At 50.1% G+C, this 70970-nt stretch overlaps 1 protein-coding gene across 2 annotated transcripts; it reads right to left on the bottom strand.

The window, feature by feature from the left end:
- Positions 1-21011: 21011 nt before the first annotated feature.
- On the bottom strand, positions 21012-42189 carry ISX (intestine specific homeobox). Of its 2 annotated transcripts, none has more exons than XM_042947658.1 (4): positions 41302-42189; positions 25117-25268; positions 23117-23230; positions 21012-21583 (listed from the first exon to the last, which is right to left on the bottom strand). In XM_042947658.1, exons 1-4 carry the CDS (start codon positions 41492-41494, stop codon positions 21479-21481), a joined length of 564 nt encoding a protein of 187 aa, XP_042803592.1. In that variant the 5' UTR covers positions 41495-42189; the 3' UTR covers positions 21012-21478. The 2 variants fall into 2 exon arrangements, with proteins under 2 accessions (XP_042803592.1, XP_042803591.1); XM_042947657.1 differs by having other exon boundaries at positions 21570-21992.
- Positions 42190-70970: the final 28781 nt, after the last annotated feature.

Genomic DNA, 70970 nt, shown 5'->3' with positions numbered 1-70970 from the left:
ACTGTTACCAGGCTAGGCTCAATCCATTTTGCTGTATCAGAAACAAAACTCATCCTCGAGTGATACGAGCATTGGAAGAGAGTATATACTGGCATTTATTACAAAGCATCTCAAAGAGGAGATAATATCCAACAAGAGGGAGAAGTGGTCGTATTATGCACGCAAAATAATCTTGTTGGCAGTGTTTCACTGTGTGAGATAGATGAGCTATAGACTCTGGGGGTGTCCCTTTATCCTTTCAATCATCAACATCTTATTTTATTTTAATTAATTAATTGATTTTAATATAATTTATTGTCAAATTGGCTTCCATACAACACCCAGTGCTCCTCCCAACAAGTGCTAAGGGCTTTTAAAAAAATATTTATTTTTGAGAGAGGGAGAGAGAGAGAGAGAGAACAAGGAGCGGAGGGGCAGAGAGAGAGGGGGACACAGAATCCAAAGCAGGCTCCAGGCTCCGAGCTGTCAGCACAGAGCCCGATGTGGGGCTCGAACTCACAAACCATGAGATCATGACCTGAGCTGAAGTCGGACTCTTAACCGACTGAGCCACCCAGGCGCCCCTTAAGGGTCTTGTGTTTTAAGACCCCTTTCCAGAAATCTGCACTGGCATCCACCTTAGGGAAAAAAAAGGTTGACAGCCCCTTTCTCTTCCAGGTCAGTGGGGCCAAGGAGAGACGCCTTCTGAATACAGCCGGGAGGCGGCCCCCATCAGCTCCGGAGTGCCAGCTCCCCTTCTGTGCCTTTTGGGACCAGGTGAGCAGGTGCAGGTGGCTTTGCCCTCGCCCCTGGGGGGCCCCGTGGAGGAGCACAGGCTCACCACGCATAGGGTGCGGGTTGAGGGGCGAGAGTGAGAGGAGATGACTGTCTTCATACATCACCTCTGTGTTGCCTGCGTCATGCAGCAAACGTGTCGTCCTTTTGTCATGAAAAAAACCAACAATGAAATAAGTAAAAATGGGGAGAGAGACCACATCCTAGCTCTCTTGACACTACTGTGTGCCCCTGAGCGAGGACCTTCGCCTCTCTGCCCCCCTAACCCCCTGCTGCGAGCCAAGGGTTGGCCCGAGAGACTTTTCGGGGCAATGAGTCCCCACCCTGTTTTCTGCATGCCCACTCGGGATCCTCCCGGGGGAGGCAGGGATGGCATGCACTGTGGCCCATGTGCCACTCCCAGAGGGCTCCAGGGCCAGCCTTCCTCACCCCGGTCAGCACGGCAGTGACCCCGTGGGACCCGGAAAGAAGTATGTATGTAAGGAAGGTTAAGACCCAGCGATGGGCAGCCCTGTCCCTGAGCATAGCCCTGGGTCCCCTGCACTTCCTGGACTGTTGGCCGAACACCCCTGGACCTCCTGCCTCCAGGAAGGGGGTCCTTCTCATGGCAGGGGGCTCTGGGTTCAGCAGCGCTGGCTGTGGACAGCACTGCCATCCCCCACCCCCCACCCCCGCCCTTGAAGGGACTCTGGTTTTGATGTCTGTACCCAAAGCCTCAAAGAGAGGAAATACCCCATCTTCCTTTCTCGTTCTACACATGGGAACTGTGAGGCCCAGGGATGTGGGGAGCCGCTGTCCAGATGCATCCAGCAGGCAAGGGAAATTTGGGCTTGAATCCAGAATCTTCCCATGGCTAGCCTGGGATCTTCTGTCCCCAGCCCTGGGCTTCACCTTTGCAGAGGGCTTTGCAAACACCCTGGTGAATGAACAGCAGATGGCCGGCCACCTGGAGAGCAGAATGGCTCCGTGGTGCCCCCACATGCAACCCGAAATGTGGGACCCTCCAGCCCTCATCGAGCATCCAGGTGGCAAAGCATCACCCCACGTTTCCCCCGGAGGGCAGTGTGCTTGAAGATCCGGGTCAGGTCATTCAAGGAGGGGAGGTTTCACTAAAGGTGATGGAACGTCCTTCAGTCCCGGCTTTAGACTCATTGGAAAATATTTGGGGCGGCATTTTCGGCTTCCTTGGAAGGGAACCTGAGCCCGTTAGCAGAATGCAGTTGGCATCAGAGGGAGTTTGCGAGCTGTGTTCATTGCTTCTGAGGGACTCTGCAGACACAGCCTGATCCTGGCCCTGGGTGTAACTTTTCAGTTTATCAGCACTCTAGCTACAGACAGCTTCCCTCTGAAGGCCAGAGAGGTGGGGGGCTTTCCCTGCGCCCGGGGCAGAGCAGGTGTGATTGGGAAAAGCTCTGGGTGGCCGAGGTTAATGCTGTGGGCAGCAGGCAAGCACACTGAGGCTGCGATTTCTTGCAGCATGAATGAGAGGCGAGGCGGGACGGATGTTGGGGAGACGCTGGAGCTCTGAGTGAGCTGCAGAGTGAAGAAAGGCTTCCATGGTCTCCAGCGATGGACGCTCCTGCCAGAAGACAAGGCGGTCCGTAGGGGAGGTCCCTGCCTTTCTGGAGCCACCGGTCTGGTGACGCTGTGGGTCCCTTCGCCGAACAAGGCTTTCAGAATGGATGAACTGAAATACAGGGGATTCGAAAGGAAACTGATTATATTGAAGTTCAGCTATCAGAATAGTAAAATGTGTGTGATGCTATAGTACCTACGTGCGCTTCTTACCAGCACGCTAAATATTTTGAAATATTTGCAACAACCGTAGGGAGAGAGAGGGAAGCCGTCTGTGGGGACAACTGTGGGGACAACGTCATGCGTAGTGTGAATACAGCACTGCGTGATTTGTTGTCTGCAGGCCTAATGGAGGGAAATGCTACATCCGGGGTAGAGTTTAACTGAAAATATAGACGCCCATGCCCACAGGGTGTTGTGGGTGTACAATAAGGAAATAGTCTGAGTCAGAAGTTCACAGAAGGTTAGAGTTCTGAATAAATTGCAGTTAAAGTTAAATGGAAATGTCTTAAATAATATCCTTGTTTGCTTTACAAGATCTTTTCGGAACCCTTTAGGCACTTTTTAACATGGTAGGGGGGCCTGGGTGGCTCATTTGTTTGAGTGTTTGACTCTTGATTTCAGCTCAGGTAGTGATTTCATGGTTTGTGAGTTTGAGCCCCGCACCGGGCTTTGCGCTGAGAGCAATGGAACCTGCTTGGGATTCTCTCTCTCTTTCTCTCTCTCTCTCTCTCTCTCTCTCTCCCTGCCTCCCTCCCTCTCTCTCTCTCTGCCCCTTCCCTGCTCATGCTCTCTCTCTCTCTCAATAAATAAACTTTTTAACATGGTAAAATGTGTGAAACATACATTCTGTAGTAAAGATAACTTTTTTTCAACATAGGAGGGAACACAGACTTATTTCTCTTTCTGTCGGACCACAGTTTATACTGCTTGGTTTTCATGACCAGAGAGTAGTCTATCCAAGGTCCAAGAACCCCTCATAAGGAAATCTCTTGAAGGTTAGACGTCCATCCCCTCAAGCCCCTGCAGCGTCAGTGTGGTGTGGGGTCACAGGAAAGCCCTTTGGAGTGTCGAGTTCTACTCCTTCCTGTGGGTGACCATCGACTTTTACTTGAGCCTCATTTCCCCCAGTTTATACAGTGGGGATTTTCATCTGACCCTCTAGGGGTGTGATGAGAATGAATGGCCTGAGGGCTAAGCAAATCCGAGTCCCCTTGGAGTCCTATAGCTTGTGAACAACCTGTGTAACTCTACACAGTGGTACCTTCTCCCTTGACTGCAAGATGTTTTCCCTCGGTTTTATTCAGGTATAATCGACAAATAAAAATTGTATGTGTTGGGTGTGTGCAACACGGTGGTGTGATATACATCGTGTAGCGATTACCATAGTCAAACTAATTAATACATCTATCACCTCACACAGTTACTTTTGGGGGGTGTGTGTGGTGAGAACACTTAGAATTTACTCTCTTCGCAAATTTCGAGAATAAAAGTGTCGTTAACTAGAGTCACCACGCTGTACATAAGATCCACAGTACTTATTCATCTTTTTTTCTTTTCAAGTTTACTTGTTTAGGGGCGCCTGGGTGGCTCAGTTGGTTCAGCCTCACGAACTGTGAGATCATGACCTGAGCCGAAGTTGGACGCTCAACCAACTAAACCACCCAGGCGCCCCTGTTACCACCTTATTGACTGTATTCCCGATGCTTTACTTTTTGTCTCTGTGACTTGTCTATTTTATATCTGAAAGTTTGTTGCTTCTTAATCCCCTTCACCTATTTTGTCCGTCCCCCATCCTTCCCCTCTGGTGACCACCCGTTTGTTCTCCACTTCTGCGTCTGTTTCTGTTTTTTGTTTGTTTGTTGGTTTTGATTTTTAGATTCCACATATGGTATTTGTCTTTCTCTGACTGACATTCACTTAGCATTCTACTCTCCAGGTCCATCCATGCTGTTCTCTATTTGTAATTTTTTGAGGAGCCTTCGTACTGTTTTCCACACTGGTTGCATCAATTTGCATTTCCACCGACAATGTGCAAGGATTCCCTTTCCTCCACACTCTCGCCAATATTTGCTATCTGTTGTCATTTTGATGACAGCCGTGCTAGCAGATGAGAGGTGGTGTCTCATTGTGCTTTTGATTTGCGTCTCCCTGACAATGTTAAGCACCTTTTCATGTGCTGGGCCGTCTACTCTGGCCTGTCTTCTTTGGAAAAGTGTCTATTGTCCCTTGCCCATTTTTTAACTGGCCCATTTGTTAATTTTTAAATTTTTAATAAATTGGCTTTTGTTTTTGGTTTCGTTTTTTGGTTTTTTGGGTTTTTTTGCTATTGAGTTGTAAGAGTTCCTTATATTTTCATCAGACACACGGTTTGCAAATATTTTCTCCCATTCTTTTAATTTTGTTGATGGGTTCGACTTTTCATTTTGCCGTGTGGAACCTTTGTAGTTTGATGTAATCGTTTGTTTATTTTTTGCTCTTGTTGTCTGTGCTTTTGGTGTTATATACAAGTAATTATTGCCAGGACCAATGTCATGGAGGTTTTCCCTTTGTTTTCTTCCAGGAGTTTTATGGTTTCAGGTCTTACATTTAAACCTTTAATCCATTTTGAGTTCATGTTTGTGAGTGGTGTAAGATAAGGGCTGGATGAAAATTCTTTTGCATGTAGATATCAAATTTTCCCAACACTATTTATTGAACAGACTATCCTTTCTCCATTATGCATTCTTGGCACCCTTTTAGGAGTTGACCATATATGTGAATGTTTTTGTTTCTGTTCCACTGGTCTATGTGTCTGTTTTTATGCCAGTCCACACTATTTTGATTACTATAGCTTTGTGATACAGTTAAAAATCAGGTCATGTGATGCCTCTAGCTTTGTTCTTCTTTGTCAGGATTGCTTTGGTTAGTTGGTTTTGTGTGTGTGTGTGTGGTTCTGTAGAAATTTTGGGATCATTTTCTATTTCTTTGAAATATGCCATTGGAATTTTGATAAGGATGACTGCCAGACTCCTGATTACCCTCATGCTTTAGAGGTGGGTTGTATATATCAGTCCCGTGTGATTCACTTGGGTAATTTCCTACTGAGAATTTGCAAAGATGTGTAGATGCTTCCTTTTGAGAGCTTTGAAAATGGGGGCAAGGGAACACAGAGATCATAGAGGATGTTTTATTTGCATCCCCTGAAACTTTTAATCTATGCATATGGTAGCTAAGGTGTACTTAGCATCTACTATGCATCAGAGGTGCTGGGGGACTCTCTGCCTCAGTTTCCCATCGACAAAGTGGGAATACTAACAGGGTCTACCTCCTAAAGGCTGTTAGGAGGGATCAATGAGTAATGTTTATAAAGTGTTTATGATGACACATAGTACTGTATCTGTGCTTAATAGATAAATATGTAGTCACTGATCCAAGTAGCATCTTTGCAAGGTAGGTCTGGCTTTCAATTATCCGATAAGGGAACTAAGGCCCGAGCCTGAGATTGTTGACATTTGTCAAGGGAGAGAGGCCCTGTTATCTCTTTCTACTCAGTCAGGGGGGTTGTCATGGATTCCCAGAACCACAAGGGTGCACGGGCTTGTAGGCCACTGGATGCTAGAATGTGCAGTCCCTTTCTGCTCTCGTCGACAGTGTTCTCCTGCACCACCCACCATGGGCCACCACTCTGGGCTTCCTTGTGTCCTAAGAACATGTCCAGACTATTCTCACTGCAGAGCCTTTGAACTTGCTGAACTGTATGCACAGGGCAGTGCCCCTGATCTTCTCAGAGCTGCCTTTGTCCCATTGCTTAGGCCTCAGTTCAAGTGTCTTGATCCCATAGAGGCCTCACACGGTCATCCTAACTCCATTTGCCCCTGTCCTGTTACTATTGTATCACGCATTTAAAATCTTTGTAGTTCTCTGAAATTAGTATGTTTATTTTTGCTTATTCGGTTCTTATCTGTTTGTCTTTCCTCCTCCTCAGAATATAAACTTCAGTACAGAAGGAAGTTTAACTTGCTCGCTATTGTTTTTCTACCTTAAGATAGTACTTTGAACAATATAGGTTTGCAAATATTTACTAATTGACTGAATACTACGCTCTGATGAGTTTTGGCTCAGACACATGTGCTGTCAGGGAGCTCATTCCTTCTTGAGGCCATCTGCTCTGCTTTTTGTGACTTTGACTGTTAGAAAGTTCCTTCTTTAACTGGATTAGTCCTGCCCCTTTGGAACCCACAGAACAAATCTCTTCCTATCACCTTTGGAGATGAGCTTTAGTTGGTGGCCCCGTTTTTGATTTGTCAAAAGGTTCCCTTTCCTTCCTTTCCCCCCTTCATGTGGCCTTTCAGGTAAGGCATAAAAATGGACGTTGTACCCTCCCCCCCCTTTATCTTCCAAAGGTATTCACCGATGGCAGACTGCCAACTGCGGTGTGCAATTACCTGTCCTAACTGGGGTCCTCTAGTGTCATGGATCAGACACCCACTCAGTCTTTCCACCCAAGAACAAGAAGGAAACTTGGGCAAATAGGTTCATGTTTCTAGAGGTTTATGGTGCTATTAATAGATTTCCTGTGGGAGTGAAAACGTTCACTGGTCAAAGTCTGAGATACACGAGGTTTTACTGAGTTCAGCCTTCCTGTAAATCTTGGTCTCTTTTCTGTAGATCTTCCAGAATCTTTGAGATGCAACGGGCTCTCCGATTCTCTCCAAGGGACCCAGGTTACAGATTTCCCAGGTGGATTCACCCTTGGACCTCGGAATGCTTTTCACCCCATACCTACAAGCATCTAATGAACCACAGATATACAGGGTTTCTAATTTTGGAGATACTTGACTAGATGTTTCTGTAGGCATTCTGGCTCTGAGATTTCACAATTCTGGAGAGGAAGCTTCTAGGGATAGAATGTTTTCCTCCTACTAAATCCATAAGGATAGGCTTGCCTTGTCCCCAGCTGATGAAGGGAGCAGGGACACTGATGGGGCGCCTACGGTTTTCTCCTTTCCTATCATCGAGGGCAGCCATTTCCTTGTCTCCTCTTGTCTCTCCCCATCCCCCAACCAGGTTCTTAATTTATGACCCCCTTCAAATAACATCTCAGGATTCTTGGAGAGATAAGAATCACCAGGTAATTGTTTGGGAGCTATAAAATGACTTAAATTGGTTAGGATTCTAATTACCACAAAATGACTTTATTGCCTCCTGGCAATAAGAGGCCTGTAACCTTCCTTCCTGGGAGCACAGGTCCCCACCCCCAGGGGTCACACAGCGGTCAGGGCCCTGGCAGCTGGGGAAGAGGACAGAAGCCTTCTTCTCCCAAAACCCCCCACACTCCTGACAGTGCCGGGGAGCAGTCCAGGTGGGTGGAGGTGACCCCACTGGGACCTCATTGGCTCCTTCTCTCTTTCGGTCACTCCATTGACATCCTGGGGACCATGGCGGGTGGCCAATGGCAGGGACCACTCTCTGAGTCTTGACTCTTACTTTAAGGACTGCTCTTAAGCAGTCAGCCTCTTGGTTTCAGCTCAGGTCTTGTCCTCGAGGTTTGTGAGTTCGAGACCCTCGTGGGGCTCTGTGCCTCCAGTGCGGGGCCTGCTTGGGATTCTCTCCCTCTCTCCTTCTCTTTCTGCCCCTCCCCCTGCTGCATGCGTGCTTTCTCTCTCTCTCTCTCAAAATAAAGAAACTTAAAAAAAAATAAATAAGGGTACATAATATTGTGGAAGTGAAAAGAAAGATCCATTATAAAAGACAATGTATCTTTGTTATCTGTCTATAAAGATGACATAAGCTCTTCCTGAACCTCCAAGTCCCATGCATGTAACAGGCACCAGCAGCTTCCAAGAACTTGGAGGACTTTATTATTTCCAAGGGGAGGTGGAGGGAGTGTGGGGAGGGCAGCGTTGAGTCGGGCCCTGGAGCTTGAGCCGAATTCTAACAGCCGGGTTGAGGGGAGTACTGCCTGGCCAAGGAATGCTCAGAGCAAAGGGTGTGAGATAGAAATGTGCCTGGTGTCTTCTGGGAGCCTCACATGATTTAGTGTGACTGACACGCGGGGCTCATGAAGGGCTGTGCATGAAGAAGAGGTTGGAGAAGGGGGGAGGGAAGGGACCTCTGGAAAACCTTGCCTGTTAGTTCTTCGCGTTGACCTTAAACTTGGCTTCCTGTGATTTCCGCACAGGTCCCACTGTGGCCCACTGGGACTGCACAGAGCAAGCCTTCCTTCTTAGTCCAGACAAGCCCTTCAAACACTTGAGCGCAGGCTTCGATCCCCCAGAATCCCTCACCTGCCTCCCAAGCCTCCCTTGGCTCCTTTCACGCCACTCTTGGGAGATCTGGTTTTGAGAAACTGTGCCTTCTAGATCTTTTTTTTTTTTTCTTCTCTGTTCTGTTCTTCCCTTTTAGTTTTTAATAAATGAACGGCTTCTGGATTAAAGTATTTTTATTATGGAAATCTAGCGTATCCTAAAGCAGAGAGGAGAGCTCATGAAGCCCCACATGCCTATCAACAACTGTCAACAGCTGTTGACATTTCTTCAGCCACGTTTCCTCTGTCTCCCTCCTCCCTTCTTTCTCCGTGTGTTTGTTTGCTGGGGTATTTTCAAGAAAATCCCAAACATTTTCAAGCAAATCCCGAGATGTTAGTATACATCTCTAACAAAAAGGGATGTTAAAAAGCCGGACCACGTGGTTTTGACAATTTACACAATTTACAGCAAGTTTCAGTATCTTCTATTACTCGGTCCATATTCAGAGTTCTTGATGGCATCTAAGATTTTTTTTTTTTTTATGGTTGTATCTCCTAAGCATCTTTTATCCTGTAATAGTTCTGCCCCCATTTTTTTCCTACATCACAGATTTGTTGGAGAAACACAGTCATTTGTCCTGTCGACTAGCCCATATTCTGAATGTGGCTGATTGCTTATTCGTGGTATTTAATCTGTTCTTCTATCCTCTACACTTCCTGTAAATAGGTAGTTAAATCTGGAGTGTGATTGGAGTCCAGCACAATTTTAAGGCAAGAACAATTCACACAGATGGTGCTGGGGGCTCCCCACTGCCTCCCATGAGGATTCACACAATAGCGGCTTGATCCACTCACAGTGAGGCCAAGGCTGATGGGGGTTCAGGTGGTGTCAGTCTCATCTCTCTCCATAGGACATCGCTGCTAAACACAGTCCAGCTGGTCTACACTCCTCTCTCTCTCTTTTAAAAAAATATTTATTTATTTTTGAAAGCAAGAGAGACAGAGTACGAGTGGGGGAGGTGCCGAGAGAGAGGGAGCCACAGAATCCAAAGCAGCTCCAGGATCTGAGCTGACAGCACAGAGCTCGATGAGGAGCTTGAACTCAATGAACGCGAGACCATGTCCTGAGCCGAAGTCAGATGCTTAACTGACTGAACCACCCAGGCGCCCCTACCCTTAAGAAGAAGCACCAGGAAGGGAATGCATCACTGCACTTGGGTTGGATTATCGAGAAGAGTATCACCTCCTTCAGTCTGCACTTAATGCTTCTACTCATGCAGCCGAAAGCTCCATTAACTCATTTGGGAGGCTGCAGAACACTGCTAACTTCTACCAAACTCACCTTTGAATAAATCACCTACACCTTTTTCTCATGGACCATTGTTAAGCCACCTCTCTTCCTGGTTGTTTTTCTGGTTCCAGGGAAACCTTCTATTTATTTTAATTTTTAAAATGTTTATTTATTTTTGAAAGAGAGAGAGCGTGAGTGGAGGAGGGGCAGAGAGAGGAGACACAGAATCTGAAGCAGGCTCCAGGCTCTGAGCTGTCAGCACAGAGCCCGACGTGGGACTCGAACCTACAGACTGTGAGTTCATGACCTGAGCCCAAGTTGGATGCTTAACTGACTGAGCCAACCAGGCACCCCAGGATCCTTCTATTTATTATCTATCTGTTATCAATCTATCAACTTGATGTCTATATTATATATATGATATTTACATGTATTATATCTATATTGTATTATTCGAAGTGCACTTTTGTCTTGTTTAGGCCAATCTTCAAGGTTCATTTCCGTCGTGATTTTGTCATTACAGGAAGGTTGATAGGAGGAGGGATTGCCCAGAGCATCGATTTTAGGTGTTCCACTTCAGAGCTGGGGAAAGTGAAGTGCAGAGAAATTATTTCCTGTTTTGAATTAAGTTGCTCAGGGTCACGTGCCATGGGCCTGCCTTGAACCGCACTTCTGGATCTCCACCCAATTGTGTGGTCCCCTCCCACATGGGTGCTGGGTCTGACTTTCCCGGCCGGTGAGACATTAGCCAGCAATGTCTGCATGGGCTCCCTGAGCACTTAGATCCAGGTGCTTGTCTCCCCGGAGCACTGGCTCTGGGAAGGCTGATGGGGAGGGACCTCGTGTGGCTGAGAGCACCCATGTGGGCACAGAGCACTGCCCGGGTAACTGTCCACATCCCGCTGCTCATGAACAAGGACAGCAGAGGGCTGAACTTTGGAGCTCTCCTAGCAGAGTCTTCTGCTGAAATCTTCCATATAGAGGGAGGGCTTCAAACTTCACTCCAAGCAAATGAACCAACAAAGACCAAGACGTGCTCTTGGGGGCCTGCAAGTAAGGAATGGTGACCCCACGTGCACCAGCATGGTTTGAACGTGGCATGCAGTGTACTTGAGACCAGACTGTATGCATCCCTTGGTCATGCTGCTTTGAGGATCCTCACCGGGGCTTAGTACAGATAGCCTGGCATTACTATCAGGAATGCAGGCTGCCCTAGACAGTTTGCTGCGTTGAAGTCTGCAGAGAAAGCTCCATTGACTTCTCCTTCCAGGCTGTGTGTGGGTTCTGCCATCGGCAGCCAGTCCTTTTGTTGTCTGGGATTACTGAACCCATTCAGGCATTGTCTGAATAGGTACCTGGGTTGGCTAGGTGGCCCCCATCTGATTACCCCAAGGGAGATTTGGGGATAGAAGACAAACTCAGCCCCAGACATCCTTATTCCTGTGTCCATGTGCCAAATCCTTTAGATATGGTGGCAGACACAGGTTTTGTGGAGCCTGAAATTTAAGCAATTTGGGGGGCCCAGTGCAAAATTAGATCTCGGAAAGGGCCCGTGCAAGCAAGGGCCCTGAAGCTTAAGATTCATAGCTTTCCAATCCACCTCTTTCCGTTTATATAATCATTCCTTCAGCCAGAGTGCTTTTACCCCTACTTTTTTTTTTTTTTTTTTTTTTTACCTTTCAAAGTCCTACTCATCCTTCAAGGCCCAAGCCAAATGCCCCCTCTTCTAGGAAGTCTTCTCCGGCTTCCCTAGGCAGATCGAATCAGCTCAGTACAGTGCTCCCACGGGGTTCCATTACGACTCCTATCCCTCCAGGTCCTAAGTTCTCCTGAAGTGTCTGTCCCTTCCTGCTAGACTGTCCACTCATGTGGCCAACAACCATGTCTTGTCGTCTTTGTTTCTCTGGGGCCCAGAAGACAGGAGAGGACTCTGTAAGTGTTTCTGGGCTGCATGAGCCCTTGTTGGATTCTGGGGATTACCCATTCCTTTGTCAGACTCCAGGTCAACTAGTGACTTCTTAAAAGCTGGAACATGTCTGGCATGGAGGAGAAGCAGTAAAGATAAATTGCGGTCAGAGAGCTTTCTCCGCTACACACACACATGCACACACGCACCCACATGTGCACACCCGCAGACTCACAGCTTCCCAAGATGATACCAATGGGTAGGACCCTGTTGTAAGGAGTGGAAAAGCCCTATTGTGTGACGGTGCGGGCTCCTTCTGTTCTTCTACTCCAGAAGCATGTCACTCCAGATGGGGGAACCAAGCAATTGGCTGGAGGGGATCATTTTGTTAGTGGTGACCCCAGAGAAACATTAGGAATAGCTTCCATTTGGAACCTTTCTTGGCAGAACCCAAGGTACATGGCAAGCCACAGTGATTAATCTTTTTTTTTTTTTAATGTTTATTAATTTTTGAGACAGAGAGAGACAGAGCATGAACAGGGGAGGGGCAGAGAGAGAGGGAAACACAGAATCTGAAACAGGCTCCAGGCTCCGAGCTGTCAGCACAGAGCCCGACGCGGGGCTCGAACTCACAGACCGTGAGATCATGACCTGAGCCGAAGTCGGACGCTTAACCGACCGAGCCACCCAGGCGCCCCCCACGGTGATTAATCTTGATCTCTGCCTTCCCGGAGAGAAGGGGTCCGTGCTTATTTGAGCCAGTTTCTGACCAGGACGCTGGGGATCATAAAGGAAGTCAGTCAATGTCTCCTGAGAATCCAGGCAGCAGGTCTGGGCTCAGACCCTGGCTTTATGAGGAACAAAGAATATCAGAACTGGAAGAGACCTCAGGGACCATCTTGACCAGTGTTATTTTATGGATGTGGACACAGAGTTGCAGAAAGGGGGAGCAAATTGACCCACAGACACATGTGATAGGGAGGGGACCCAACTCAGGCTTCCTGAATTCCCAGGCAGTTTATTTTATACCACCGAAGTCTGAATAAAGAGCACCTAGGAACCATTGTGGAAGAGGTCACAGAGCCTCTGGAAGGGGAGAAGGAGGGAGAAATGGATGACTCCCGCTCATCTCTCCATCTTCTTGATGCTTTTAATATTCTTTTTTTAAAAGTTTTTTAACTTTATTCATTTTTGAGAGACAGAGAGAGACAGAGCATGAGCGGGGAAGGGGCAGAGAGAGAGGGAGACACAGAATCTGAAGCAGGCTCCAGGCTCTGAGCTGTCAGCACAGAGCCCAATGCAGGGCTTGAACTCACGAACTGTGCAATCATGGGACCTGAGCCGAAGTCGGACACTCAACCGACTGAGCCACCCAGGCACCCCAGGGACTTTTTATCTTCTAATGAAGTGATTCTCCTCTTTTGTGTAAAAGAAAAATAATTTGGTTGCTCTTGGCTCCCAGACTGGGTTTCAGAGAAATCGTGGCAAAGGAGAGAGAGCTGTGGTTCCGGATCCAAAACGTTCAAGGTCTAGCTCTGTGCTTTCTTCTGAACTTGTCACCCCAGCAAGTCACTACCACAATGCCTGTGTGGCAGTGGAGTCATTTTTGATGACCAGATACCCGTTCCCACCTCCTCCCCCCATGGCCAGCCTCTACCATAGAGGCTGGGGAAACCTAAATACTTGCTTTTGCAGCTTCCCTTGCATCTGGGTGTGGCGTTGTGACAAGGTCTTGAATAAAAAGTCTTTATTTTTGAGAGAGAGGAGAGAGCATGCATGAGTTGGGGGAAGGGCAGAGGGAGAGGGAGAGAGAAAATCTGAAGCAGGCTCCATACCCAGCGCGGAGCCCGACACAGGGCTTGATCTTACAACTGTGAGGTCACAACCTGAGCAGAAATCAAGAGTCAGACACTTAACCTACTGAGCCACCCATGCAGCCCAGTTGGATACAGACTCTTTAAGAGTGGAAGTCTGCTGGGAGATTTGTGGGAGAGCTTTGTTTTTCCTAACAGAAGAGTCAGATGCCCCTGACACCTCTTTGTTTGCTTCTTCCTGACTTGAAAGCAGATGTGATGGCTGGAGCTAAGGCAGCCACTACGTGGCCACAAGGGAAAGCTCAAGAGAATTATAGACATGCTGGTCCTACCTCCAGGTTTCTTATGTGAAAAATTTAAGTCCATGTTTGTGTAAGCCACTGTTAGTTTGGGTTTCTACTTTCTGCAGCTGAAAGCATTCTTATGTGGCATAAATAGGTATCATTTTGGGTTTATAGTGAATACCTATTGTTTGTCAATCCAGAATCCATTTCTCTTTCATCTGGTACCAGCATCCCAATTTTCCTGGGGGATCCCCTCTTTGTCCACTCTCAACCCGTGTAGTTCTGGTGGAACTGACTTTACTCCTGTCTGCACCCCAGGCTCAGTCAGAACATTGTGCTCCCACCTCAGCCTTATGGATAGATAGACTGAGGGATGGTCTATGCCTCAGACACGGCCAGTGGCGCTCAATCCCAGGACCTTTGTGATGACCCCTGGAAAGAGCATCTCTCTTGGCATGACTTCGGGAAGATATGAACTTGAGAGTCTGGCTGATGCAGAGGGAAGCAGGGTGGAGAGATGGGATTGCGACTGAGTTTTAGATCCAGCCCCACTTGGACTTTTCAGTTGCTTCAGTGGACTCATATTCATTGCAGGAGTCTCAACTCGCTGGTTGGGTGAGGCCAGATAGCCCTAAATAAAAGTTCTGAGCACAGGGTAGGGGCTCAAAATCTTGTCAAAGGTGAATCCATTTTTAGCTGAATCCTAGAGATTCTTCGTTTATGGCAGGACACCAGAAGCCAGTCCTTAGGTACCTCGTCCTTGGGTCTCGGTAATGTTTTGTTCAGACCTTTATTAGAGGATCTAGTTCAAGGTGTTGCCTCTGTTCCATATGGATCTGCCCTTTTGCTAGATCGGGAGGCAGCAAACAAGCTCCCTGGCCTGGTTGCCATGAGGCATGTTTCCCACCTGACTGTCTTCTGCATTTATCTCCTTGAGATTACTCTAAAATCCATCCTACGTCTAAGGGTCTTGGCCTGGTACCTTCTCTTCCCGGATTCTGGGCCTTCCTGCCATGTGTTGTTTTCTGTGAAGGGGCTCGGTGTCCCAGATCCCTCCGTCCACTTCTCATCATCCCATCTCTGCCCTCCCTGCCCCGGAGAAGGCTTTCCAGCCTGTGATCTTCAGCAGGGTCTCATTGGGTGACCTCCCGTCCCCTTAGGAGATCCCTCCAGCACCAGAAGAGGCAGAAAAACATCTTCTTTGATAACAGAATGGAAATCATAACGCACAAGAAAAGTAAGAAAAAGCATTCATTCTGTTTTTTTCATTAACATTTTGCTGTATAAAATTCTGTACTTATGACAAATAGTTCAAACATCCAAACACTGCAGGGCAGCGGGGAAAACAAACATTTCTCTCACCATCATGTGATGCCACCAGCCCATTTTCTGGAAGGCAATTGCTGTCACGTTTTTTGTGTGTCTGTCCAGGAACTTTCTAGGCAAATACAGGTGTGTGTGTGTGTGTGTGTGTGTGTGTGTGTGGAGTGTGCATATTCATGCATGTGTAACAAGTACTGAGTGCCTATGGTGTGACAAGCCCTGTTTTGATTCCTGGGAAGATGGCAATGTACAAATAAGTGGAGATCCCTGACCCGATGGGGCTTTCACTGTCTGTCAGGAGATAGACAATAAATAAACGAATGTATAATATTTCAGGTGTTGATAAGCGCTATGATACTAATAAAATGGGGCAAGGGGCCACACAGTGACTAGACATGTATGCTATTGTAGACACATGGTCAGGTGGGGGTGGAGTGTGGGCGCCTTGTCAGTGGAGACTGGGAGGCAGATAGTTGGAGAAGGATGTTTCAGGCAGAGTGACAGTAAGTGCAAAAGCCCGGGGGCAGGTTGTAGTTGGCTCCTTGGAGCAGCAGCTGGTGGGAGGCCAAGGTGGCTAGAACAGAAAGCTCTGGGAAAAGAAGCAGGGGACGGGACCTTTCATGTTGGCCAGGGGGACTTTGACCATTTTCCCAGCGGGACAGAAAGACCTGAAGGGTTTTGAGAGTTGTGAGCTGACTCATGTTCTCCCGGGATCTCTGGGTGCCGAGTGGGGAATGGAGCGCGGGTGTGGGTCGGTGAACACAGTGGGGCAGTGGGGGGATGCCTGTGGCTGACATCAAGGAGGGGGAGCCCAACGCTGGAGTTTCTGCCCCATTAGAAAAGGTAGTTGCCGAAATCGCTCTCAGGACCCTATCCTGAGTGACTAGTGGGAAGCTGTTGCCATTGCTGAGACAAGGAGGGCTAAGAAAAAAGCAGGTTTGGTGTGGGTAGAAATAGAATTTGGTTTAATTTTTTATTTTATTTATTTAAAACATTTCTTAATGTTTATTTTTGAGAGATAGAGACCAAATGTGAGTGGGGGAGGGCACAGAGAGAGGAGACACAGAATCCGAAGCAGGCTCCAGGCTCTGAGCTGTCAGCACAGAGCCTGACGTAAGGCTCGAACTCACAGACCGTGAGGTCATGACCTGAACTGAAGTCAGAAGCTTAAGTGACTGAGCCACCCAGGCGCCCCTAGAGTTTGGTTTTAGACAAGTTAAGCTCAAGATCTCTATTACACGTTCAGGTGGAGGTGCCCAGAGAGTTCAGGGCAGAGGTCTGATGAGCTCTCCATTTGGGGGTTATGGTAGAGTGTAGACACATTTTGAAGCTCTTCCCCATCAAGAGGAGTCTGTTTTCCACCCCTCGAATCTGGGCTGGTCTTGTGATCTGCTTTGACTGATAGAAGGCAGCAGAAGTGACCTGTGAATTCTGAGCCCAAACCTCAAGAGCCTTTGGATCCTGTGACTGCTATACACGGAAGCCCAGTGAGGGACACATGGCCCGGTCACCCAGCTGACAGCCTGCTAGACCCAGACCTGTGTGGGAATGAGGTCATCCCACTGGCCAGCTGACCCCAGGCGCGTGTGCAAGCCTGTCTGAGATGGCCTGGTCAGCCCAGATCAGATGACGAACCTGGTTGAACCAGAGTCAGGAGTCAAAAAAATTGTTGTTTCAAGCCACCAAGTTTTGGAGTGATTTGTTATGGAGCGAAAGCTAACGTGTGCAGAAATGATCAGTATCTAGGTGATGTTTTTATATATAAGGCCATCATTATCCTTTTCTTACTCAAATGAGATCATGATGCCCTTCAGCAGCTTGCTTTTTCCACTTAATGACATGACTAATGGCAATTTCCCATGAGGTGCATTTCAATCTCCCTCATTATTTTTAATAGCTGGATGAATGTATTGCAAATGGCTCAGCCAGTATCCTACGTGGGTGGCTTCTGGTTTTTGCGATCTCAAAGCTGTGGTGAACATTCCTATATACGGTATTTATGCACATGTGTATTTATCAGATAAGTTCTCGCAAATACGATTATGGGTCAAAGGGATTTGCGTTTAGAATATTAATATTTGTCAAGCTATCTTCCCAAATGATTTACTAATTCATACTTCCTTACGTGTGGGAGCGAGTGTATATATCAACCCCCTACCAACACTAGATATTTGCCGATCTGAAAGGAAAAGAAAATGTATTTCATTACTGTTTTATTTGCATTTTTAAATTATGGATGAGGTGGAGCATATTCTTACGTGTTTAGTACCCATTTGTATGTTTTTTCCCTATGAATCTCTTATTTCTGCTCTTTGCTCATTTTCCATGGCTTGTTTAACCTTCTTAAAAACTGAACTATAAAAAGGTCAATGGATATTAAAGAAATGTTACCATGTTTCGAAACAGTTTCTAGAAACAGACTTTTACACTTGAGTTCCAGAGAAGTTTGCAAAGCAGTGAAAAATAATTTCCTACATTCATAAAGTGTTTGACAATCACAAAACACTTTACAAGCACCCTCTAATATAACCCCTCTGCTATCTTCTGAGGCAGGTCTTCTTATCCCATTGATTTAATGGACGAGGAAGGTGAGATTCAGAGATTTCAGTACCGTTAGGTGGGGAAAAAAATCTCGCGATACTTTGAAACGGGCATGAAACAATGACTGTCTTCAGTCCAGCACACTCTCCGGGGTATCTGCAAACTTTCCTCGTGTTTGAGTTTCCTTTCCAACTCTTTGAATTGTAGACACTTGATGTTAAGGCAAATGCTCCTTGTCCGTAGAAAGACACATGGATTGGCGGAGATAGAATTGATAATGTCCTGATGGCGATGGTCGCTTTCCGTCTTGATGTGTCATTCATTTCAGCCTTCCTGATTGCCCCTGCAATGTTCTTTTAGTCTGTTCTTTTAGTTCTCCTTGGAGACGCTATGACGTCCTCCTGGCTCCCTCATCAGCGAGTTAAATGAAACTTTGACACTTGTTCATTTTCTATTTGCATGATTTTACCTTAAAAAAGTTATCGTGCAAGGTGCCTGGGTGGCTCAGTCTGTTGAGTGGCCGACTTCGGCTCACGTCATGATCTCGCAGTCTGTGAGTTCGAGCCCCGCGTCGGGCTCTGTGCTGACAGCTCAGAGCCTGGAGCCTGTTTCAGATTCTGTGTCTCCCTCTCTCTGACCCTCCCCTGTTCATGCTCTATCTCTCTCTGTCTCAAAAATAAATAAACGTTAAAAAAATAAAAAAAAAAATGAATAAACGTTAGGAAAAAAAAGTTACCACCCAACTTTTCTCAAGTTTCTAGTCCACACAGTTCGACTAGGAGCCTGTCAGGGTCTGACTCAGGGATGTCTAACAGGGATTCTTTATTATTACTATTATTATTTTCAGCGGCAGAGAGCTCTTTGAAAGCTGATGAAAGCAATGGACGCTCTGCCTGGGAAAAATAAACACACAGGCAGACACACACAATTTGCACGCTCTCTTGAGAGTTCCTTGGCCTCTGGCACACTGGTTTAAGAACTCCTAGGACAGAGTCTGGGGTCAGGATAGCTGCTTCAGATCACAAGTAGAAAGAGGTAGAAGGGAGAGGTGGGAAAACGGCTTTTTTTCCGACGCTTGCTGAATGCTTGCCGTGTGCCAAACTGTACTAACTCATTTAATTGTCACAGAAACCCTGAGAGACCACAAATTGTTGCTGCAAAGGGCACACGTCACTTGCCCAAGGACACACAGCTGGTAGGGATTCTTAAGTGACTTCTTTGCACTGCAGATATAAGGTAAGGAAATAAAATAGTTCTTGGGGGGGAACACATAAATCCCTAGGGAGGAAAGGTTGCTGCCCCCCCATCCCACCCACATTCAACTTTAAATCTGTGCTGAACCTGAGACGTTCTGGTCACCTGAGGCTCTTCTGGTTGGCCAAACCCTGTTTCTAGAGGCTTCTGGGGCAAGGGAGTTATGTGATGGGAAAGGGGACAGGGATTGTGGTGGTTAATTTTATGTTAACTTGACTGGGGCCACGGGGGGCCAGGTATTTGGCTGAGCATTATTACGGGTGCTTCTGAGAGGTGTTACTGGAGGAGTTCAACCTTTGAACGGTAGACTGAGCAAAGCAGATTGCTCTACCCAGTGTGGGTGAATGTGAGGCCTGCGTGGAACAGAAAGGTGGGGGAACAGAGAACTGGCTCTCTGCCTGTCTCTGAGCTGGGACTTTGGTCTCGTCTTGTCTTCAGACTCAGATCGGAGCCCAGGCCGTCTGTTTTCCTGGGTCTTTGGCTTGACCCCTCCGGTCACAGGGCTTCTCAGCCTCCATAACCATGAGGGCCAATGCCTTGTAATAAGGAAAAGAAATGTACACACAGTTCTGTTTCTTTGGGGAAGCTGGGCTTACACAAGGAGCCCAGAGCAGAGTGGACGTGAGCCTTTTTTATTCCACCTGGAAGCCTGGACATCTGCGATCGCGTCCGTGACCCTCATGTTGCCAGACCATGAGAAATGGCTGCAAGAGGTCTAGAAGAAGAGTCCTCTGCCTAGCCTAGGGCTTCCATGACCCCAGAGGGTTGGGGGAGAGGAGCAGTCAACCCTTCCTCTGGCTCATGAGAGGTGGCCTGGAGGCTAGAGCGAGGCAGCGGGGATGTTCGCAACTTGAGGGGGTCTGCAACAGAGGATGTGGAATGAACCCCAGGAGGGGATGGAATAAGGTGGTATATGGCCAGGGAGGGGAGGTCACATCTGAGGCCAGACCAGCCGAGGCTGTACCCAGTGGATGTCCTCAGGGGAATCAGAGAGACAGCTGGGAAGCTGCTGTCCCCTCCCTCCAGCTATGGAGGTGGTGTTTATATAAACACGCGCCCAGCCCCACAGTCTGTTAACGGACTCTTTTGCTCCCCCAGCCCTTAGCCTTCTTCCATCTAGAGCTTGCTGGAGACTAGGCGTCCGTGATAACATTCATGGGCTCCAGCCACGTCTAAGTGTACAAAGCATGCTCACTTTTCGGGGGGCACAGTCTGATTCTGGTGTATTGTATGCCTGAGGGCAGAGCTAGGTCGCTGCCCCCAATTTACAGGTCAGAAAGCTGAGGCCCAGAGGGACTGGATGGATGGCAAGGTTCTGCAGCAAATCAGAGAGAATGCAGGACTAAGACCCAGGCTTCCTGACTCTACTCTCCGTCTGACTCCTGGGTGCATCAGGGACCCGGGCAGAGTGCAGAGGTTCTGTCATTTGGGGCAGATTATCCAAACTTCTGATCTGTGCACAAAGGTCCATCCAGTCTGTCCAGGTAGGAGGAGCAGGCCCTGTGCCCGCACAGCAAGGCATGTCTCAGCAGTACTTGGGCCCAAGGGAAGCTCGGGGAGGGGGTATGGCCTCTCTGTGAGTCAGAATGGCAAACTCCAGGTCTGAGACCCAAGCAGCCCCTTTCCTGATGGGATCGGGGGACAACACCATCCCCCATAGGAGGCCCAGCCCTCACACTTGGCAAAGCACTTCCACTCTATTTCAGAGACTCCCGATTGCTCTTTGAGGTAGGCCAGGTGGGGCTTACTGTCTCCGTTTTAGAGATGTGAAAACTGAGGCTCTGACAGGGCACGTCATTTGCCCAAGGTCTCCCTGCAAGGAAACAGCAGAGGCTCTGACAGGGCACGTCATTTGCCCAAGGTCTCCCTGCAAGGAAACAGCAAAGTCTGCAGGCTCATCACAACGGAGCGAGGCTGGCCTTCCAGCTGGGTCCCTTAGGCTAGTCCTGGGACATAGACTCTGCAAAGAGCTTACTGCCATATTCTTTATTCAGACCGGAAGTACAACATTCCTCCCCAGTCCAGCAGAATAACCAAAGACACTCAATTCTATTTTAAATTAACAACAACAACAACAACAACAACAACCTTCCCCTGCATTTCTCTCCCACTTCGTACATTCACATCAAAGCCGTACAGAATTTGCTGGGCATGGGCCAACTGCAAGGTCACTGAGTGCATGCCCTGCTTTGCCGGGGAAGCTCAGCACAATCTCTTTGGCCAACCTGGACTGAGCTCCCGGGGGCAGAGCCTCAGTTGTTCGCGTCTAGATAGATCCAGTTCTGTTTGTGGAGAACTCAGTAGGTGCTCAATAAATGTGTCATGAATGAATGAACAAACACCTCCCCCTTGGCCTGCTGTATGCCTCTATTCTCACGACGGCTCAACCTCACCACAGGAAGAGCCAGAAGGACCCTCGAAAGTCTTCTTGTCCAACTGCCTCATGTTATAGATGAGGTCCAGAGGGGGTGAGTAACCAGCTGGAGGTCACAGCGAGTTAGAGGAGACACAAGCACAAGTGGACGCTCTCCTTGTTCCAGAGCTCATCTCGGACTCTCCCACGGCCTCTGTCTTCTGAGCCAGGAGGGCAACCTTGGGAGCAGAGGCGAGAGCTCCCGTATTGGTCATCTTGCCGTGGAGTCCGACACAACCTTCCACGGGGCGTGCTCAGGGAAGGCCCCCCAGGGGCCTGGGCCCCCTCCTGCCAGATGTCTTCACCTGGAGAGGAGAGCGGCACCACTGGAGAGAGGTTTCTTGGTCCCTACGTCGACGTGGCACAGGGGCTGCCCCATTTGGGGTTGGCAGGTGGAAGGAAGCACAGTGCAGGGAAGCAGGTGTGCTGGATGAGAGGGCCTGGGGGAGGCTGTGTCTCCCACAGGTGGCACGGGAGGAGGGTGGTCTGGCCAGGGAACCACGCAGACGCCGGCCGGCCTAGAGCCGGTGGATAACACCCCATGGGAGGAGCCAGCCCGGGCAGAGCAGAGGGCGACCTCATGGGGCCCTGTCGAAAGGGGAAGGTCAGGAGAGAGAAGTGAGTCCTAAGCTTCACCAGAGGCTTCACCCTCCACTTCCCGACCTTTTCCCCAGGACTTGGGCAGCTCAGGGCAGGCAGGGGACCGTCTTGGGGAGAAACGTGTGCCCTGGGGGCCGGGAGATCTGGTTCCTAATCCTGGCATTTACAGGAATCACTTGATGTGAAAAAAGTCACTTTGCTTCTCAGTGCCCAGTTTCTGCATCAGCAGAAAGTGGATAAATAAATCCTTCCTTGCAGTGTCACTGTGGGCACGCACAGACCTCTAACCACTATTTTGTGTCCTGCTGGCCCCCCGCTGTTCAGCATCTGGTACACACTCCAAGGTGTGCGGGCTCCACAGACAGCTCATACTCGGGGCACACGGCCCAGGTGCCGAGGCTTTTCACGTCTCAGTAATTTCACCCTCATTGAACTACTATTTTCTCCGAGGGGCGAAGTGACTCTTCTAGGCCATGCTGTTGCTAAGTGCAGAGGCTGAGATTTGAACCCGTGCAGTCTGACTCCACAGCCTTCCTGCTCAATGTCCGTGCACTGCCCCCTTACTCCCTGCCTGTTTCTTGAACTGTGAAGTTCTACACAATAATACAAGCCAGTCCCCGGAGGAAGGAGAGGCACTGGGATTGTCACTCAGTGGTTGAGGACATGGGGACAGAGACGGGCAGTGACTTGTCCCAGGTCACACAGACCTCTGGGGCATTCTTGGCCACGCTGTCTCTGGAAGAGTTCCCCTTGTACTCTTTAAAAAATTTTTAAAAAAATATTTATTTATTCTTGAGAGGCAGAGCGTGAGCAGAGGAGGGGCAGAGAGAGAGAGGGAGACACAGAATCCAAAGCAGGCTCCAGGCCCTGAGCTGTCAGCATAGCCCCCGATGCGGGGTTTGAACCCACCACCTGCAAGATCATGACCTGAGCTGAAGTCAGTTGCTTAACTGACTGAGCCACCCAGGTGCTGGTCCCCCTTTGCACTCTTTACTGTAGACAGAGCCACCCCCCTCCACCCCTTGGGGTTCTCACTTCTGGGTCTGGGTGGGATGTTTGCAGACAATGCCCCCCCCCCCCCCCAGCGCCCCCTTGGTGCCTTAGCCACTCACCACCACGTCCAGGTATGTGGTCAGGGCCAAGCCGGCCTCATTTAGCTGCTTCGGGGCCCCAGGGCTGCCGGACTTCTGCTTCCTCCACTTAGCGCGCTGGTTCTGGAACCAGATCTGGGATAGGAGAGAGAGAGAGGACAGAGATTAGCAGCAAGTACCTCCCTAAAAACCGTAACTGGCACTTCACAGTCTAGAAAGCTCCATGGCTTCAGGATTTCCTTGGCCCTGGAGGTCTGCCCTCTAAGAGGGGCCCGGGGATCACAACCTTCAGTTCCTGCGGGGCGGGGGTCTCGTGCGCCCGGAAAGCAGCTGGATGCCATGTGGCTGGGAGCGGTGGGGTCTGTGGCCAACGGGGCCTAAAGGGCGTGGCTCCTCAGCTTTAGCCCATGGTCACCCTGTAGAAATGTGAGGCTGGGCATTACAGGCCCAGGCCAATATCTAAGGCAGAAATCTCGGTTTTTATGTGAAAGCGTTGAGATGTAAAACACTGTGCAGATCAAATAAAACTCATCTGTGGGCTGTTTCCTGCTGGCAGACCATCAGCTTGCCACCCCTGTGGGCCCCTCGGCATCTGTAGATTGACTATCGGCAGCTCCCTGTATTCACAAGGACACTGACTGCCCCTGACACGTGGGCATTTGTACTTGGCCACTCTGCTGAGACAGCCCCTGAATTCCGGGCTTTATGGCAGTTTGGGGGGGGGGGGTGGCTAAATCCACTTAGCTGGTGACTGATTCTAAATGGGAGGAAAAAGGGAGAAGTCTAGAATGGGGGTGGTCCTTAGCCAGGAGAAAAGTCTGCTGGGATAAAATTGAGAGTAAACTGTTGATCTGGGCCCTGACTCAGATTTTGAATTTGGAACGAATCCATTCAAAATTTAAAAAAAAGTGATGCAGAGTAGAGCGAGCCAACAGCGTAACAACTGGATTTGGATTTGCTAGAGTGGCGCTTGCAAAACTGGGGGTGTCCAAAGAGGGTGGACACACCCCTGCTGAGTGACAAGGGGCCACTGTATCTCCAGCCACAGAAGGAGCCACGGACACTCCGAGGTGAAGAAATGACGGATTCTAGATTAGGCAGTTGGCATTTATTTCTAAAAATTTTTTAATAAGTTTATTTATTTATTTTGAGAGAGAGTACAAGCAGTGGAGGGCCAGAGAAAGAGGGAGAGAGAGAGAGAGAGAGAGAGAGAGAATGCCAAGCAGGCTCTGCACTGACAGTGCTGAGTCCTAGGCAGGGCTTGAACTCACAAACCATGAGATTATGACCTGAGTCTGAGCGGAGACCAAGACTCAGACGCTTAACCGACTGAGCCTCCCCGGTGCCCCTAGGCAGTTGGACTTAAACCAGGTCTTGGACCACTTCTCTCTGTGCTGCCTTCACAGTGATACCCATGTGGTCTAGTCAAGGGTTAGCAAACTAAGGCCTGAAGGATCAATCTGGCCTTCCTACCTGCTTTTGCATGGCCCGTGAGCTAAGAATGGCTTTCACGCTCTTAAGTTGTCGGGAAAAAAAGATAAAAAGAAGAAACATGTTTGTGACACATGCGGATTATACGAAATTCAGATTGTAGAGTTCGTCAACGAAGTTTTAGACAGTGACTCTATGGCCCCACAAAGCCCAACATAATTACCATCTGGCCTTTTATAGGAAAAGTTTGATGACCACTGGTCTAGGTTGTCTATTTTGGGAATGAGGCCTCCTGGTGAGTGATGTTCTGGAACTACAGCCAAAAGGAGAGGGAAGACGTGGAAGCAGATATCGGTGGCCACCACTGATGCCACCTCGCTCCATTTCCACCCCTCAAAGAGAGAAACCATCTTGTAACTGCGGTGACCTCATTTCCTGGAAATACTATTTGGCAAATGTGACTGTATTCAAGGGATAAAGGCAATGGAGAATTTCAGATGGGCCAGCCCCGGTGGGTCCATGATACACGGGGTCTCACCCATGGCCCCCAAGGCATTGAGGCTGGAGGCTGAGGATGGGGACAGCTGTACCTGCACCCGAGCTTCTGGGAGTTTGATCCTGGCTGCCAGCTGGTTGCGGATGTGGACGTCTGGGTAGTGGGTGAAGTGAAAGATCTTCTCCAGCTCGTGCAGCTGCTCGGTGGTGAAGGTTGTTCGGACTCTCCGCTTGCTCTTTCTTTCCTCTGGATGGGAGAGGGTTCAAGCTGGGTTAGCGATCTTATGGTTAGCACCCTGGTGAGGCTTTTGTGTTGCCTGGTGTCACTCTTTCAGCCCCTGCTGTCCATTGCAGAGTCTTGGCCACTGGCTCCTCTGCCTGGAGTTTTACAGTGTTCTCTCTCTCTCTTTTTTAATGTTTATTTATTTTTGAGAGAGAGAGACAGAGCATGAACGGGGGAGGGGCAGAGAGAGAGAGAGAGAGAGAGAGAGAGAGACGCAGAATCAGAAGCAGGCTCCAGGCCCCGAGCTGTCAGCACGGAGCCTGACACGGGGCGTGAACTCACAAACTGCGAGATCGTGACCTGAGCTGAAGTCAGACGCTTAACCCACTGAACCACCCAGGCGCCCCTCCAGTGTTCTCTTTCCTAGAGATCTTGACCCTAGGTTGACCTCTCCAAATCCATCCTGAGCAGTGAGGTCAAGATAACTTTCTAGAAAGTCCTCTGATCATCCTTTTTGTTGCTCAGATGCCTTCAATGATGTGTCCTTGTCTACAACAGGGCATGGAAAACTGTAGCTTGAGTGTCAAATCTGGCCCACTGTTTGTTTTTGTAAATAAAGTTTTATTGGAACACAGACCTCCCATTGCTTTATGCATTGTCTATGGCTGCTTTTGCAAGCAGCCTTGAGTAGTTGCAACAGAGACCATATGGTCTGCAAAGCCTAAAATAGTTACTGTCTGGCCCTTTACAGGAAAACCTTGCCAGCCTTGGTCTAGAAAATAAAGACTGAACTCCACAGCCGTTAGTCCCTTATAACCTGTTTCCAATCCAGTTGTCCAAACGGTCTGGCCTCAAGTCCACTCAGGGCTGGCTACAGCATTTGTGGGGCCTAATGAAAAATGAAAATGTGGGTTCTCTTGTTCAAAAAGCAGGAAAAAAGCTATTTCCTTTCTTCTGCAGTCTCTCTCTTGATCTGTCATGTGGTGGTGGTTGTTGTTTGCTTGTTTTTTCCCCCTAATTTGCTGTTTTATTTATTTATTTATTTATTTATTTATTTATTTATTTTATTAAAAATTTTTTTTAAACGTTTATTCATTATTGAGAGACAGAGAGAGACAGAGCATGAGCAGGGGAGGGGTAGAGAGAGAGGGAGACACAGAATCCAAAGCAGGCTCCAGGCTCCGAGCTGTCAGCACAGAGCCCGATGCGGGGCTCAAATTCACGAACAGCGAGATTGTGACCTGAGCTGAAGTTGGACGCCCAACCGACTGAGCCACCCAGGCATCCCTCTAATTTTCTGTTTAAGGTCAGGCTCTCTTGAACACAAGGATACTAATAGGGTGAGTGTGGATCCTCACAGGGACCCAGGGCCCTTTGACTTGGCACCTGGGTGCATGCACCTGACCTTGACCCTTCTGCGATCCATACCCTGACAGCCCTCGCATCCCTGGAACTGCATAGGATAGAGGAGGCAGTTGTCATTGGCTAAGGATGAAGAAACAGGTGGTCTGTAAGAGGGACATCGAGGGCTGAGTCAAGGCTCGAGGGCCTTAGTGCACGCTCCGTGGTCCCACTGAACTTCACTTACAAAACAGATTGACACGTAAAATGATGAAGACTTTCAAGATGACCATAAGCATTAAGCCCCGTGTGCCAGGCCTCTGTCTGTGTGCAGTACCCTGGACAACTGCACTGGTCTCACCCACGTCTGTGGAGCCAGGCCTGAGCATGTGTGTGTGATGGGAATCAGGCATTCTACTGGGACCTGTTACCTTTGAGATGTCTATTGGCTATTCAAAAAATGTGTCCAGGGGCACCTGGGTGGCTCATTTGGTTAAGCGTCTGATTTTGGTTCAGGTCATGATCTCATGGTCTGTGGGTTCAAGCCCTGAATCAGGCTCTGTGCTAACAGCTCAGAGCCTGGAGTCTGCTTCGGATTCTGTGTCTCCGTCTCTCTCTGCCCTCCCCAGCTTACACTCTGTCTGTCTCTCAGAAATAAATATACATTAAAAAAATTAAAAACAAAACAACCCCCCCTAACCCCCCAAAATAAAAAGGACACGATAACATCATGAGAAGCCCCCAGTAAACGTTCTCCAGCAAATCTCTATGTCAGCCTGCTTTTTGGGGAACCTGACCTGAGCCAGAGGAAGCTCAGACACAAGCAGTGCCCAAGAAAACATGGTAGAAGAGAGGCTTGGAAAGAAAGGAGTGGTCATTGAAATTAAAAAATTAAAAACCAGAGAGGATGAAGAGGAAGAAAAGCCAGAAAATATCAGTGTGTTTATTGAACACCTATTGTGTGCCAGGTGTGGTGCTGGACCCTGCCCTTGGCCTGCGTGCATGCATGTATTTTAGCCTCCCTTGTTCCGAGGTGGATTTGTGGCATGTGGTTCTGAGTCTGGTGTTTGGGAGGACGTCGAGGACCACGGGAAGACCACCTGGTTAGAATTACTACGGCAGAAGCCAAGGAAAGAGGAGCCATGTTGGCATTGCCCCCAAACACACCCAGTGTGGTGCCTGAGGCTTCGTGGAGACTCTGACAAATACATGTTGAATTAAAGTGGATGGAGATGTGAGTGGTTGGGAAAAAGAGGAGACAGTGAGTATAAGAATTTATGGCTCGAGAAGGTGCTAGAAGGGGAGAAGGGAGGCTGGGGAGAAGTTTCAGAGAGCAGCCTGGAGCATGTCTGAAGTCCGAGAAGGAGAAATTGAGGCGGAGCGAGAGAGGGCTCTGAAGGGGTGGCGGATGGGGCAGCTGCGGGACAGACTGGTCCGAGACGCTCACTACACAGGCGAGGGCGATCGGGTGCTGGAGTGAGTGGTTCAGGACGGATGGCAGGAAGTCAGGTCGCCAGCAGAGAATGAGGGAGTGAGGGTTAGGCCGGGAGGGATGGCCAAGGGCTTTGGGACAGCTGTTCTGGAGAAGGGCCGGGGAAGCGAGACGAGTAAGGAAGATCGTCCACCGGAAGCCTTCCCTGTACCTCCAGACTGGGGCGAGGGTCACAGATGGTGGAGGCAGGGCCGAACCAGGTGGCAGAGGCTTTGTCTTCCTGACCACGCATGTCTGAGACTAGGGCTGCGATTCTGGCTTTACTTGGGACAAAGTCCACATGATATAATTTTAGGAATTGTAGGAAAGGTACAAACCGCCTCTCCAAATCCCCTCCGCTTTTGGGGGCTGATGGCTGATGTCGCAGGTCAGATGGGACGATGCAAAAGGAGGGTGGGGATCTGAAATCCTGCAGAGGCCTCCTTTCTCCCACCCAGTTCACTTTCTTTTTCTGTCCAAATAAGAGGTAAAACCGCTACAGATGAGGAATTGGAGCAGACCCTGGGTGAGGAGTGGATTTTCACTTGTGATGGTTTAACAACTGAAGTGTGTGTGTGTGTGTGTGTGTGTGTGTGTGTGTGTGTGTGTTATTCGTCCTGCTATCATTTGCTAGAAGGAAACCCACTGAACTGGATGTCGGGAGACCTGAGCTCTGTTCCTGAACTCTATAACTTGGGCCACAGTTTATTTCCTCTCTGGGCCTCAGTCTCCCCATCTGTGGAATGGAGGAGGAGGGCAGGCCAAATCCACCCTGACAATCTGTAATTCTCTTTCCCTTCATGTGGAGGCCGGGTGGCTTATAACACCTTGCCTCGGGCTGGCCTGGGGGACCAATTTGCTGGTGGAAGGTGAGGGCCCGAGGGGAGAGATTTCTGCGGATGCCAACTCTATTGGCTGAAGCTGTTTCTACATCTCTGGGATTAACCAGGCCCAGGTGCTTCTGTTGTAGAAATGGCATCTCATAGTCTGCCTTTGGTCTCACCCCTCTCTCTTATCCCTTCAGCTTGTTGATAATCGCCCTCAAAGGACTTTAACTCATTTTACTGACTTGGGAGCTTCTTGGGAATCGCAGACAACGAGGTCTCAAACACTATCACCCGCTAAGCAAGCTCTAGCTACTAACTACTAACCACCTGATCGGACCTGATCTCTCTCCCTCTCTAGCCCCTTTCCCTCCCCAAGCCTACTTTCTTTTAAAAAATTTAAAAGAGAGATTAATTCTACATTTAGAGCCAGTAGTGTTTAAGGGATAGAGCTGCATCCAATCAGAATTGATGCAGAGAGAGAGATGGCCAGTGGCAATCATTGCTGAATCTTACTGAATATCCCCTCTGTGCCTAGTATCGTGGAGGCACCGGGGGCCTGTCTGCAGGAGTGCAAAAGTGGACAAGCCATGCTCACAGTATCATATTCATTCCTTCATGAGGTCAGCATCTTAGGTGATAGTGATGCTGTGCAGCTCTAAAGGGCATTGCAAAAAACAATTCACAGGATGGAAGATTCCAGGTTGCCTGCGCAAACTTTGGCATCCAGGACAGTATGGAGTTGGCATCCTTCTGGGAGTCTAGAAGGGAGGATTCTAGACAGAGGGTGCAGAACCAGAACTTGGGGAAACAGGTGCCACAGAGAACAGAGGGTTAGGAACAGATGCAGACAATGACAATAAGAAGCCACCTCCTCCTTTCTCCCCAGAAGGAAACTCAGGCAAACAGGGGCTCATGACTAAGAACACTCCTTAATAGAATAATATTTTCAGCACTTCCATTTGTGGAACTAAGGGAACAACTGTTAAGATACATATGGCTTTTCCCTATTTTGGGCAGGACTGGAGGGCATAATTTGGAGGTGGAGTGAAGAAGGAAAGGATCTACCTCTTCTCTGCATGATAAATGCCCTCTGACTTGGTGGAGAGGGGGCTGCCTGGCAAATTACCGGCCAGTTAGAAAAATTTGTTTTTGTATCCAGAGCTAATTTTTTTCAATTGAATTGAATTTTTTGAATTAGCTCAGGATAGATGTTTGTCTCTGAGAGATAATGATAATGATGTTGATAATGATGATGGTGATGATGGTGGTGATGATGGTGGTGATGATGGTGGTGATGATGATGGTGATGATGGTGGTGATGATGATGGTGATGATGGTGGTGATGATGATGGTGATGATGATGATGATGATGATGGTGATGATGGTGATGATGATGGTGATGGTGATGATGATGGTGATGATGATGATGGTGATGATGGTGATGATGATGGTGGTGATGATGATGATGGTGGTGATGATGGTAATGGTGATGGTGATGATAATGAATGTGTGTGTATGTCCAATGGCTGTAATCACTTCTCCAGGAAATAAACAGATATGCCACAAATCCACACTGGTGGGGAGATGGAGGCTGAGCCCTGAATCCACCAGCCTTCAGGACTGAGAGTGCCAAAGCTTTCCCCCCAAGACTGACTGTGGGTTCTTGGGGTGCAAATAGTCAACACTGATATTCCCCCAGACCTTCTTGGGACATTATCTGAGACTGAATGGCCTCAAATTGGAGGGCTGTAAAAAGGAATGGTAAGGTCAGAGGGGTCCTGGAGCTCAGATCACTCCCAGTGAATGGGGCTCCCTGATGTCTAACTTGTGAGACCTGACCAGAAGAGTAGGTTGGGGAGAGAAAGACAAACTTGGACCTGGCATCAGGGAAATAAGGTTTGGATCAGAGGCGAGACTTTGTTAAAAGTTTAGCTGCTTAGATCTGCACCGTTCAATATGGTAGCTACTATCTCCATGTGGCTATTTTATTTTTATTTATTTATTTAAAAAAATTTTTAGTCTTTATTTAGTTTTGAGAGAGAGAGAGAGAGAGAGAGAGACAGCCTGGTTTAGTTGGTTAAACGTCCAACTTCAGCCCAGGTCATGATCTCACGGTTGGTGACTTCGAGTCCCACATCTGGCTCAGTGCTGACAGTGCACAGCCAGCTTGGGATTCTCTGTCTCCCTCTCTCTCTGTCCCTATCCCACTCGCACTGCCTCTGTCTCTCTCAAAATAAGTAAATAAACTTAAAAAAATTTTTTTTAAAAAGAAGGAACTTCATTAAACAGGAAGCTGGAAATAGGAGCTCAGTGTGGATGTGGCCCATGTACTGCATAAACCTCTTGATCATCAGGAAGGCCTGGGATGTCCTGGGCAACCCCTCAGTGAGGATGATGGGGGTGCTGGGTCCTCTTTCCCAGGAGCACTGGATTGGGAGTGAGAAAATCCTTGAGCCCCTGGCAGCATCTTGGCAGAGATGCCTCGGAGTCTGGTGCCACTGTGTAGCCCACCCACTGCGGCTGGCCAAGGGCACCGGGGCAGGGCAGGGGGTGGGCAGGGAGAGGGTAGAGGAAGGTGGAGGGGACTGCCTCCTCCTTTTGAGTTGCTCCTCTCCCTGTTATTAATTGTGTGCGCTGTGAATCACACTTCAGTGGGTCTTCAAAGAGAACGAGTCAGCAGAACTTAATTAAACCTGAGCCGTTTAGCACATCGATCATACGAAATACACAATTTACACAGGTGATTAGGCCACCTAATTATCAACCGATGTTCCTCTGCGCTCGGCTCCCTCCCCTGATTGCTCCTTCTCTGCGGTCTGCTAATTGGCCCTGGCTGCTCAGCTAAAGACCCTGGGGGGCTTTGCCACTGCCCAGAAGTCTCCGGAAATGGGCCCTGTCCTTGTCTTCCTAAGACAATGGATGCGGGGGGCATAGAGGAGATGAGGGGCACCCTTTGGAGCTCTCTTGCGAGCTGGAGACCCCTCGTGGACATGACGGGAGGGGTGCAGGGCAGACCTGGGCTGGTCTTTTCTGTCCAGTCTGGTCGTGGACTTCCTATAGTTCCCTTGTGCCCACAGCATATAAGGCAAACTCCTTGGCACGGCATTCAAGGCTCTTCACGTTCTCCCTTTCCAGAATCATCTGCTTTCTCCCCAATCCCTATTTCCATGATTTCACTCCCACCTGATCATTTCTAGACTCCACACACTGGCCGTGCCCTTTTAGTCTCCAGGTGCTTCGTCTCACTGCTCCCTCTGCCTGGAATGCCGGTCTTCTTCGTTTGCCTAGTGAACTCCTACTCATCCGTCAAAGCGCGAATCAATCAAATATTTCCTTTTCTCCAAGGTCTGTTGTGAATCTCTGTAGAAACACAACAGCTCTTTTTCAAAAATAAAATGTAAGAGCACTTTTGGCTTGCACCATCCGCCTCCGTATTTGCAAGAACAAAAAATCTCTCTTAGTCTTTCTCTCTGTCATTACATATCTATCAAAACGTTACTGGTGGTTAATACTGGGTGATGAGAGGGTAGAATTATAAGTACATTTTTTAACCTTCTTTTTTTCCTATAATATACATGGATTACTTGTATAAATAAACAACAGCACAGAAAATAAAGCCAGCGTGGGAAGAGATGAGAATAAAAAAAACCACTAAGGGAAACAATTTCGAGAAGACCGCTGAAAAGCCCCCCGGCAGAGGGTTTGCTGACCTGCCCCCAGGGATGACGGGGTTCATGCTCTCTCCCAGCAGAAGAGGATTGTTATTTTCCATGTGCACGGCCTCATTTTCATAATGTATCCTATGTACACACACACACACACACACACACACACACTCACTCCCCCCACTTTTTGTTTGTATATCTTTTTTCTTTTTCTAATAGCAGGTCTACCCTTTGTTTAAAGGGAATTGTACACACACACACACACACACACTCACTCCCCCCACTTTTTGTTTGTATATCTTTTTTCTTTTTCTAATAGCAGGTGTACCCTTTGTTTAAAGGGAATTGTATGTGGAGCCCCACAAAACAAATGGTGGAGCTCTCTTACTGACGTGCAGGGGGCCCTGGAGGGAAGCTTGCTCAGTCTCCCCTTCATCCCCCGCAGCTCCGGCCGTGCATCCTGGTGGAAGCCTGCAATTCCCCCAAACGCGGGTTTTAAAAATGCCGATGTGCATAAATAAAGGCCAAAGGTCTTGGCTTAGTGCACTTGACCTTCAGTCTCCTCATTTCACTCATCCCTTCCACTGTTCCGGGAGTTTTAGATGCCCAGCCACACTGGATTTCTTTGTGGCTCGAAAGGAATATGCCTTTTTATCCCTCAGGGCATCCCTGCACATGCTTCTGTGTGCCTGGTCCTCTCCCCTTCTCTGCCTGGCTCCACCTCAGAGGACACCTCCTCTCTGAAGCCTTCCTGGAGGGTCTCAAACACAGTTCATTATTCCCCTCCTCTGTGTTCTTGGAACACTTTGTCAGGTTCCCGTGCTCTATCTATGTTGTGACAACGTGAGTCTCGTGACCGCATGTGTAGGACTGGTGAGGCCAAAACATGGGGCGTGGGGTGGGGTGGGCACAGAGAACTGGGACAGGGGCTGATTTCACTTATTTATTTTTAAAGTTTATTTGTTTTGAGAGAGAGAGAGAGAGAGCGCAGGGGAGAGGCAGAGAGCAAATCTCCAGCAGGGTCTGTACTGTCAGTGCATGGAGCCCGATGTGGGCCTGATGCAGGGCTCTGTCCCACCAACTGTGAGGTTACGACCTGAGCAGAGCCCAAGAGTCAGATGCTCAACCCACTGAGCCACCCAGGCTTTCCTGATTTCACGGGCTTTTAGAGTGTATGCATGTGTGTTCTCCTGTCCTGCCCCTACTCCTCTCCAGTCTACACTTGTGGGAACAGACATCACAGGGTATGAATCTGGAGGACGTTTCATGGTGTGACACAGGAAGTGTCACAGAACTGGTTCCCGGGTGATGGGGGAATCCATATTTAGTTTCCTTCCTGCCTGGAATTGAGGAGGAAGTTACCCGTTCTCTTTGTGGCCAACCCAAGCACAGGCATGCAGAGTGCTTAGATTAGAGGTATCCAAAGCCCTGTAAACAGGGGGAAGAGCTGTTTCTGGCCCCCAAATGGCTTAACAACTGCCAGGTTAACAGCTGGTTATGCAGAACACCTGGGGAAGTGAGCCTCATTAGGGACACACCTTTGATGAAACAACAGAAAACAAAGCAAACGCTTTGACATTTCCATATCTGGAGACTGAAGATACCAAAGAAGACTTAGAAGGACCCTGAAATCAGAAGCCATCATCCCAGCATGGAACAGTGTGAGAGAAGAAGAGGACCAGCACCAAGAAGACTCCCGGCGGGGCCCCCACACATCCCCCTCTGGCCATGGTTGATGGGTTTGGGAGTGGGCATCTCACTCAGGCTTGGCCAACAGGTCCCTCCTCTGGGGCTCTTGGACTTGGGACTTTAGAGAGCTTGAGAGAAGTTCCTGGAGGGTGATGGAAACCTTGGTGTTATTGGGAGTCATCTGGAGGGAGGAAAGTTGAGCCGCATGCAGACAGAGGCAGCTGGAGAGACCTGATGGTGTTGATTCTGGCTCCCATTTTGGCTGATGCCTGCTTATGATCCTGCCCTTCCCGTAGCTTGGTTTGAGAAGACTGCTTCATGTTCTCCAAGGCAACTCATTTCCTTTTCTGTTTCAGCTAACCTGAGATGGTCTTTGCCTGTTGGAACCCAAGAGTTCTCATGACTATTGGTCATTGCACCTTTTCCTGACTAAGACCCTAGAATGCCTCTTCATTCTTTTTCGGATTCAAAGCAAAAATAAGAATCCCCACCATGCCCTGTATGGCCCGGTGCGGCTTGGCTCCTTTCTTGCTTTCGGACCTCATCTTGCCTCCCTTGAACAAGTCCCTGTCTTTGGTGTTTTCTCTGCATGGAGTTGGGGGGATCCACATTTCTCCCCACTCAGCCTTCGGACTGCAGCTCAACCACGATGTCCTCTGGAAGCCCTCGCTGGCAGACCAAACCTCTCTTGACATAGGCCCTCTACCATGTCACCTTCTCCCCGGCACTTGACCACAGTTGTCATTGAACTTTCACTTGTGATTATCGGATGGCTGTTTGTTGCCCCTGCTACACTAGATGCTACGTGAGGGCAGAGGCCGAGCTTAACGTTTTGTTCCCACATTGTCCCCACTCCCAGCTAAGGTAGGTGTGCAAATTCTTGGACGCTTCTCGCTTGGAATTCTTTCCTCCTTGAGTGTGGCCCAACTCAACGACTCACAGAGCCAATGGAATGCTGTGGGAATGCGGCTAGGAGGTTTCTCATGATGGGTCATAAAAGGATGCAGCTTCCACCTGACTCTCTCCCTTTGGGATTGCTCGCTCTGAGAGAAGCCACCGCCATCTTGTGAGGACATTCTAGTGGCACGGGGAGAGCCCTGCGTGGGGAGAAACTGAGGTCTCCTCCTCAGCCAGCTGAACTGTCACCAACTCACCAGCCACGGAGTAACTACCTTGGAAGCCAATCTTTTATTCTGATCCAGCCCTCAGGTGACTGCCCCACACAACATCTTAACTGCAGTCCCACGAAGGACCCGGAGCCAGAGTTACTCAGTGAAATCACTCCCAAATTCCGGATCCACGGAATCTGAGTCAGACAATTCATGTTAATTGTTATTTGAAGCCACTGAGTTTTGGGATAATTCGTTTTGCCGCCATAGATATGCCTGCCACTCAGTCGATTTCGGTGGCTCTTTGTTGCGTGCCCGGATGAGGAATACAATGGATAAATCAAATTTAAATGACGACCAATGTTTTCTGTGCCCTCTGTCTCCTCTGATTTCTCCTGGCTCTGATAGTCTGGGCCCTATTATTATAGTAATGTTGTCAATGCCCTGCTTGTATCCCTCAGACCTTTCTGTGCTCCAGATCAATGCCCTACTGCCAGGATATGTATTTCTGAGCTAAAAAGCCCAGAGAATTCTGAGGAGTATATTTGCTTCATTTCCTAAAGGATTTAAACTTCAGTTTCCCACAGTGGCCACTGGCTTAATCACACACCCTTTGATCACCGCCCTCCCTTCCTTGTGTTATTTCACTACCTCCGTGCTGGTGTCTGTGCATGTCCCAAATAAACCACTTGTGCTCAAATCCTTTCCTTCCGGTCTGCTTTTTGGAGGGGGGGAGGCTCCAGAGAGACAATGCTTTTCTGTAAGCTGTGACCAAGCCTTGTTCTTCCTTGAACTCCCACAGGGTTTAAGATTCAGCCAGGTTCTTGATTCTAGAATCAGCCTCCAGGTGCCCTATGGGAATATCTCCAGGGTCTTGTTAGGCTGTGGCTCTGGAGGCAGGGACTGAGAGGGGGGTTCCGGCAGAGAGAGACCAAAACCACACTTATCCTGGGGACATCCAAGCTTTTAGCTCTGGGCTCCTGCCCCGCTGCTGTCTGCTCTGATGGGAGTCTCTAGGTCTACCTGTCTGGGAGCAGCTCATGATGAGCTGCGATGAGGCGATGAGACACCCGCAGGGCTGACCACAGTCCCAGCCAGGATTCCTAATTCCCAGGACCAGGGGCGGAGCACTGCCAGTTGCCTTGGGTTCCAGGCATTGGTGGGGGGAGATGCAGGGAGGGGTGGGGAGGTGGGGAGAGGGGGAAGAGGAGGGGGAGGAGGGAGACAGGGAAGAGAGAAGAGAGAGAGGAAAACCAGGGGCTCCTTCAGACTTTTGACCTCCAGCACTGTAAGAATCAGTTTCTGTTTTAAGCCACTCATTTTATGGCAGTTTGTTACAACAGGACCTGGCGAGGAAGAGGGCAGGGAGGGGAACAGAAAGAAGAGGAAAAGGAGGTAGACGCGGAGGAGGAGCTGTGGCTTCTGAAGGGCCAAAGTTTGGAGACATTTACATTTTTTTTTTTTTACATTTATTTATTTTTGTCGGGGGGTGGGGGCAGACTGCAAGTGGGGAGGGGTAGAGAGAGAAGGAGACACAGAATCAGGAGCAGGCTCCAGGCTCCGAGCTGTCAGCACAGAGCCCGACACGGGGCTCGAACCCATGAACCGTGAGATCGTCACGTGAGCCGAAGTCGGAAGTCGGGAGTTGGGAGTTTAAGCCACCCAGGCTCCCCAAGGTTTGGAGACATTTAAAGGGCAGGAAAGATTGTGTGCCTGGAGGGTAGAGATCAGGGAGGGGGATGGGGCTGAGCGGGTGGGGGAAGGGCAGGAGAGGCTGAGCTTAGGCACCAGAGTCTGCGAAGGACTTTGAATGTCACAGACTGGGTCTGACAAACTATAGCCAATCTGGCCCTCTGCCTGGCTTTATAAATAAAGTTGTGTGGGAACACCAACATACCCACTCATTCACACATTGTCTGCTATTTAGCTGTGAGGGCGGAGTCCAAGTGGCCCTTTGCTGGCCGCTGCTCTAGGGTTCCCTCGCATCCCGAGGATTCCACCTGCCCCCGGCCAGATCCGCCACAGAAGCGCTGCCCCGAGGGGGTGTCACCAGGACTCTCCAGCTGCGGATCCCACCCCCGCTGCAGGGGCACGGTCACCAGAGCTGGCCTTGTTCACTCTCCAGTCCCCAGCCTGGCCCAGAGTAAGCACTCAGCAGTCGGCCACCAAGTGACTGGATGGGGACAAAGCTGTGTCCCCCTTCTCCCAGACGCCAGGCCGGAAGCCTGGCACTGGTTACCCACTGGGGTGGCCTCTTCCTTACCTTCTTTTTCCCTTTGCTCCGGGGCATCACAGTCTCCCTACAAAGGGTCATCAGTGGCATAGATGACCTCTCTCTTCCCTGAGTCTGAGCTTCTAGTACAAAGTGGTTTCCTGCTGCCTGGGCCCCTCTTGACTTTGGAGGGTCCTGGGCTTCAGGGGGCCAGTCTCTTTCCGGAGTGAGCAGGCAGCTGGGCTCAGCATTCTTTCAAGTAGGGAGACCCTCCGGGATATTTCCGTTGGCTTGAGACCGGGGAGGGTCTGAGCCCGAGTTTATGAGGGTCGCTGCCATGAGAGGAGCGGGAGGCAGAGCACTGGCCCTGGCCTGGATGTCTGAGTCGGCCCCGTGCTTGCACATAACATATTGGCTTTGTAGCTTGAACCAGCCATTTTGCGTCCCTGGGCCTCAGCCTCCTCGAAGAGTGGTCCTTGGACCACCTACATCAGAGTCATTTGGGAGAGCTTGCTAGAATGAGGATTCCCGGGGCACCTGGGTGGCTCGGTCTGTTGAGTGTCCTACTCTTGATTTCAGCTCAGGTCATGATCTCACAGTTCGTGGGATTGGGCCCTGCGTCAGATTCTGCGCTGACAGCACAGAGCCTGCTTGGGATTCTCTCGCTCCTTTTTTCTCTGCCCCTCCCCCACTGGCATGTGCACACACTGTCTCTCAAAAAAGTAAATAAACTTTAGAATGTAGATTCCTGTTCTGCCCCTCGCCCCGCCCCTCCGCCCTGTCTCTCAAAAAATAAATAAACATTAAAAAAAAAGGGCGGGGTGGGGGGCGCCTGGGTGGCTCAGTCAGTTGAGCCTCCAACTTTGGCTCAGGTCACGATCTCATGGCTCACGAGTTCGAGCCCCATGTCGGGCTCTGCCCGGAGCCTGTTTCAGATTTAGTGTCTCTGTCTCTCTCTGCCCCTCCCCTACTCAGGCTCTGTCTCTCTCTCTCTCTCTCTCAAAAATAAAAAAGCATTAAAAAAAAAAAGAATGCAGATTCCCGGGCACCACGCTAGACCCAGAGGCAGAGTCTGGGGATGTTGGGACTGTAGTGCTGCATGTTTCCAAGCTGTCTGGGTATTTGGGACAGAGAGGTCATGCTTGCCAGGCCACGTCCGTGAGTCACTCTGTGAACCCCTTTAAGTGTTAAGCTTATTTCTGTGTTTTTATTACTGGGGTGGGGGGCCGTGGATGCACCATCTCCGGTGCCTTCCATTATCTGAGGGCTCCCGCGTGCTGGAGGGAAAGCAGGACAGAGAGGCGGAGAGGCATTAGCAGCAGTGACAAGCACCCAGTGGGGACGGGGCCCTGTGAAGGCGGGAGAGGCGGAGGCTGCCGAGGCCATTTGCCCTCTTGCCTGCCCAGTTACCCTGCTCCCGCCTGGCATGGACACCCCCCACCCCCGCCACTCCCCTCTGCAGGGAGGAAGCTTCTGCCACAGAAAATGACCCCAGGTGACACCACCGAGGCTTTCTAGTGACCAGTTTGTGGAGGCATCGGTCATCACACACGTCGGAGCTGGGAGGGATCTTAAGAACATTCTAATCCTGCTCTTCCACGTTACAGATGGGGAAATGGAGACTCAGGAAGGGGAACAGCTTGCCTGAGGTCCTCCTGTGAATTAGCACCAGCCGGGGGCTCGGAGGCCAGACTCCTGGAGTCCCAGCTCCCCATCCTCCTGGCCTAACCTCTCACAGACTCCAGCTCGTTTGCAATTTCTCCAAGTTACTTTTGTAGTTTCTGACATGTTGGCATCCTGTCTGTATTATTATTTGTCAAGCATTTTCCCAAATAGGCTTTTTGTTTTACCTACACAAATAAATCCATTTTAACAGGAAACCTCACAGCATGACCATAAATGGATGACCGGTATCCTGTGTTGTGAGTAGAAGGTGCACGTAGGAATCCTTACAGAACTCTTGACGTAAATAATCTCGGTCTGTGTAGTCCTCAAACTCATTTCCAAAACCACCAGCGGGACCTTCTCTAGTCTTTTGGAGATGCTCGATGCCAGTGTAGCGGGAGATGTATAGATTTAAGCCACGTTCAGGAATGATCTAGACTGGATGGTCTCAGGCCACCAGGGTGCAATTCTGTTGCTAACTAACCAGGTCACTTGTGCAGGTGACTTCTCTTCATCGTTCTATCATCTGTAAGGTGGGCCTCACAACTGTTGCAATTCCATGGGGGACGGGGAGGGGAGTGCCGTGAGGGCCATAGGGCACTACTCTTGTGACGACTGCTATCTTGGCAAACCCTTACTAGAGGGTCTGCTCTGGGTCCAACAGGATAGCTGACATGGGGCATGCTGGCATCTTCAAGGGGAGGTTTAGAAGGAGTGGGTCCCTTTTTGCCATCAGCCATTATCAGGCCAGGGGGAGGGAAGCTGCTCTGAGAGGGGGGCTCTGGCCTCTCCTCCCTCTCTCCCCTCCCCCACTTATCTTTTCCTCTCATTAGGACAGAGGGCAGTGGTGGATTTTATGTGGCTGCAGCAAGCCAGACTCAGGTTAGACTCCCAGAACTGTTTCTAATGCTCATTGAGTTCACTGGAAGATTTTAGTGAGCTTCCAGAAAGGAAGCTGGGGACTCTCTCCTATTGATTGACTCAGCCCGGGAAAACCCGCCAGCTTCCCCAGGGACGGGCAGCCCTCCAGGGTCTTCTCCTTGCCTGAGGTTGAGCACAAGCCCCTTTTGGGAGGCTGAACTTGGGTGAGACAGCAGGGCTCGGTGATGGTAGGAAAAGGCACTGTGGGCTCCTCTGAGCTGCCCTTTGGGCCTTTCCTTGGATTAAGAAGGTAGAAAGAGGAAAGAACTGGGAAGCTCGTGAGTGAGATACTCCAGTGTCACCAACTACCAGGCTCCAGCAGACCCTTGTGACATCCCTGGCTCCCTCTCTCTTCCCTCACTCAACCGGTTTCTGGAGGGTAAGGCTGAGGCCAGAGTGGAAGGGACTTTACTGAGGTCACGAAGCAGGGTAGGCTGGAGAGTGACCAGAGCATTCCTGACCCCCAGCAGGTGCATGTGTCCACCTCAATGCCCTTCCTCAAACCGGCTCTCAAGAAGGGCTTTGAGATCTGCCCTGTCATTGTGGTTTGGGGGACATGCCCTGGGGTGGGCCGCTGGCCTGGGACGGTGATCAGGATGGGCAGATCCCAGGCTAAGCTTCAGCCACGGAAAGACACATCGGCTGAACTCTGCTTACAAAGAACAACGTGTCAGACTGAGCAGGTGTTGGGGACAGCCATGACCGACCGGTTCCTGCTCTCAGATCTTCCGCTCACTGGCTGCGTAGCCTGGGGACAGACACCATCACCTCTTCCCTTTCACAGGTGAGTTTCCTCACCTGTCAAGTGATGATAATCGTGCGTTTCTACTGAAACGAAAGAGGGGACTCTAGGGCAGCAGCCGCTGCAGCGGAAATGCTGTAGAGGTAAATGGGACCTGGCATTCTCAGCTGTGGCCTGCTTGCAGGAACAAGCCCCGCGTCCCTGCATCCTGCAACGAATGGAGCCTTCCTTGGCGTCTGCATCTGGAAAACCTCAGTCCTGGCGAGGCAGAAGGGTATTTAAGGCCCAACATCTGACCTCTCTTGGAATTTTGGGGTCCTCTCTTCTATTGATACGGAGCAGCTTTTGCTCTGCCTGAGCCCTGCTGGCTCTTGGGGACCTGGGAATGGAAAAGAAATGACCAGAAGACACTTACCCTGGGGCTGGGCCTTCAGGGGCCCCTCCGGCCCGGAGCTTGGAGCTGCTGCTTGTCTGGTGCCCTGTCCACCTGCCCCTTCCGGCCTGACCACATGGCTTTTCTCTGTGGGCCTCTTTAAGATCTCCTCGATGGAGAAGGACAGCCCCAGCTTCTTTGGGGCCCCACAGCGCCCTGAGTTCTTCCTCTCCATACCCCGCAGAGGACAGGGCTAGCCTTGGCGCACTCTGTGAGAGGCAGAGGGACAGAAGGGGACCTTGTGTGCGTCCAGGGCGACAATGGTGGAGGGTGGCGTACTTCCTCCCCTGAAACTCCTGTAATAATCAAAAGGGCAAGCAGAGGTGGAGGACGGGGCTCCTCAGGTCAGATGATCCAAGCACGATTCTGTCTCCATGGGGACTTCCACGGGCTCCTTTCAAACACCCCTGGGATCAAGGAGGCAGGTCACATTGGGAGAGCTGGAACAGGCTGTACCCCATGCCCGTGGGCCCAGAGCTCCCGCAGGCTTGATGTCAAAGGAGTCACCATTGCCAGGCTGGGTTCAGTTGTACTGCAAAAGGTCTTCTCTGGGGTGGTCGCTTTCAAAATCCCCAGGCTGGGTCAGGGTCCCTGAGGTCCCCGTCAGTGGGGAGTAAGGCAAAAAGCTAGAAGGAAGGTGGAGCCAGCTCCCAACGACCCAGAGGCAATGTGTCCACCTTTGCCTTTTCTCTGGCTTCTGGCCCTTTCCTGCCGGCTCTGGGCAGCCTCTGGCAGGCTGGAGTGCCACCGTTGGGCCCCAGGTGGCCAACTCAGATCCAGGCCACCCTACAGCTTGAGAGGTATTCCCAGGAACCCTCTTGGACTTCTAGTTCTGCTGCTTCTGGACTCCAGAATAGGCTTTCTGGCACATCTGTGCTTCTGTCCGGCAGGTGGAGACTTAGGAAGGGGATGTCTGGACCACCGCAGGCTGGCTCTCTGGGACGGATCTGGACTGAGTGCAGGGGTCTCTGGCCTTCCTTCCACTCCCTCCCTGGCCTCACTTTGCAAGCCTCTCCAGAGGCTCCTGGCCCAGGGTGCCTCTCCCTTCCTTTCGATGTCCTTTCTGCTTTTTCCTGACTTACATGCCCCTTCCCTGTCTCCGGAGACAGCACGGAGGGAACGCTTTCTGTCTGTCCCGTAAACTGTTGGCTGGGAGCTGACAAGGCACCCATCTGTCCTTCCTGGGAATTCTACTCCCAATTTCTGTGTAACTAGGGAGGAGGGGGCAGTAAAACAGCTGATAAGAGAAGAAACTCTCCACCCTCCTCAAGCCTGGCGATGCAGGTGTTGGGGGAGGGGACCCTGAGGCAGTGATGCAGGTGTTGGGGGAGGGGGCCCTGAGGCAGCGTGTTGTGTTGCTGAAGGATGGGAAGCAGGGCCCTGGGGAGGTGCCATGCTGGGGAGCAGGACAAGGGAGGATGGGAATGGGCCACCAGGAAGTGTCCCCAGGCCCCATAAAGTGTGTTTGCTCAGTTAAGAGAGTTTATGGGTCACATGGAGGCTGGAGGCCCGGCCAGGGTGCCGTCAGCCATGGGCCAGTCAGAAGTGTTTCCCTGGGCTTGCAAATGTCAGAGGAGGAAAGGCTTCTGAGTTCTTACGGTGTATGTGGGGAGACTGAGGCCCAGACCACGGAGGTGCGGTGGATATCTGGGCACAGTCTGATCTAAGTACTCCACTGGGGAGCTCCAGAAGGCCATGCTGGGCGCAAGGAGCCAGTTTGCACGAGAGGGACAGATGCCCCAGGAGAGACTGTGAATGTGCCTGAGAACACTAGAAGCCAACATTCTTGCAGGGGGTGGGGGGAGGGGAGACTGACCCCCCACTTCCTACAGAGGAGGAGTCTGGAGAGTGAGGGACTGGCCCTGAGATGGGGAGAGGTAAATATCATGAGTCCTGGTTTAGAAGCGGTGCCCTTTGTGAGCGTCAGGCTATCCAATGGAGTCGGGGGGTCCGGGCTCCCATGCTGTAGTGAGCGAACCCTGCAATCTTGGGAGCGTCGCTGCTCAGCCATGCCAAAGCCTGATGTAGTTGGTCACCGGGGCTCCTTCCAGGCGGCCATGCTGCCACCCTCCAAGTTTTCCCTGGAAGGGGAGGGAATGTTGGTGAGTCAGAAGTGGGAGTGGCTAATGTACTCCTGCTCATGCTCTGGGGCCAGAATGAGTCACATGACCCTGCCTAGATGCAAGGGGCGGGGGCGGGGGTGGTGGTGGTATGGGGAAATGGATTTCTCCCTGTGCCAGGAGGAAAATGAACCAGCCTGGTGAATGCACTGTAAAATGCCTGCTGTCTACCTTTATGGTCAGGAGGCCAGGGTCCCACAGCGGTCAGGCCAGCGCTGGCGGGCTGAAGGAGTCATTGATTGGGAGGGCGTGTTCCCCTCCACTTGGGGCAGAGAAAGGTGTGGGGGCACTTGCGGTAACTGGTCAAGGGTGAGGACGGGCACATCAGGGGCCGAAGCAGCAGAGGCAGCAAGGAGAGGAGGAGAGGCCAGGAGCTGGAAGCTGTGCACTCACTGCCTTGTTTAATCCACCCAATAGCTCCATCGAGTGGGTTTCGTTCACGCCATTTTGGAGCTGAGGAGATGCGCCCAGAGAGGTGGAGCGGTGGGGGTGTGAGGCTACGCGGCAAGGTGGCAGAAGCAGTGTTGAAACCCAGGTCGGTCCTGCTCTAAAACCCCGCTCCCCTTGCCATAATCCCCGGAGACCATTTGATCCAAGCCTGTTATTGTACTGATGAGCCGAGTCCCAGAGAGAGAAGTTGCCTGAGTTACACCTGTCATTTTTAGCACCTCCTCTGATTCCCTTATATTTTGCCTCTCTCTGGGGTAAGCCTCACTCCCCAGCAGGTTAAGGAAGCCCCCCTGTGGTCTCCTTCCAACCCACTGCCCCCAAGGCTAGCCACAGCCCTGGCATTCACACTGTGTTCATCCCACAAACCCGTGTGCCACCCACGAGGGACACGTAGATGCCCGAGACCAAGACTCTGTCTGCCCTGAGGGACTCACATTTGGGGGTGGGGGAGGAAAGAACATGGCTGGACCTGCGCCAGTGAGACAAACTTCAAAGTGGTGGGGGGTCGGGGGTGGGAGATCTAGTAGGACTTCAGAGGAGTCGGAGATTGGGTGGCCGTTTGGATCAAAGGATGCTGTAACGTGGAGGAAGGAAGGAGACAGGCAGGGGAGTCATCGCACACGAGCTCCCCCATTTATTCTATTCTAAAACACGCAGACAAATCAAGGGACCCTGCATCGTGTGCCATGACTAGTTTCACTGATGGGAGAAGGATTTCATCTTCTGAAGAGGTATTTAGGAAGAACGTGCTGGAAAAGTGGGCTGGAGCCATCTGTTCATTTACGCATCCATCAAACATTTTTCAAGCACCTGCTCTGACGTGCCAGACCGTGACTGCGGTGCCGGAATGAGAGTTGGGATCCAAATCGACAGCCTCCCTCTTCCCCTGGAGCTTACTTTGAGAACAGAGATGGTAACTAAATGCCTGATGTCATTTCCATCCATGCTCATGTTGTAAATAAGACAAAACAGGATGGCGAGCTAGCGAGTGGCCAGGTGAGGGAAGGTACTTTAGGCTCCTTGGATTTGAATTTCAGCGCCCCTTCCCCCCCCCCCCCAAGACAACACGGAACCATAGATGTTCTTGTGAGCAATGGCTCAGGAATTGGAGAGCTGGTGAAGGCAAACACCAGGGATAAAGTGGAGACGCGTTATAAGCGGAGTGTGTCGGCATCTGGGAGGGCGTGTGTATCAGGATGAGTTCAGCTGTAAGTAACCAAATTCCTAACACGAGAGGCTTAAACAATAGGGGGTTTGTTGGTTGGCTTGGTGGTGTGCACAGGTTGGAGGACTGATCCAGGACGGGCTAATTCAGGTATGATAACAATGTCAAGGGCTGGGAACTTTCCAGTTTCTCCTCTGTCTTCCCCAAAGAGCTGGTTTTTGTCTCCATGCTTGTCCCCACGTGACTGGTAGATGGATGGTTCCAGAAGCTCCAGGCTTGTGGCCTCAGACACACACAAGTGGGCCTGCCTTCCCCCACTCTTTTTATCATGGAAGAAAGCCTTTCCCGGAAGTCTCCGAGGAGAGGAGACTTTATTTCCCCTTGGCTGGGACTGTGTCACATGCCCACATGTAAACCAATCACTGCCAGAAAGAATGAAATGACCACGACAGATGAAATTATTCAGGGTTCATTTCCTGGGACTGTGCCGGGGCCGCCTTTCCTGGTCAGTCAGGAAACAGCTCAGTTCCTGGACAAAACTGGGGTCTGATTGATAGGAGGAAGACAGGTGACTGCTACTGGGGAGAGGCTGGCAGGGTCTGCTTCCGGTAGTGGGGGGGGGGGTGGGTCAAATGGGAGGTTGTGCAAGGAGGGGTGTGCAACTGACAAGGCCCCCACTGTGATTCGGGGAAAGGAGGAAGAGAGGAAGGACGGAAGGAAGGAAGCACCGTGTCCGAGTGTCCCCCATCTTTGGACGGCTCTGACATGTCTCACGGGGGGACAGCGGGACCCTTTCCAAAGTCATCACTGCATACCGCCTCTGTTGCTCACAGCCTCCGTGGGGAGGAGAGTCGTGATTCGAAGGGATTAAAGCCTGATGAGGGAAGTGACTCACTCAAGGTCTCTCTGTTAGTTGCTAGCAAGCGGCAGAGTCGCGGCTTGGACCTAACCTTTCTGTCACCCAAACCCAACCTCTTTCTGCCACTCTCCACTACCCCCTGGAGTTATTTTAAAATTTTGAGTTTTTATTTTTTATTTTATTATTATTATTTTTTTAAAGTTTATTTGTCTTGAAAGGGGAGGGAGAGGCAGAGAGAGGGAGACAGAATCCCAAGCAGGCTCCGCACTGTCAGCACAGAGCCTGATGCACTAGTTGATTCCACGCACTGCGAGATGGTGACCTGAGCTGACATCAAGAGTCAGAGGCTTAACCTACTGAGCCACCCAGGTGCCTCTAAAATTCTGAGTTTTTAGAAGGAACTCTGAAAGAAGCATCTCTATGGAGACCTCAGTGGGTTGGCACTTGAGAGATTTGAGGTACTAGAGGCTTCCGCCCTAACTTCCCTCCAGAGCAATTTTTCTGGGTCTAGCCCTCTGTGTATTTGGGATTCTGTGGTGCTAGCTTCCTGAGCAGAAGAGGGCCCTTGTTCTGTGGGCTAGGTTTATAAGGGCTGAGTGATCGGGGACAATGACATGAAGGTCATCTGTCATGCGGATGCTCTGGTGAGAGGATTGGGAGTACTCAGCGGATGCCCTGCCCCACCCCCATCCTTGCACTATTTTCCCTTGAAAATTGCTTTTGCCATGGACTCCTGGGAGGACTGCGATGCCTCCATCTGCCATTCTGAGCTCATGTTTGATTCTTTTTCACCCTGGATTCTGTTGAGGGCACTCAAAGCCCACCCATGGTACTTAGACTCCCTTGCTTGGGAATGAGAACTTGTCCTTCAGGCAGCCTGGGCAGATCCTAGAGGAACCTACAATTGGGAAGGTAACACCTAGCACTCAGGACAAACCACAGAACCCTCTCCCTTGGGGATTTGGCAACCAGTGAAGCTGGACCTGGAGTAAAGTCAAGTCATATGTCCACTGTCAAGTCACGTGTCCAATGTCAGGTATATGCAGTCTGCTTGGATGGACCTTGGGTCAAATCCTTCATTTAAATCACATATTTAAAGCCAGTCATCATAAACTCTGAAAACCAGAATAACCAGGGTTGGTATAGGGCTTGCAGGGTCCTGCTCAAACTGCTCTAGAATCGGTGTGCTCTATATGTGACGACTTCCTATATTTAGAGCATATGTCCTTATGGATGGCTGTATCAGCAATAGAGCAATCCATCAATGGATGTAGAGTCTAGTATTTCTGGGTGTTAGTGCATGGCATGGATCTGGGGAATTTTTTCAATCAATCCTTCATTCAGCAAGAATTCATTTGGTGCCTACTGTGCATCAGATACGGGGTTAAGTAGGAGAAATATATTAAGACGAACCCCTACTTGATAGGGTTATAGATCAGAGAGGAGATGCCATTAGCAAGCAGACAAGTAGATAAAATAATTACTGTAAATTGTATTACAGTTAGTTTGTCTTGTTTATTACTATGTTTAGGAAGGTGATTTTCAGGCAGGGACAAAGTGATAATATTCCTCCCATATCAACCATGGGCATTGCTGTGCCCAAGGCTATTAGAGCTCACGGTTGTACCTCAAAGGAGACTAGAGCGGAGTGGGACTTTCTCATTCGTGGAAATTGCTTTTTTGAGAATCTCTTGAAACACCAAGAGATGCCTTGGGTGTACCTTCTCATCCCTTGTCAACGGGTTGTTGGCAAATTAAAATTGGCTTTGTTGGCTCATTTTGACTTGGGTAAATGTGGATTTTGTTGTTGTAGTTCTTGGTTTGATCAAGACTGTAAGTAAGCAACAAGAAAGCAAATGGGCTAAGAAATAATACGATTCTTAAACTGTGGCCAGGGGAGTGAGCTGATGTGTGGAGAGGGGCTCTGGGGACAACCACAATCACTATTATGAAGTTTGGATCTCGCCGTACGGAAGTGAGGCATCGTGTGGGGATAGTTCTCATGGATGTGATGCGGGTGAGCATGGCTGATCATTGCGCAGCACTCTTGGAACTCCCTCCCCTGGGAAAGCACGGGGCTGAGATATACGCATGGGTTCCAGGTAAGACCCACATGGCAAGTTCTCTCTCTAAGGTTGGAAGAAATTGCTGTGTCTGCAGGTAAGTTCTAGGCTGGGCAGCTGGCTTGCATGTGCTTTGTGTTGAATGGAAACAATACATTTTTTTGAAACTCCTGACTCCCATTGGCATGGTGACAGTACAGAGGATGGGAAGAGCCCGGGAAAGACAGATCGAGAGGCAGCTAAGGGCACCTCCTGTGTCACCACCCTCAGGCAGTGCCTCTCAACCTCGGCCACAGCTTAGGATCCCGTGGGGAGGACCTTTCACAAAACTCTCCCTGGCTGAGCCCTGCCCACACCAGTTATGTCTGAATCCCTTAGTGAGGGAGTGTAGGTACAACTTCAGGCTGAGTAAAAGCTTATGGGAGGTCAGGTTCACACTGCTGACTCCTGTGAGGTTTCTGAACACCAGTTCTGAACCAATGTCCTATATCAGAGTTTCTCAAACTGCAGTGTGTATCCAGTTCCCTGGGGGACTTATTGAAATGCAGACTCTGATTCAGGACACCTGGGTTGGGGCCTGGGACTTGGCATTTCTAACAGCTCTAGGGACTCTGATGGGAGTGGCCAAGACCTGGGTGAGATGCAGAATTAAGCACCATGACATTGGAGAAACATTTCCTCAGAGCGGTGGTCTCAACCGCTGCACTCTAACATCACCTGGGCAACTTTTAGGAAATACCAGGGCCTAGGCTCTAACCCTAGAGGCCCTGATTCAGTTGTTTTGGGGTGAGCCTGGGGCATTGGGAAGGTTAACAAGTTCTCCAGGTGATCCTAACGTGCAGTCAGGGTTAGGCACCTCTGCTCTACAGACTTACTGTTATTTTTGTTGTTATTGCTTTGTTTTGTTTGAGATCAGTGCTGTTCCATAGAAATATAATGCATGTGTTAGCTATCTATTGCTGTATAATAAATTACATGAGACTTAATATTTATTATGCCACACAGTTTCTGAGGATCAGGAACCCAGGGATGGCTTAGCTGGGTGATTCTGGCTTAGGGTCTGTCACATGGCTGTAGGCAAGATGTGGGTTGGGCTGCAGTCCATCTGAAGGTGGGACTATGGCCGGAGGACCTGTTTCCAAGGTGGTTCACCTCCATGGATGTTGGCTGCAGGCCTTAGTTCCTCACTAGATGAGGCTGCTTACAACATAGAAGGTAAATTCCTCTGGAATTAGTGGAGAGAGACAGAGAGAAAGAGAGTGAGAGAGAGAGAAGAGAGAGATTGGCATCAAGGAAGAGACCAAAGCAAAATTTGCAGGTTTTTTTGTAACCTGACTTTGGAATGACATGCCATTACTCCTGACCTATTCTGTTGGGCACACAGATCAATCCTCATACAATATGGGAGGGGACCACACACGGGTGTGAACACCAGAAGGAAAGGCATATTGGGGGCCACCCTGGAGATGCCTACCACAGTGTGCATGCAAGTGATTTAAAATTCTCTAGTAGTCACATATAATAGCATTACTTTTCATAGCATATTTTACTCATCCAACATATTCACGTATTATTTCAACATGTAATCAGATACCATTATTTCCGAGATATTTTACATTTTTTTTTTTGGTGCTAAGTTTGTGTATTTGATACTTGTGGCTCATCTCAGTTTGGGACTCACCACATTTCAAGCATTCAATAGCCGGGTTGCTGCTTTCCTTAATTCTACGCATGTGGCTTGTCTGGATGGACCCAAAGGGTAGATTATTCTACTTCGTAAAGGTCCATCCTGTGTTTCCCCTCAAATGATTGACTGACTGGTTTACCTGATATTCCAACTTAACCATCTGTCGATTTCTTCTTTTATAAATTGCAAGTCTGGGTTTCTCGGGCTGATATTTTGTAGGAGGAAGCCCTTGGGTTTTTAGCACATTTATTCCACACTCTTGACCTTTTTATGCTACTTGTGCAAAAATTTGTCAGGAACAATATAAAAATTGCAACAGCAATGACTGATTTTGGCCTTTGACTCAGTGGAGGGAAACTAATTATGTGGAGGGAAACCAATTATGGGCTAGACTCCAGACACTCAATATTAATCCCCATCCTGCCACGGGCACTTCTACAGAACCCGCACCTTAGAGCAGGGTGAGGGATGGCCTAGGGGGAACTGTGTCCCCATGAACCAGACCTCAATTTCCAGAACAGCATGAGAGTCACACACTCTGATCCCTTGTCTTTAGGGTAGGATCGGTTACAATCTCACCCTTTAACAGGTAGTTTATGGCTTGAAAGAATTTTTGGATGAGCTGAATGAATTGCCCTTTGCTATGAGGAACAGAAAGTTAAAAGTCTTTTCTATGCAGATGACTCGGTTTTATTGTCACGAATCAGGAATGGCCTCATTACTGTCAGGAAAAAATGGCTCAGAATGAACTGCTCCAACCCCCAATTGTCATTTTTGGCAGATGTCCTCCAACATTGAGTTGGCTTTTATTCAACAACCTGTGAATTGCATTTACTCATTCAGTCACTCAGGGCTACATTTTCCTACTGAGCCATTTGGGGGACTCACCAGGAGGTGGTATTTGCTTAACATTAGGTGTCTGGGGTTCAGAATTGGGGTTTTTTTCTAAGGCCTTCTTGGGAGATTTGTAAAATGTACTTTGAAAAACTTTTAAACTAAAATAATTATGGCTTAGCTTGACGGACTACGACATTATTCCCACAGACATTCCCTCAGCTGTTCCCACAGGTATTCCAACAGATATTCCCACGGGTATGCTCACAGGTATCCTCACAGGTATCCTCACAGGCATTCCAACCGATATTCCCACAGGTATTCTCATAGGTATCCTCACAGGTATTCCAACAGATATTCCCACAGGTATGCTCACAGGTATCCTCACAGGTATGCTCACAGATATTCCAACAGGTATTCCCACAGGTATCCCCACAGGTATTCCCACAGGTATTCTCACAGGTATCCTCACAGATATGCTCACAGGCATTCCAACTGATATTCCCACAGGTATCCTCACAGGTATGTTCACAGGTATTCCAACAGATATTCCCACAGGTATGCTCACAGGTATCCTCACAGGTATGCTCACAGATATTCCAACAGATATTCCCACAGGTATCCTCACAGGTATTCCCACAGGTATTCTCACAGGTATTCCAACAGGTATTCCCACAGGTATCCTCATAGGTATTCCCACAGGTATTCTCACAGGTATCCTCACAGATATTCAAACAGATATTCCCACAGGTATCCTCATAGGTATCCTCACAGGTATGCTCACAGATACTCAAACAGATATTCCCACAGGTGTCCCCACAGGTATTCCCACAGGTATCCTCACAGGTATGCTCACAAATATTCCAACAGATATTCTCACAGGTATCCTCACAGGTATTCTCACAGGTATGCTCACAGATATTCCCACAGGTATTCTCACAGGTCTCCTCATACGTATTCCCACAGGTATTCTCACAGGTATCCTCATAGGTATTCCCACAAGTATCCTCATAGGTATACCCACAGGTATCCTCACAGGTATGCTCACAGATATTCCCACAGGTATCCTCATAGGTATTGTCACAGGTATTCCCACAGGTATCCTCATAGGTATTGTCACAGGTATTCCCACAGGTATCCTCACAGATATTCAAACGGATATTCCCACAGGTATTCTCACAGGTCTACTCATAGGTATGCTCACAGATATTCCCATAGGCATTCTCACAGGTCTCCTCACAGGTATTCCCACAGGTATTCTTACACGCGTTCCTGTAGGTACTCCCTCAGGTATTCCCACATACTTTCCACAAGTATTCCCACCGATGTTCCCTCAGGGGTTCGTTTAGCTTCTCTTCACGAAGAGGCTGGTTCACTGGATTATTAACGCACTTAGGTCTTCCTTCAGCAGGTAGCAAATGTCTATGCCACAGACCGGTTCTTATGCAGCCTGTGACTTCAAACTGTCTGCTGTCAACGTCACATCCCGAAAGAGATGGACAGTTGTCCCCAGAACTCCCCTGAGGAATTGGCTCTTGCTGAGGCTCACGTGATGTTTTCTTAGGAGAACCCACAGCGAAATTCTTCTCAGACCACCAAGCCCGAACAACTCCTCTTGAGGAAACTGGGTAGTTTTCGTTTCTCTTTTTTTTTTTTTTTTTAAAACACTTATTTGGTTTTGAGAGACAGAGCACAAGTGGGGGAGGGGCAGAGAGAGAGGGAGGCACAGAACCGGAAGCGGGCTCCAGGCTCCGAGCCGTCAGCACAGAGCCCGACGCGGGGCTCGAGCCCACAGACCGCGAGATCGTGACCCGAGCCGACGTCGGACGCTCAGCCGACTGAGCCCCCCAGGCGCCCGGCAACTAGGTGGTGTTCTCCCCAGTCTCCACTCAGTGTCGTCCTGACCACGTGCAGGTGGTTGTATTTCTGACTTCTCTGCGGCTCCGGGGCCGGAGGTGAAGAAACCCACTTGGCTTCTTGGATGTTAGAGAGCGCCCGGCCTCCTCTCCCGTGCCCTGGCTTCTCGATCCCTTTCCTCCTTGGAAGTCCGTGCCGGGTTGTCTGGCTTCAGAGAAGTCTCTTCCAACCCTTCCCAGGATGGGGCCGGGATGCGAATGGACACCGCTTTGAGGAGCGGCACAACCTGTGTGTCCCCCTCAAACGACTGATAAGCATCGCGAAGGACCGGCGCCTGGTCTCCTGACGGCCTCACTGGCGTTTTCCAAGCCGACCGCGAACTAGGCCCTTGACCTGAACAAGAAGAAGTTACCGTCTTGGAGGCAACGCGTTCCTGCTCCGACAAGCGCAGATCCTGGATAAAACGTAGCCACAGGGTTTTTGCTACATCGGTGAACTTCAAACCCAAGGTGTTGAACCCTGAGGGACCTCAGCGGAGGCAAAGAAAAAACTGCCCGTGGCGGCAGCTCGAAAACCAGGGGAAGGTGTGAAGTCTTGGCGAAGATCGTGAGGAGACGTGTTGTGAGAGACGGTGGCAGCCCAGCCCGAGAGGTTGGGGCGCCTCCAGTCCCGCTTCCGGCGTGGGGGTGGGGGCGTTCCCAAAGGGAGGGGACGGTCCGAGCAAACGGCCAGGGGGCAGGCGGGAGCCTGGGTGGCAGGGCGAACCGCCAGAGGTTCAGGACGCCTGCAGTCTGTGGGCGCACGTGCGTGCGTGCGTGCGTGCCTGCGTCTGCGTCTGCGTGCATGCGCACACACGCGTGCGTTCATGCGTGTCCACGTGCGCGTGCATGTGTGTGCCGTGCACGCGCGCGCGTGTTCCTGTGTGCGTGTGTGTGCGCGCGCGCATTTGTGTGTGCGTCCGTGTGTGCATGTGTGCGTGCGTTCATGTGTGTGCCGTGCACGTGTTAGTGAATGCCTGGGTGTGGGTGGGGGAGGATCCAAACCTTTCAGCCTGGCAAACACACTCTCCATCGTCTGCCTCAAACCTCCCCCAGAGACTCCTTGTTCTTGGGCGTGCAGCACGCTATTTGGGTGCCTTTCTCTGCCCTCCTGGGCTACGGCGTGCCCCGCCCTTTGTACGCTGTGTCCCTCAGCTCTCCAAACCTCCCGCTGCTAGACTAAAATGCAGACCAGGCTTACAAAGCCCTCAAGCGGACAAAAACGTCGATGCCACGTTAGCCAGGCCGACTCTCGCTCATTTCACGAACGCGAGCAAAATTAACGTGGGTTATTTCTTGTAAACGTCTCTGACGGTCCTAAAAGAAATGTCAGTCATCCTCCTAAAATGGTGTAAGATCATTACTTTTAAACACACCCCTGCCTTCCGGAAACCCCACTGTCATAACCCATCACTGTAAGGGTTGAACCCCTTCCTCACTTCCGCTTTGGAAGCCATCCCTGTAACGTCATGCTTTTGAGTTTCAGGCCAGTTTTGGGTTTGAAGTGTCCCTGCTCACAGTTTGTTTCTCGCTCAATCAAGTGTTTGTACCAAGGACAGCTCTCTGGGTTTTTCCTTTGACACCGCTCTCCTCTCATGGTTTACTCGTGGGAGCCCTTGAGCTTGGAGGCCGTCGAAGGCGAGGGCTGTGGCTCGCTCTTTTCCTACTACACAGCGGATACAGTGCACACAGCAGGTGCCCAGTGAATGCAAATGAGTGTGTTAGTGCTTCAGTGTGCAGCATGTTTGGCCGTGTGTCACAGAATATAGAAATACGTGTCTTTTAAAAAATATTTTTTTATTTATTTAGCACAAGTATGAGGGGAGGGGCAGAGGGACAGATGATCTCAAGCAGGCTCTATGCACAGTGTGGAGCTCGACGCCAAAGCAGGGCTTGATCCCAGGACCCTGGGATCATGGTCTGAGCCACAATCAAAAGTCAGACACTCGGCTGACTGAGCCACCCAGGAGTACAGAAGTCCCAGGAGTCCCAGAAATACATGTCTGAAAAAAATACAAGTTTATTTTTTTCTGGCGTGTTAATGGAGCTCTGGGGTTGTCAGGCCAGTGCTGTGTTGGCAGACTCACTGTCATCAGGGTCCACTACCTTAGTATGGTCTTCCATTGTCAAGGTTGCCTCACAGTCCAATCCGGATGCTGGGGTTCCAGACATCAGGTTCAAATTCCAGGCAGAAGGGAAAAAGGACCAGTCTTCAAGCTGGGTCAGCCCTCCTCAGGAGCTTTTCTGGAAGGAACCTCATACAATGACTTTCTCTTTCATCTCATTAACACTACCCCTGCTCCTCCACACCCCCACACCTTAGCTACAAGCAGGACTAGGAAATGCAGTCTTTAAAAACCTGGGAACATTGCCACCATGAGTAAAATCAGGATTCTGTTGGTAAGAAGAAGGGAAGCATGAATATGGGGTACACAACCAGTAGCCTGCACTATAGCTCATAGTTGGGAGCTACACCCCTAAAAACCCAGAGAAAGGAAGTGAGATGGACTTTTTGGTGACAGACTTAATTATGAACACATAATACGCTGAAGCAGAGATGCACAGGGTCAAGGTGAGACCCAAAGCCTGTAACCCATCAGGAATATGTCCGCGTGAGAGCGGCTGGTCAGCTTCTGGGACAGGGAAAGCCTGTGCAGGTGCAAACATAGGTGATACCCCCTCCTTCTGACCGGTGGAATCGGGGAGTGTGGCTGGGGGAGAGTTTTAGTAAGCGGACTTTGGTTAGTCCGGTACCACTGGGAAGACCATGCCGTTGAACTATGGGTAGAGCTCGTGGCCTACAAGTCCAAGTTCACATCTTCATCAGGTTGCTATAAAATTGAACAGTTCAAACTCTCAGCTCATGAATGCGAGCACGCTGGGATTCAGACAAATAAACGCTAGCACGGCAGGTGACACATGCATTGAAGGGGGCGGAAAGAGCCGAGATTAGAACAGAGGGAAAGTGCCGGAGAGTCAGGGAAACATTTCACCGAGCATGAGCGAACAGACACTGAGATGCTAGAGTTTTCCTTCATCCCAGGTCTGTTATTGACGGGCTTGCACGTGGGTGCATCCCTGGGGCTCAGTCTCCTCCTCTGTGGAATGGGGCCATTGGACCCGGTGGCCAGAAGAGTGCAACGATTAAGAGTGTGGACCGTTGAGTGGGTACCGCCTGCCTCTGAGTCCCAGCTTAATTGTTAACTGAGCGAGTGACTTCTTCTGAGCCTTGCCTTCCTTGTCTGTAAAATGGGGATGAGGACAGCAGCCACATATGCATGTTTTGGGATGGCTCAGTGAGGCGGTGCAAATACAGTGCCTGCACACAGTAGGTGCACAATGCTTAGCAATTCCTTCCCCCGCCCGCCCCGGCTGGGCTAGGAAATGCTGTCCTTTCTTGATAATCTGCTTCCAGCTGTCACTGCCGCCAACTCCAGACTCCCTTTGGCAGCCCGTCTCCCTGGTGACAGTTGCTATGATTGTCTCAAAAGTTCAGCAGCTACCACCCATCGTGCGGCAGGCCCCATGCACTGGTGTCTGGAGTCCTTTTAACCCACGATTTATTAGGTTTGTCATCCCTGATGACTCCTCAAATGAGCCCATAAATTAGAAATATTAATAACACCTCCCTGGGGTCTGAAAGCGATAGCTTGTGTTATGGGGTCCATTTATGGACCAATTATGATCAATTGACATTTCCATCGGCATCACCATCCATCAGGGCACAAATGGCTCTAAGACTCGTGCTCTGGAGGTTGAATGGAGACGTCAGCCGAGGGGTGGATCATTTAAATACACTTCACACCCTCTTGTCCCCTTCTGCATTCCAGAGCTTTCTCTGGGTGGGTGATACTGATTCATTCATTCATTCATTCATTCATTCACGTACTCCTTCCTTCTTGCCTACCTTTCCTCCCTCCTTTGTTTTTTTTAAAGTGTTTTATTTATTTTTGAGAGAGAGAGAGAGAGAGAGAGAGAGAGAGAGAGAGAGAATGAGTGGGGAAGAGGCAGAGGGAGAGGGAGACACAGAATCCGAAGCAGGCTCCAGGCTCTGAGCTGTCAGCACAGCACAGTTCACAGACTCATGAACTGTGAGATTATGACCTGAGCTGAAGTTGGACACTTAAGTGACTGAGACCCTCCCCCCCCAGGTGCCCCTCCTCTCTCCTTTGTTGAACGTTGACTGAGCACCTCTTATCTCTTTGGGCAAGGCTGTACTTGTAATGAGTAGTGATGAGGAAGGTGATAATGAATTAAAAACTCCCCTATCTGTTTCTGAGTATTTCTACACACCAGATTTTCCAGAAGGAAACCAGGGCACACAAGCAGTGTGGACATAACTTGTCCAAGACCAGAGTGGTTCAGTGACTTGTCCAGAGCCACCCAGCAAAGGAGAGGAGGCAGGAAGCTTCGCGCATGTTGCTCTGACACCATGCCTCAGTCTCTTCTCCTGCCAAACGGGTTTCCTGGTAGAACTCCGGTCCCAGGGCGGCCACCAGGATGGAACATGTAGGGGCAGTGCCCAGCTGGTAGAAAGTACTCCGGTCTCAGTAGCTGCCACAACCCGCACTATCCTTAAAACTGATCAGTTACTTGAAGTCCCCCGGAAGCCTCAAGAAGAAAAGGACACCCAGACCGTATCCTGACCCAGGCTGCCAGCAAAGAGACGGCAGGGGTGGGATGTGAACTCAGGCCCACGTTGTTACAGAACACACTTTGCCTCTGGCTCATATCCTAAAAATCAAAGCTGAAAGCGTCTATCAGCAGACATAGAAAGAAGACACTCGTGCGTGGCATCCGGAGACGCACAGAACACAGAAGCAGAGAGTGGAGCGGTGGTTACCAGGGCCGGCCGGTGGGGGAAGGGGGATGTTGGTCAAGGGGTAAAGGGCAGGTGCGGAGTGTTTTCTGTGTAGAGGGTAGTGTGAGCCATTACACATTCTGAAAGAGTCCATGGTTCCCCCCTGGAACTTTCTGGAAATGGTGGTAGATAATTCTAGAGGTCTGATGTACAGTATGATGATTACAGTAGTAACAGCATCACGAATCCCAGAAATACTTAGGAGAGTAGATGCCAGGTGATCTACACACACACACACATACACACACACACACAGGGTGAGGAGACAGCTTCATTCACTTAACTGTAGTGATCATTTCACTGTACACACATATATCAAATCATGTCTTACACCCTAAATATATACAATTTTTATTAAAAAAAAAAAAGACGTGACATTGTTTCTGTGGTTTCAAGTGGAAAGTTAGACTCTCTCTCTCTCTCTCTCTCCCACCCTGGGGCAATCAGGGAGGACTTCCTGGAGGAGGTGGCACTTGAGCAGTGTCTGAGGGGATAGGGAGAAGGAGGTGTGGTAGAGCTGGGGAAGGTAACCCAGAGGGTGGGGTGTGGCTGGCGAAAAGATGCGGGTGAGTTTGCCCAGAGCTGGGTATTGGGTGGAGGGAGGTGGAACGCTATTGCCAAGGGCCCTGGGCTCTGGGCCTGGCTGCAGGGTTGCCTTCCCCAGCTCCTTCCCAAAGCCCTGACTTTGGACCCTCTGCTACACCCGCCTGTGCAGTGGCCTCACCTCACTTGCACCAGTGGGGATAAAACGACTCTCTCTCCCCAGTTGTTGAGAGGGCCGGCTGAGACGAGGCGTGTGACTGTCGTAGGTGCGTCGTGGAGGGTGCCCCAGTAGCTTGCATTTGCAGACTTCATGGAGGTTGGAAGGAAGCCCTGACTTTGGAGTGGTTTCTGATCATCTGATTAAGGGAAAATGGGAGAGAGGAAGGGAGTGCAGGTGGGGGCTCAGCAGGCACGGTGTGGGCGAGTTTGAGAGTGCCACCAAGCTGCTGTCTCTCTGTCACTTCTACAGCCAGCTGGTCTGCAGGGTGACCGGCAGGGGACAGGCCTGAGTGTTTTCTGTGTACGGGGTGGTGTGATCCATTGCGCATTGTGAAAGGATCCATGGTGCCCCCTCTGGAACTTTCTGGAAAAAGCTGTAGTCATACAGAAAGAGGGATTTTGAGCAGAAAAGGCCTGGAGAGACCACCTAGTCCAGGTGAGAAACTGAGCCCTATGAGGGAAGCAAGGTTCCCAAGGTCCCCAGGGTCAGTTGGCAGAAAATCCATGACCACCAGCATCCGAGTCCCTTGACTCCTGATGTCATAGCATAGAAAATGCTACAGCTGGACCCCTTGGGGTCCTCTCTTTAATATGACAGCCGTCAGAGAGGAGAAATGACCTGCCTGTGGTGGGGAGGGGCTGCACCACGCAGAGGCTCAGGACACAGACTATAAGTCAGGCCACATCCATACATGTCCGAATTCTGCCATTTACCAGCTGGGTGAGCTTTGTCTAGTGACGTCTCTAGGCTTTGGGTGGCGGGGTGGGGAGGGTCCCTCCTCTCTTAAACAGGACTGATCATGCCTATGTCACAGGATTGTTGCAAGCATTAACGAAACCGTTCGAGCATAGCACAGCCCCTCCCCCCCCCCCCACCGAAAGCCCCCACTCAATGTGTGCGGTTATCAGTGTTTCCAGGCTGCACATGGTGGGTGGCCATATCATGGTAGACACTGACCCCCATCACTCACTGCACCCTTGACCCAGCTGGGTGGTGGCACTTCAGTTTGGGGAACTCACCTAGGCTCCAGGCCTGAGCCCAAACTGGCCCAAACCAAGAACCTAGGAATTATCCCACTCCTTCCTGTCACAGCCCTCATATAATCCACCAGCAAAGCCTACTGGTTAGACCTTTCAGCTATGTCTGGAAACCGGCTACTTCCTACTACCGCCTCGGCTGCCCTCTAGGGGGAGCCAGCTGTGGCTTCACCTCCGACAGCTGCATTAAGTTCCCTGCTTTTCTTTTTCCCTCTCCAGTCCATACAGATGTCGTAGCAGGTGTCCCTGCTCAAGCACCTGGCCCCCCCCATGGATCCAGAGGAGAACCAATAGCCTAAGAACCTCTGTGAAATCCGACCCCGTGGCCTCTTTTCTGCAGCTACACAGACCTCCAGGCAGTTCCTTTGAACACACAAGACATACTGGCGTCTCTGAATTGCTGTTCCCTCTGTCTGCCATGCTTCTCCCCATACAGTCTCATGGCTCACTTTTTTATTCCTTCTGGTCTTCTTAAACACCATTTTTTCAACCAGGCCTTCCCTGCTTACCTCTGCTCAGGCACACCCTGACCCACCCCCCCCCCCCCCCGTTTTCTTTTTCTAGAACACTTAGCTCCTTCTTACGTGTTACATCATTTACTTATTTAGCATGTCTGTGGTTCCCAGCTTCCCCCTTCTCTCTCTCACCAGTTAGACTGCAAGTCCATGAAGGCTGGGATTTTTTTTTTTTTGCCTATTTGTCTATTTTTATATAAAAAAAAAGATGAAATTGTCTCTGTGGTTTTAAGTGGAAAGTTAGATTCTCTTCCCCCACCCTGGGGCAATCAGGGAGGACTTCCTGGAAGAGGTGGCGCTGGAGCAGTGTCTGAGCGGATGGGGAGAAGGAGGTGTGGTGGAGATGGGGAAGATAAGCCAGAGGGTGGGCCGTGGCTGGAGGAAAGATGCTGGGAACTTTTGTCTATTTGTTCATGACTGTATCCTAAGCATCTAGACCAGTATTTGGCACAATATTTATTGATCGAAAGAGAGAAGGAAGGTCTCTGCTTCCAGTTTTCCCCTGGCCTGGACCCCTCTCTCCAGCCACACGGGTATTTGTGCCACACAGGTTTTCAGCCACCGTCTGGACTTCTGCTCCATGTCTGATCAACGTCAACCCCCTGTGTCATCCTCTTGGATGAGAGACCAGCCTGTCACTGAAACATGAAGCCAAATGTAATGGAAGCAAGTAAATTGTATCTTGTGTTTAACATTGTTTTATTGTAATTAAAATAGCGCACTAATTTTTAGAATGAGCAAAGAATGCACCCCATTTCCTCTTTGTGGCGGAATTTTTCTGACAAGATGATATAACGGTCCCTTAGGACAACCTTCGCTTCTTATTAGATTCCGGTGGGGCAGCTATAAAGAGGGTCATTTTTGCAAAAATGCTTGAGGGCTTCGTAAGCTTTCCTAAGGGCCTCTCTCAGTACTTTGATATTTAAATTATTCTCTTTTGAGGTACTTATTCATTATCCCCATTGATTTCCTTTTTGTTAATTATTAACAGGTCGAACCCTTCCACACAGTACTAATAACTAGCATTTTTCGAGCGCTTACCATGTGCTGGGCTCTTCGTTTGTATTAATGGATTTATTTTTGCCACAACTCTGCGTGATGGGACACGTGATTCTATGTGTGTTATGGGGAAACTGAGGCATGGAGAAGTAAAGTAACTGCTCAAGCGTTGTGAGACGAGTCAATGGAGCAGTGGGGACTCAAGCTGTAGAACCTGTTTCTTTAACTGCTCATAAATAAACGTTAAAGAATATAAGTGGCCAGTTCATTGATGATTTTTGCATTTAGCCATGGAAGGAGCCACCTGTGGAAATGCTCTAGGGATAACTGAATTCACAGCTTGTGTTTAACAGTGAAGAGCCCAGGTCTCCCCCAGGCCATTTCCTGGATTCATTCTTTAACAATGAAAAGCCAGTTGTGACCTTCTGAGGGGGCGGGGCCAGGGCTGGAGGCGGGAGATGTAGCTATGGTGGGTCGTGGATCTGACATTTGTTGGACACCAACTCTATGCTCAACCTCTTGGGAGATTTCATTAGTCTTTTTTTTTTTTAATGTTTATTTTTGAGAGACAAAGAGAGACAGAGCATGAGCTGGGGAGGAGCAGAGAGAGAGAGGGAGACTCAGAATCTGAAGCAGGTTCCAGGCTCTGAGCTGTCAACACAGAACCCACGAGCCGCGAGATCATGACCTGAGTTGAAGTCAGACGCTTAACTGACTGAGCCACCCAGGCGCCCCAAGATTTCATCAGTCTTGACCACAAGCCAGGGAGATAGGTATGACAGGCCCACTTTACAGAGGAAGAAAGTGAGGCATGGAGAGGTGAAGTCACCTGGATTAGGTACTCAGAACTAGATTTAAATTGGGGGGTTTGTGAGTCTCCCAAACCCAGATTTTCCCATTGCACTGCCGCCTTGCTACAACAGAAACATTAGCGGAGGGAGACCTTGGGGACCACTGGCAGATTGGGGCTGGGAGACGGCCAGGGTGGTGGTGTTGCAGGCAGTGAAACAGCCCTGGATAAACACAGTGGGGCCAGCTTTCCAGCACCTGTTCCCATCGGCTGCTGCCCGGCTTCTCCCATTCCTTGTATTTGGAAACAGACTTATTTTCTAGGAATAAAAAGGGAGGCTGGCCCCTCCAATGATCTGACGATGATCTGATTGCTGCCATTTACTGAAGCCTGAAAATATGTCACTCCCCAATTTAGGGGCTGCAACAAAGTATCTCGTCTGCCAACCCCAGAAATGTCAGGTTGTCCAGCTGGAGAAGTGCCAGAGAGAGAGGCAGAGGGACACAGGGAGGTTTCCACAGAACCCTGCGGAGCATAAAGGGAGTGTGTCTCTTGATTCATGTACCAATTACACACAGTGTATTACATTACAGAGCTAATGGGAAATAAACCAGAAGAGCATCTGTCCGTGCCCAAGCCCACGCAGGCCTCTGGATTGCTCAGCCCTGGCTGGCCACCTCCTGGCCTGGCCCCCGGAGGCTCATGAAGTGGAGGATAATTTTGGCACATCCACGAATCACTGGAGATGGGGCCGCCCATGTGTCATAGTCACTCTGCATAGGCTGGGAGACCTCTTCCCCCTCCCTTAGTTTCTCTAGATGGTTATGGAGGTCAACAGCATCCCCAGGTCCTCTGAGCAGGGTCTCCAGCTAAAGAAGTGAAAGATGGGTCTCCTGCGCCCTCTCTCCTCTGTGGTGAGCGGCTCCCGCCCAGGCAGGGCCTGTGGCCCGTCAGGAAGAGGCACTCTTCGGGGCAGATGCAGGAGGGGGCAGACCCTGGTAAGCCACAGAGCTGGGTTTACCCGGCCCTCTCAGCTGGACACAACCTGTCCAGTCACGGGACGTCGCGGGGCCCAGCGCAGACGGAGGGAGTTCACCCTTCAGGAAGGCAAGTGGTTGGACTTCAGAGGCTGGCATTGGATTTGGGACTTCCCTCCTCCTCCCCCTTCCTCTTTCCTCGACCCCCCTGGATGACTTCCTCCTGTTTCCTTCTCAGCCCCTCCCATCTGTCCACCCTATTCTGACATGACCCCACTGGGACTTCTGGAAATGGTCTTGGGATTCCGACAGACTCTGGAGGGAAGGCAGAAATGATTATTGACCTCAGGAGAAAGTGCTCTGTCTCATCAGGAACCCAGGGAGCGGGGATTTTAAGGACAACAGGATCCCTGGAAATTGCTTTATACAAGAGAGGGATGTGGTCAGAATGCTTTACTATAGCAGGTCCCCTTGTTCATTTGGAATTTCTTGTTCAGCATATAATTCTCGGGGTATGTCTCAAAATGTAAATGGCTCAAGTTTTGTATTTTTCAGCATTCTGGAATACTGTCACCCTGAAAATGAGCCTTCCAAGCCCCCGCGGGGAGCCAGAAAGACATTCTTTCACACAGTCTGGAGTCACCGGGCCAGGTAATGCACTTCACCTCCCCGGGACTCAGTTTTATCATCTGCGAAATGAGGGTCTTCGCAGACTGTGGGAGCGCTGAACCCAGAAGAGAGTCGAAGACTCTTTCAAAAGTGTGATCGCTGCTCAAAAGTGAGGCATTTATCTCAAAACATGTGAACGATGTGAGCTTGTATAGCTGAGGGACTTAGGAATCCAAAGTGGCTGGGAGGAACCCATCCCTGGCTCTGCCTTTGGGTCATTGTGTGACCTTGTCCCCAGGGCATGTAACATCTTGGCGTTCCTTGACTTGCAGACACATCACTTTAATCTCTGCCTCCTTGGCATATGGCTTTTTCCTCTCCTCCTTTGTCTCTGTCTCTTCTCTTAGAAGGTCACCAGTCATCGAGGATTAGGACCTGCCTTAATGACCTCATCTTGACGATATCTTCGAAGACCCTATTTCCAAGTAAGGCCATAGTCACCAGTCTTGGGGGTTAGGACTTCAATATCTTTTTGGGAGAGGACACAATTCAACCCATACCAGTAAGTGAAACACTCAGCTTGGTACTGGTGTCTTGTGAGGACTCAATACATATCAGCCATTGTCATGGCTCCTGAGACTCCAAGGAGGCTAAGGACCGAAAGTCCCCTCGCCAACAACAAAACACCAGGCAGAGCTATATGGTTGGCTATTGGTATTTTGTTGCTTTACCTTAACGGGAAGTGCCTTCAGACAGAGGCAGAAGCTGTGGGAATTCTGGGAATTCTCAGGGAAGAGGAGAATGGGGTCACGAATAACCCTCCGTGCAGGTGTTTGCTGCAGAAGGCGGGGTGGGGAGAAAAATCCTAGCAGGCTGCACTCATCCCCCCACGACTGCTGGTCGGCTGTGGAATGAACGGCAGACACACCCGGAGCGGGGCTCAGGTGGGCGGCTCAGGCAGAATCAACAGAAGACAAAACTGGGAAGGAAATAGCCACTTCTCGGACTAGAGTCCTCACAGCCGGGAGCTCTTGATTATCCTGGACGCTCACAGAGTCCTGCAGTCTCCACTACCCAAATCCATCCCAAGCCACACTCCCTCCACCTCCACACTTCTGCTCATGCCTCCATTGCTTCTTACCTGGACACCCAAGCCTCCCTGCTTCTCCCCGCATCACCCCATGGTCATTTGTTCAACTCAGCAGCCAGAAGACTCCTTTTAAAAGCAAGAGTCAGATCATGCCTAAAACCTGTCTGCAACCTCTAAAGCCCTCTCACTGCACTTGGATTACCTTGGCCGATGCGTTCCTTCTCGACTGGCTTCCCCACCATCCTGTCCCCTTGTTTCCTGAGCACAACTTCCTGTTTCTTTCAGTTCTCCAATACACCAAACACAACCCTGGCCCTGCCTCAAGACCCTTGCACTTGCTGTCTGCTCTCTCTGCGTGGAAAGTCTTGGCCTGGCTTCCTCCCTCTCATCACTCATTCCTGTCTCTGCTCAAATGTGTCTCCTGAACACCCCATTTAAAGGAATTCCCTGCCCCAGACCCTGTCTGCATGCTTTCGTTTTCTTCTGAATACTTACCTTGATCTGAAATTATCTTGTATTTTATGTATTTCCTTGTGTGTTTGTGCTGCCAGAACATAACAGGCACAAGGACATGAGGAATTATGACTCTCTTGTTTACTTCTGTATCTTTAGTCAAGAACAGGGTATGAGATATGATAGGAGCTCAGTCAAATTGGCTGCATGAATGAGGGGCACCTGGGAGGCTCAGTTAGTCAAGTTGTCGACTCTTTTTTTTATTAAAATTTTTTTTAATGTTTATTTATTTTTGAGACAGAGAGAGAGAGAGCATGAACGGGGGAGGGGCAGAGAGAGAGGGAGACACAGAATCAGAAGCAGGCTCCAGGCTCTGAGCCACCAGCCCAGAGCCCGACGTGGGGCTCGAACTCACGGACCGCAAGATCGTGACCTGAGCTGAAGTCGAATGCTCAACCGACTGAGCCACCCAGGCACCCCAAGTTGTCGACTCTTGATTTCGGCTCAGGTCATGGTCTTGTGGTTTGTGAGATCGAGCCCAGCATCAGTCTCTGAGCTGACAGTGTGGGGCCTGCTTGGGGTTCTCTCTCTCTCTTTGCCCCTCCCCCAGTCACTTGTGCTCTTTCTCAAGTAGATAAATAAACTTGAAAGAAAAAAAGAAAAACAATTTGCTGCATGAATTAAAAATGGGTGTGGGACCAGTAGGACCTGAATGTGGGCAGGAGAAGGCACCAGAACATTCAGCACGAGCCCTTCTCACCACTCTCTTGGGCTCCAATTTTGATAAACGTACCTCTGCCATGTTTCTGAAACCCAGTCCCTACTTCCTCAGCTTGTTTGTTCACTCCCCTCATTCATTCAACAATTACTGAGCACCTACAATGTGTCCCATGCTACCGTAAGTGCTGAAGAGGCAGATTACAAAAGCTTGAAAGGGAGAGGCCTAGAGAAGACAGGTACCGAGATCCGGAGTGGGAGGAAAGCAGGGAGGGCTTCCTGGAGGAGATGATGCCTTAGCTCACCACTTCAAGGATGAGCACAAGTTGGACAGGCAGGAAAGGAGGGGAATGGAGTGTAAGAGGGTGTGGCTGCCAGGCCAAGCCTGGGGGAACAGAGGAGGCTGAAAAATATTCACAGCTGCCACTTATTCAACATCAGGCATGCTAAGCACCTGGCAAGAATGATCACGTGTCTATGGGGCAACCCTTGAGTCAGGTGCTTTACCAACCCCGTGTGGCAGAGAAGGGAACTGACACAGAGTGAGGACACCGCTAGTACGGGGTGATCAGGCTCCAGTACGGGCAGTGCGGCTCTCGGGCGGGTGTGCCTACCTCTTCCGTCACGTGGCCTGGAAGGAAACGGCCTTATGGTATATCCCGAGTCCTGGCTCTATGTCCACTTCTCCCCTACGGGGCCTGCCCTACTTTATGGGGCCCCCATTCATTCAGGGATTATGAAAGTCTCCCCGGGGGTTACAGCCTGGCGGCCAGACCTCTGTGATGCTCGGCCCTCTAAGTCTTGCCTTTCTTCACATTCTGGGTTGTTCTGTCCCAGACCCTGTGCTCAGCAGACCCTCCTTGAAATTCAACTGGGACACTTTTGGATGCAAGTGATGGTCCCCCCAACTGGCTCTCTGCTTGAGGACATAGCCATTGGAGTGATTAAGGAGGGGGTCAGGGTACAGCAGCCCCCCAAAGAAGCCAGGACCCCTGATTATCACAATGGAGCCTAGTGGGAGGCAGGGCCACACAGGAGCCTCTCCCACTTGGAAGCTGTAGACGCTCAGGCGTGTCACTTACTCCGCGCCTCAGTTTCCTCTTGTGCAATATGGAGCTAATTTACACAGCCCAGCTTGTAGGGTGGTTTTGAGGGTCCAGGGAGCCTGGTGTGTGTAAGCCCGGTGGCAGGGGCTGCTTCACAGGGGCCTAACCACTCCACCCCCCACCCCCACCCCTGCACAATCTCATCCCTACTGCTTTCCGCACCCCTGATCTGCCTCAACCTCACACATCTCCGAACTGCCCAAACCAGGGTCACAACCAAGGGAGCCGGAGGCAGCTGTTAGCCTGGTTCAGGCAAGAGAGGCTGAAGAGAATTCAAAAATAAGAAAAAACCCAATAAAAGTCATCCTGCTTCTTATTATCACCATGCACCTATAAAGACTAAACAATGTCAGTGATCAAATATTCCTCCCTTCCAGGGCAGACAGTCCTACCTCCCCACGCCCCAAAGACCCCCCTGCCCAGACCCCTTGGCTGTGCCCACTAGGACTCAGCACTGTTGTCAGCAAGATTCCCTGGGACCTCAGCCTCCCTCCTGTGCATTCCCAGAGTCCTCCTGCTCTGGGGGACACCTGGACCTCCCCTGAGTGCCCAGGGTCCCTGGCAGCTTTTCAAGTAGGCTTTCCCCCTCTCCCACACTCTGTGCACCTCGGGGACTCTGTGCCCATCCTTCTTGTCCAGGGTGAGTCACAGATTATGAGTTTAAAGCCTCCTGCCACCGCTTCTTCCTTGAAGCCATCCTGAGTCCCTGAGTTTGTGTCTCAGGGACTGAAGCTTTTATTTTAGCCCCTGGCTACCTGCTATGTCTCCAACACGGACTTCCCGGGGGCCTCATCTGGGGGGACTTAGTCTGCAGAGAGGATCCCTCCAATTACCCAGCCTCTTGGTTCCTTAGATTTCTCTCTTCCAGTGAACTTGTTCTCACCCCTGCCTCAGCCAGTCACCCCCATAGTTACACCCAGACCCTGTTTTCCCCAATACTGGCAACTGCCCCTCCCCCAATTCCATCCTTTAACCAACACCTCCTGTTTTCCCTGTCACTCCCTGTGGTTCCCTGTCTTCATGATTCTTAACCTCACCCTGACCTCCATTTTGCCGTCACTGGCACCCTTTGACTGCCTCTCACCCCTTGTCCCTAACTCCCTCCTTAGATCCCGTGACCCAAAGTAAGATCTCTCTCCGGCATCCGCCCCATTCTGCCTTCCCTCCTGTCGCTGAGTGGTGACTGCTCGAGAAAACCCTGGTCTTGGGGAAATCCAACTTTCTTTCTACTCCACACCTGGACTCAGGTATTCCTTTCCGTCAACGGCCACTAACTCAAGCAAGCCCCCAAGGGTGTGTCCAAACCAACCGTGCCTCCCCAGCCAGTGGTTTCTATGCTTCAGGTCCAGATTCATTTGTGGGTCAAGAAACCAGCTTAGCGGGTCCACCCAGCATGAAGGAAAGGGGATAAAATAGAATAGAAGGGGCCCGTGCCCACTGAACATAGCACTGTTAGATGATGTCTTGTGGGATGTGTATATTCTGGGTCTTGCTTCAAAACATATTTTTTACTGCCGACAGGGGTTCAAAGAAATTTGGGGTACAGAACGGGGCTCCCTCCCGCACATTCTCCTGGTTGGCAGTTTCGTACCGTTCGCCCCCCACCTCAGGGGTGCCCTTGAACCATTTCATGGGGACAGTGGTTGTGATAAGGACTGTTTCCACACCGCCCCGCCCACTCACTGGCCGGCCAACTCTCCCAGAAGGTCAAGGCCTCGCACCCCGCTAGCTGCTCAAGGACCCTCCCCCTTCTTCTCCGGCCTCCTTAACTTCTTCTCTACAGACTGTACAGAGTCATCCCATCAGCCTATAAGCAGGTGCTAGTCATAATAAAAACATACCTGCCTTCATTCCACAGCGGCTTCTGGAGACGGCTTCACATTTCTGCTTGTCTTTATAGCAAAGCTCCGCCAAAGTTGTCTCTACCTGCCAACCCTGATTCCTCTCTCTCTTTCTGCTTGCACCCACCCAGTCAGGCCTTGGTCGTGACCCCACCCCTGGAGCTGCTTGTATCAAAGCCACCCGCTACCTCCACCTTGCCACCCCCCACCGGTTGTTCCTCTGTCCTCACTTACTTGACCCCCTTCCGTTCTCCTTGGAATGCGTTTTATCTCCTGGCTTCCGGGACATTCTTGTGGTGTCCGGGCTCCCCCGCAGGGCTGGCTTCATGTGCCTGTGACAGCCACTAACGCTCCCAGGGCTCTGTGCCTCATTCACCTGCTCCTGCCATCTTGCTGCTTTTAATCATTTCGAGCAAGGGTTCCTGCATTTTCATTTTGCACCAGGACCTGTGAGTGACGATGGCCATCCTATTCACCAGTGGCTCGTTCTGTCCTGTTGCTGGTCAGTTCTCGTCTTTCTGAGCTCTTCATGCAGGGCTCGGCCCTTGGAGGAGCCCCCTCTCCCTTGATACCCACTTTCCGCGTGACCCCATGCAGGCTCTTGGTCGCTGTCTCTAGTCTGGGCCTTTCCTTTGGAACCCAGAGCTGTCCGCTTGCCTGCCTCCTTGGGGTCTCTGCATGGCCATCTAATGGACATGTGCAACTGAGCGAGTCCCGCCCAGTCCATCCCTCTGAAGGCATCCCCATCTTAGAAGAAGGTGACTCTACCTCCCCAGTCCCTCTGACCAAACCCTTGGGGCCATCCCTGGTATCACTCTCAGTCTCACACCGACTTCCTGGTCATCAGCAATCATGTCGGCTCTACTTTCAAAATTGTTTCAAATTCTGGCCACTTCTTACCATTTCTGCCACAACCACCCTTTGTCTCTCAATTCCAAACCAGTCTCCTTGCTTCTGCTGTTGCCCGGGCTCTACGGTCCACACCAGAGAAGGCAGAGCCAACCAAAAACTTCATGGGAGGGACACCCAGTGAGCTTCTGACTGTTGATTTCAGCTCAGGTCATGATCCCAGGGTCATGTGATTGAGCCCCGCGTTGAACTTCACATTGATTGTGAAGCTTGTTTGGGATTCTCTCTCTTCCTCTCCGTCTGCCCTGTTTGCCTGCTTGTGTGTCTTCTCTTTGTCTCTAAAATAAAAACAAAAACATGTCAGATCATGCCACTCTCCCCACCCCAAGTTGCTTTCTGTCAAATTTGAAATAAAATCCAGAATTCTTTTATGCTACATCTGGCTCCAGACCACCTCTCTGACCTCATCTTCCACCTCCCTTCCCCCACCTGCTGTCCCTCCACCTGGAACGTTCTTCTCCATGTCTCTCAGGGGCTCAGCCCCTTGTTCCATGAGGTCTTTGCTCAATGGTCACCTCTTCCAGGATGCCTTCCCTGATATAACCTCACTCATTGCACCTTCCTGTCTTCCTTCTCATTCTATTTTAGTTCAGATCACCCCCCCACCCCGCCCCGCCACTGATACAAACCATATATATATATTTTTTGTCTATTGTCTTCTTAACCCACTAGACTGAAGCTCCTTGAGGACAGACCTTGGAATTGTTTTGTCTCCTGTCGTATCCCAGCCACTCGAACAATGGTTACAACTTCGAAAAAGTTTACAATTCATGTCACTCCCCGCGCCGCCCCCCTCCCTGGCACATTCTAACTTTTCTGAAATTGGGATGTTTCTTAAAATCACCACTGGCCAGGCAGCAGTCACGACATACTTGTCACAGCCTGTATACTGGACTTCCCTTCCAGGTCAGGTGTCAGCAGCTGGGGAGAAAATCCCCAGACAACAACAGCAAAGCCTTCTTTTAAGAAATGCTGCATCACACAGAGACACTGAAGACAATATTGTGCACAAAACTAGGACAAGGTGATTCTGAGTCAAAAAGAGACTCGGGGGCCGCCTGGGTGGCTCAGTTGGTTAAGATCCGACTTCAGCTCAGGTCATGATCTCATGGCTCCTGAGTTTGAGCCCCTCGTCGGGCTCTGTGCTGACAGCTCGGAGCCTGGAGCCCGCTTCGGATTCTGTGTCTCCCTCTCTGCCCCTCCCCCACTCGTTCTCTCTCTCTCCCTCTCTCTCTCTCTCTCTCTCTCTGTGTCTCAAAAATAAATAAAAACAGTTAAAAAAAGTGATTCGGAAGCATTGTCTCTGGATGTGAAGATGTTGAGGAGAACCTCAGCTAACTTCTTTTGTGCACGTGTTCCTTTTAACGTATCACAAGTGGATGCAAAATCCATGTGTAAGTAGTCTAAAATAGCTTAATAAATACAGCATAAAAAATCTAAGTATTAGAAAAGTATTGTGGTACAGTTTGATTTGATAGCATCTTCCGTCCGTGGCACATCAGAATTGTGCATCTTACAAGTGATGATGTGTTAAACCAGGAGTTGGCAAACTTTTTATGTAAATGGTCAGATAGTCAATATCCTAGGCCTCTGGGGCCATAGGGTCTCTGTTGTAACTACTTAACTGCTACTGTGTTTTCTCAGCAGACGCAGACAATCCTGGACATGAAGGCGTGGGTCAGAGTTACAACAGGACTTTATTTATGGAATTTAGATTTCATATACTTTTCACATGTCATGAAATATTATTTTGATCTTGTGACATTATTTTGATATGTCACACACACACACACACTCACACACACACACACACACACACACACACACACTCTGAGCACATGGGCTGTAGGAAAACAGGCTTGCAGGCTGCAGTGTGCTGAATCCTGTATTAAATTCAGTGAAAGGTGCTGA

The sequence above is a fragment of the Panthera leo genome, chromosome B4 (assembly GCF_018350215.1).
Source record: "Panthera leo isolate Ple1 chromosome B4, P.leo_Ple1_pat1.1, whole genome shotgun sequence".
Classification (NCBI taxonomy): Eukaryota; Metazoa; Chordata; class Mammalia; order Carnivora; family Felidae; genus Panthera; species Panthera leo.
The sequence above is the reverse complement of the archived record's forward strand: the minus strand, read 5'-3'. Positions and strand labels throughout refer to the sequence as shown.

Coding starts and splice junctions, on each gene's coding strand:
- ISX (XM_042947657.1), bottom strand. CDS start 41,494: ATGGAGAGGAAGAACTCAGGGCGCTGTGGGGCCCCAAAGAAGCTGGGG. Junction 25,269..41,301: donor CCTGAAGGCCCAGCCCCAGG/GTAAGTGTCTTC, acceptor TCTCCCATCCAG/AGGAAAGAAAGAGCAAGCGG. Junction 23,231..25,116: donor TCCCAGAAGCTCGGGTGCAG/GTACAGCTGTCC, acceptor CTCCTATCCCAG/ATCTGGTTCCAGAACCAGCG.